General features: G+C 54.4%; 5 protein-coding genes and 2 long non-coding RNA genes across 12 annotated transcripts; 5 read left to right on the top strand and 2 right to left on the bottom strand.

Annotated features, from left to right (window-relative positions):
* Nucleotides 1-6,040: 6,040 nt before the first annotated feature.
* LOC129654903 (uncharacterized) lies at nucleotides 6,041-8,170 on the bottom strand. The gene is made up of 3 exons (XR_008715652.1): nucleotides 8,082-8,170; nucleotides 7,282-7,305; nucleotides 6,041-7,204 (listed from the first exon to the last, which is right to left on the bottom strand). It is a non-coding gene; the product is annotated as an uncharacterized LOC129654903 (long non-coding RNA).
* A 375-nt stretch (nucleotides 8,171-8,545) lies between these two features.
* On the top strand, nucleotides 8,546-13,664 carry HOXC10 (homeobox C10). 2 transcript variants are annotated; one of them, XM_055584664.1, is made up of 3 exons: nucleotides 8,546-9,376; nucleotides 11,774-11,866; nucleotides 12,488-13,664. In XM_055584664.1, exons 1-3 carry the CDS (start codon nucleotides 8,626-8,628, stop codon nucleotides 12,763-12,765), a joined length of 1,122 nt encoding a protein of 373 aa, XP_055440639.1. In that variant the 5' UTR covers nucleotides 8,546-8,625; the 3' UTR covers nucleotides 12,766-13,664. The 2 variants fall into 2 exon arrangements, with proteins under 2 accessions (XP_055440639.1, XP_055440642.1); XM_055584667.1 differs by lacking the exon at nucleotides 11,774-11,866.
* Nucleotides 13,665-18,259: 4,595 nt separating this feature from the next.
* HOXC6 (homeobox C6) lies at nucleotides 18,260-54,005 on the top strand. 5 transcript variants are annotated; one of them, XM_055584738.1, is made up of 3 exons: nucleotides 18,260-18,360; nucleotides 51,572-51,917; nucleotides 52,642-54,005. In XM_055584738.1, the coding sequence occupies exons 2-3, from the start codon at nucleotides 51,764-51,766 to the stop codon at nucleotides 52,947-52,949; spliced, it is 462 nt and encodes a 153-aa protein (XP_055440713.1). In that variant the 5' UTR covers nucleotides 18,260-18,360; nucleotides 51,572-51,763; the 3' UTR covers nucleotides 52,950-54,005. The 5 variants fall into 5 exon arrangements, with proteins under 5 accessions (XP_055440713.1, XP_055440720.1, XP_055440693.1 ...); XM_055584745.1 differs by lacking the exon at nucleotides 18,260-18,360 and adding an exon at nucleotides 40,009-40,675 and having other exon boundaries at nucleotides 51,755-51,917; XM_055584718.1 differs by lacking the exon at nucleotides 18,260-18,360 and adding an exon at nucleotides 42,478-42,744.
* LOC129654968 (uncharacterized) lies at nucleotides 22,392-23,350 on the bottom strand. Its single transcript, XR_008715686.1, has 2 exons — nucleotides 23,068-23,350; nucleotides 22,392-22,636 (listed from the first exon to the last, which is right to left on the bottom strand). It is a non-coding gene; the product is annotated as an uncharacterized LOC129654968 (long non-coding RNA).
* On the top strand, nucleotides 23,515-26,737 carry HOXC9 (homeobox C9). Its single transcript, XM_055584692.1, has 2 exons — nucleotides 23,515-24,086; nucleotides 25,824-26,737. The coding sequence occupies exons 1-2, from the start codon at nucleotides 23,549-23,551 to the stop codon at nucleotides 26,066-26,068; spliced, it is 783 nt and encodes a 260-aa protein (XP_055440667.1). The 5' UTR covers nucleotides 23,515-23,548; the 3' UTR covers nucleotides 26,069-26,737.
* HOXC8 (homeobox C8) lies at nucleotides 32,589-36,153 on the top strand. The gene is made up of 2 exons (XM_055584704.1): nucleotides 32,589-33,075; nucleotides 34,459-36,153. The coding sequence occupies exons 1-2, from the start codon at nucleotides 32,640-32,642 to the stop codon at nucleotides 34,749-34,751; spliced, it is 729 nt and encodes a 242-aa protein (XP_055440679.1). The 5' UTR covers nucleotides 32,589-32,639; the 3' UTR covers nucleotides 34,752-36,153.
* A 2,132-nt stretch (nucleotides 54,006-56,137) lies between the features above and the next one.
* HOXC5 (homeobox C5) lies at nucleotides 56,138-58,402 on the top strand. The gene is made up of 2 exons (XM_055584756.1): nucleotides 56,138-56,624; nucleotides 57,322-58,402. Exons 1-2 carry the CDS (start codon nucleotides 56,171-56,173, stop codon nucleotides 57,534-57,536), a joined length of 669 nt encoding a protein of 222 aa, XP_055440731.1. The 5' UTR covers nucleotides 56,138-56,170; the 3' UTR covers nucleotides 57,537-58,402.
* Nucleotides 58,403-60,204: the final 1,802 nt, after the last annotated feature.

Genomic DNA, 60,204 nt, shown 5'->3' on the forward strand with positions numbered 1-60,204 from the left:
CCGTTTAAGCACACATTTGTTGTGGAGTAAATTGTAACCATCATCGAATTTAAATTTATAGGAATTTTCTTGGCTCCACCGCCCTCCTGCCAGATGTCTCCGTCTGTCGCAGTTAAATGTGTAGGGTCGAGGGTAGGGTTTTCGGTTTTCCTTTTTTTCTCCCCCCCCAACCATGAGAAGACTGTATTGGAATTTTTATATACAGTTTTGAGGGAGGGAGGGGAGAAGGGGGAAAATCGGCCCCCACCTTTCCTCTCTGCGCCGGTCCCCGAGGGTGGGAAGGTGGGGCTGGGCCCCTTCCCCTCAAGCACAAATGGCCACTTCGTCCAGACACAACAAGACCCTAGGCTGGGGCTGGCCACCCTGATGTTTATACGTTGGTTTCCCAGAGTAGAAAGCCCCAGAGATTCGTTTTGTAAGGGGTTGGCTTGGGGTGGGGCTCTGGGGAAGGAGGTAACCTGTGAGACCGTCGCCACACCCATCTATATTTGCTGCATTTTTCTTCTGTATAAAGATAACCACAGTCCTTTCAGCGCGTTCAGTGAGGGCACTCTGGTGGTCTCTGTTCCAAATTCGTTCTTTGGGGGCTGAGATTCGGAAGCAATTCTCTCATCTTTCCCTTCTCTTTGGAACTGTTCTGTAATTCAAAGAAAACATTTTTTTTGTCAGTAACAATTCTGTTGAATGAAAGAAAAAGCACCATGACTATGGACTGACTATTGCATCTAGGTTCTCATTTTTGATGACAGAGGTATCTGAATCTCTAGTTTGTAAATGTAGGTCTTGAGATGAAATTGGCAAACTGGGGTTTATACGTAGCCCCACAATCCTTTCATGTGCTTGCACACAAATATTTAAGTTGGGGTGCCTATGAGTGCACATGAAAAGGATGTTATGTGTGCGTTTTTGCCTGTAGTGTGGAGTAGAATTGACCACATGCACATCTAGAGATAGTATCCTCCGAGGTGTGTAAGCACTCTGGGTGTTTAGTGAATGTGAGCAGCAATGCAGCTGAGGAGCCTGTGTGTGTGTGTGTGTGTGTGTGTGTGTGAGCTTGCACGTGTTCATGCGTATACACAGAAATAGGAGAGATTTCTCTAGGTGTGGTGTTTGTCCACCAGTAATAACAAGGGATATTGACCTGCTGGCTGTGTTTCCAATAAAATAGGAAGGAGATAACGATAATACTATAGAAGGAACCTGTTTATAAAGCAAAATACTAATCTCCAAATGGCTCCTGATTATGAAGGAAAATATTAAAAATCCAAAGCTACCACTTTCCCTGTATTGTGAAGCTCAGAAAAGGTCCCCAGCTCTAGAAGGATTTCTGAAGGAAAACGCAGAGTGACATAGTGAAAGAAAAACAAAAGCTTCTAGGATTCAAGCCCAGGAACCTGCCAGTCCTGGGTGACCCTCAAAAAGTTAGGGGAAAAAAGAGGTCTCTGTCCCCCAAACAAACCCACCTCCGGGCCCCTGGGATGTCCAACCCCCCCCTTGCCGGTCAGGGGCACTCTGGGCTCAACCTCTTCGGGTAATCCCCTCCAGCCGCGGCGCTGCCTGGGAACAAAAGAGCCTCGTCTAGACGCCGCCATAAAGCGCCCCCCCCCGCGCCTCTAAACCCAGTTTCATTTCGCCCTTAACGACCCAGTCTGGCCTGTGTTAGAAAACGCTTCCGCCCCAAATAGTAAACAAACCCGCCGTGGATAGTCTCGGCTCCCCCAACACACCCCAGACCCCCATTCCATTACCCCCTTGCCTGCATTTCCCCCCTCTTCTCCTCCTGCTTTTCTCAGCTCCCAGCACCCCCAATCCCCTCCCCCCACCCCAGTAAATAAACCCGAGGCCGAGTTCAAAGTTTCCTGGAGCTAAGGAGGAATGTTGGTTGTAAAAATCCAAGTTTATAGCGCACGTGGGAGTTTACAAGGGTATTAAGTGGTGTGGGCTGAGAGAGCACTCTGGGCCCCTCCCCCTCCCACTATGGCTTTGGGGGTGCCGGGGGAACCTGAGGAACTTGAAAAGAAAAGTGGGTTGGGGCCAGTCTTGAATTTGGGTTTCTTTGTCGCTCAGACCTGGGGTTGCTGGGGGATGGTGAGGCAAGGGAGACTTGAAAGAAGGTTCACAAAGCCCCATCAAGCACCGTTGAGAGAAAACCCACAGGTTCTAGGTGTCCCAGATGGGGCCGGTGGGGAGCTCTGCTTTGGACAAGCAAGAAGGTCACAGACCAGGTGTCTGAAAGGTGGACGGAGTTGGGGACACCCGGAACCCTTCCTCAACCAGAGAAGAAGAAACTACCTGAGGCTGATTTCTCGAGTGGGTTGAAGGCAGAGGGGTTTTTTCCTCACCAGAGCAAAAAAGAACTTTGAACTTCAAGGGAGTCAAGGGCAACACCCCTTCCCTCTCCCCACCCCTCTCTGGAATCTACAGGGCAATTCCTTTCCGAGCAAATATTCCCTCAAGAGGGCAGCCCCTGGGGTTTCCTGGTGCCCCAGGGCTGGATAACGCTGTTTGCTAAAGGCTCCCAGCTCAGAGCCCGCCAGAACTGTGTGCACGCGACTGCACTCTTTATTATTCATATAAACCTTTGGAAAAGGCAACGCCCGGGAAGTTTTTATAACTTTGTTTGGCATAAAAGTTTTACAAGATTCCTCCTCCCTTTTTTTAAAAAAAATTAAAGTTTTGGTCTTGCCATGGAATGAAGTCTCAGGATCTCTGGGAGGGTGGGGAGACAGAGGTTCTGGGGTCCAGGGTGTTGGGGGGGGGATGTCTGGAGCTGCATCTCTAAGGCTTCTTTGTCACTCAGACCTAAAGGTTTAAAGGTAGGGATTACTCATTCCTGAGGCCCACCTTAGACCCAGCTTTGGGGGCTTCTGGGAAAGTCTCAGCCACTCTGCTGTTGAGACACACACTAACAGACCCCCAAAGTTTGGACGATGTCAACTGGACCAGATCTTTTCCATCACATCCTCTTGTTTTCCTGTAGGCATCTCTCTCTCTCTCTCTCTCTCTCTCTCTCTCTCACACACACACACACGCACACACACACACCCTGCGCACCCTCAACCCACTGCACAAAGTGGAGACCCATAACCTTGACTCAGACCTCCAAGTTGGCAGAGTCTCTGCACACACACACCCGCATCCCTGCCTCCTGCAAAGTCCACAAAGGGTTTGATGAAAGACAGAATTCAAAACGACAAGAACTGCCTGCCCAGAGGTTGCAGCGATTGTAGGACTGAGAGAAGAGGAAAGCCAGTGGGCTGCAGTCCAGGAGCGTGCAGAACAAAGGTGCCTGTGTAGAGACGTGGCCTTGGGCTGCTAAGCCTGCTTGTGACTCCTTGGATCTGCCCCCCACCTGGGACTGACGGAACCCCACTCCTTCATTTCCCCTAACTCCAGCCTCGGGACATCAAGTTGACTGAAACAAGGGCTATTTTAATGTTCAGCTGTGGAAGTCACAACAAAGACGGAGTAACTTTTCCAAAGACAGGCCTGGCGGATGAGGCTCCTTTGGGGTGATGGACTCGAAGGTACCTAAGCCCTGGAGCTAGGCACTTCAGGGAGCCATCGGAGTCGGTCAGGACGTGCCCCAGACTCTGCTTTTCCTTCTCTCTAATGGCGACTGCTGAGGCCTGGCTGCCAGCCGTTGACAGCCCTACACTTCGCCTTGTGAGGAGCCGAGTTAAGGCTGGAGGCGGGGGAAGGTCAACTCCAAGCTTGAGCAGCGGGGCTGGGGAGGGATGCTACGGAACCTGGTGCTCTCCCCCTCTCCGGGCGCCGGGTGCAACAGAGAAAAGTAAGAAGAGCTGGGGGAGAAAGTCAAAGGAAAGGACAGCATTGAGGAGGAAAGAAGAGTAAAGAATAAATTGTATAATAAAGAAGGAAGAGAGAAATAAGGACGACAATTAATTTAAAAAGAGAAAGAATCCGAAAAAGAGAAGGAAACAAATGGATTCCAGAGAAAAAGAGAAAGAAGCAAATAACGAGAAAGGAAGAAGATGGGGAAAGAAAGAAAGGGGTGGGGAGGAAGATGGAAAACAAAGATCTTCAAAAAGGAATTTAGCCGGTAAGGGAGGAGCGAGATTCTCTCTGGAGTAAGCCGGGCGACCGCAGACCTGACTCAGACTGGAAACCCGACCTACTGGGTAACTTGGGAGCACACCATAAAGTGGGGAGCAAGTCTTCCCCCTCCCCAGACATCCTCCCATCCGTCCTCCTCCTAAAGCTTCTCTTGGATGTGTTTGCTGTCTGGTTTCAATTCAGGAGGCAAAGTTAAATAACTAGCTGGCTTCAGCGGGGCAAGAAAGCAGTTGTGCTGGTTATCAGACTTCGGGATTCGGGAATCGCAGGGAGTACATTTTTGGGTAAAAGTGACTATGTGTGGCCCTGTACATACAATTAAGCGCCTAGTCAGACACATGTCGAGGCGGTAACCTCCATAGCATCTGGGTGCAAATGTGTACAATGTCCAGATGTGAGAGCGACTCTGATGGCTGGGCTGCCGGCGTGGTGAGGAGATCGGGGTGGATCAGAGGCCCCTCCATGCGTCCTGTCCTCGGCCTCCCACTTGCCTCTTGTACCTGTTTAAAAATCTGTTTGCAGGGTGGGGTGGGGGTGCTGGGGAGCGTCTAAGCATTCTTTTGCCTGAGATTTCTCTGCTCCCAGTTCAGCCGGAGCAGAGCCCTGTCGGTGTTAAGGAAGAAAGCAAATTTTTCCTTCAAGTTTTGAGAAGAGATTGATTTATTTGGGCCTCCAAAACAAGAGGGGAAAAAACTCTGCAGTTTTCACCACTGGTGTGATTTTGTTTTCCATTTCACTTGAAGATATTTCAACACACACAGACTGTATAATTATTGTATTATTTGATCCTAAATGGAGAGACATTTTATTTTTGTTTCACTTCACCTTTGGAATTTCCTAGATGACTTCCTTAACCTGGTGAGGAGACTCCGCTAGTTTTCCCTGGAGGAATAAGGGTGCCTCTGGGGCGTTTTGAAGGCTAGAGCGGGCAAAGCAGTCAAGGTTCCTTTCTGTTCATCGAGCACTACCTTTTCCTGCTTCTGTTTCCACGTGGGGACCCCTAGCGCCCCAGCCCTCAGCCTGTCCTCTAGAACCCGCCGATCACCCTGGAATCTGTGAGGAGCACCCTCCACCTCTCCCTTGGTCACAGTCCCACTGGTGGCAGGAGGCCCAGCTCCCATCCCTGGTGCCCTTTCCAGGGTCTGGGTACTGTGAAGAAGGGCACAAGGGGCCAGGGTGCTTGGGGTGGGGGGGATTGTCAAAATATAGGTGCAGCCTGAGCCCCCCTCACTGTGGCCTAAAGCCCCTGAATTTTCGCATCCCCAAGTTGAGGCAAGAAGAGGGCAATCCTGAGTCAGGCATAGACTCGGCACTTTCAGGGAAAGTTGGGTAAATGGCTTAATGGTGATTTTAGCAACACAGACTTCTCCTGGACCCCAATCCAGTTCCCTAGGGGTGCAGGCCTGAGGCTCTAGGCCCCATGGGCTGGGCTGATGGGCGCCTGACAGCGGTGGCAAGCGGGGTGGCCGTGGTGGCCTGAGTGCCTTTGAACACCAGGCCCGGGCAATAGGACTGAACCGGCCTTTGCTCGATGGAGCCCGAGGGGGCAGGGCCAGGACCCACACTCGGACCCACACAGTCGCCCCCCTCTCACCGTTCTCGCCCATGCATCTTCCTTCTTTTCGCCTCCATTGGGGCAGAAACCCCAGTCTGCAATAACCCAACAAGTTATTCAAGTCTGTGGCTTCGGGTACTTGTTTAACAGCTCTGGGTTTGCGTTTATCCTGCGTAATTAAAGGCAAACATTTGTCCCACCGGGGGTCCCACTTAGGCTGATGAATTTGATTTCTTTTTTCATTAATGGGCCGTGTTTATCATACTTCTAATTATTTCAACCTTAAACACTATTCGTTCTTGTGAGGAGGTGGGAGTGGAGGCGGGAAGTTCGTTCTCCCCTGGGGGGATTATTTCCATGAATAATAACGAGGATTCTGAAAGCAACTCTGTCCCTACCCGGGGCTGAGGTAAGGAGTGGGTTTGGGACCGGGGTCAGGTTGGTCTGGGAGACAGGTCGCGAGGCCCAGTGAGTCTGCTTCCCTCCAGCTGGTTCCCCAGGTTTAGCCGTGGGGCTGGATGTTTTTGAGAGGTTATCTGGAGTTTGTCCCCCTCACTCTGCCGCCTCCCTCACCCCCTCCCGGGCTAGGCTCACACTCTTCCCCTTCAAGGCTCTTGAAAACCTTCCACAACCCCAGCAGATACCAGCCCGGCCTGGGCAGAGAGGGTCAGGGAATGATGTCCCGGCCCTCAGCTTCCAACACGGAGAGAAAGACCAGGAAAAGCCTGAGTCAAGCGGCCCCTGGGTGTGGGGGACAGGGCCCAGCAGACCCCAAAATGGGGGGCAAGGGCAAGGGATGGGACGTCAAACTCCAGGGACAGGCACACCAGGCAGGAAAATAAAGGAGACGTGAAAGAGGGGGGAGGGAACCCCCCAAAGCCATATAATTCTCAATTGCTTTGGTCTTTAATTTCATCGCCCCATAAATGAGGAAATATCAGTTCCCATACTAAATTTTTATCCTCGGCTGACAAATATGACGGGGAATTTTCGTTGGGTCCTCGTAAAAGCGAACAGTTTCGATCAAACTGGTGGGGAAAGACTTATGCAGATAATACAAACAGAGTGGCCATAAAGTCTCCGCGTTTCCCGCGGGGTGGGTGGTGGGACAAATGGCTCCTTGGATTGACTGCCGCCCCGGCTGGCCAAGTCTCATCTGGGGCCTAAACAGGCTAACCTTGCCCGGGCCAACCCCCTGTGCCGAGCCCACTGCGACCCCTGCAAATGAAAACACGAAAGCATTTCTAATCTCCCTTGGCTGGCCGGGTCAGCAAGTCACACATTACAAACATTTTCTTCCAGTTTTTCCTGGGGTTCAGGAACCTCTGAGCCTTCTCTCTCACCCTCTGGATGCAAGAAATCCCGGATTTCTTTCCGAAATCGTCTTCTAGAAGCCGCCGGCTTGGGCCTCCCTAGAAGGGATCCAGTCTCCTCACTCCACGCCAGGGCGCCCGGGGCTCAGGTCCCTTTCCCGGCCCGGCTCCAAACCTTTGGAAAATCGAAACCCGAGGCTCAGCACCGGGGGAAATGTGGGGCCACCGGAAAGACAAAATATTCTCCACATTCCGTTTCCTGAGGAAGGGGTAGAGAGTTTAGTTCGCTTTGGGAGAAAGGCGATGAAGAAACGGAAAGAACTATTTGAAACATACCTTGTCTCTTATTTCTCGCTTTCCCTTATTACAAAAAATAAAAATAAAAAAATAAAATAACAACCACAAAAATAGTCTGGTTCCGCTCCATTCAAAAATGCCCCCAGCTCCTTGGCTTCGTAAAGGACACTTCTGTAGGTCGGGTTTCGTGGCCTCTGTTGTCCCGGTTTCCCGGTTGATACGTGACTCCCCCCAAGCCGCTCGAGGCGGCCCCGAAGGTTCCCTCTTTCTCTCTGGGAATATTCCCTGTTTTCATGGGGGGCAAGGTCAACTGGAAAGCGAGGGCCGCCAGGGCTCGGAGCAAAGCAGCCGAACCGGCTCCAAGGCCAAAGCCTTCCAGCCCCTGAGTTGATAACCCCGGAGCCGCCCACCCAGCCAGGCCCAGGCCGCACTCCCTGGTCGGGGAGCCGGCGCTTTGGGTTGCCGGCTTCTTCCTCCCGCGACCCCTAAACCCCTTCGGAACCTCCCTCGCCCACGCAGCTCTAAAGCCGTCTTGACCCCTCCCTGGCCTGCCCCGGACACTGGAGATTCCCCGTCAATCCCCGCAGGGAACTGGCGACTCAACCAACTTCCGTGACAGGCGGTCCCGAGCTGAACTCCCAGCCCCAAGGAAGGAGCCCGACGAAGGAGGACGCAGGAGAGGAGAAACTTTAGTTCTGTTCGGGAGTCCTTAACTTTTTCTCTCCCTTTTTCTGTCCACAGGAGCCCTCCCCCAAACCTCACCCCACTCCCATCCCAAGGGAAGAAGTGGGGGCGGGGGCCAAGGCGAGGAAAAGAGGTGAGGAGAGGGGAAGAAGTACCTGAATCGTGTCTTGACCTTTTAATTTGAATTTGACTGTTTTGAGCCCTGAGTTGCCTCGCTGTCTCACTCTCTCCTGCATTTCCCCCCACCTTCTCCCGCCCCCCTCTCCCCAGGAGTTACAGGCTGGTTCCCGGGTAAGCAAACCCCATTCTCCCTAGAACCCCCGCACCCCCCTCTACCTCCCTCCTGCCCCCGTCGCCCCGGGGGCCCTTCCTTTGTTCGCGGGGAAGGGCTCCGACGCCCCTACCCCGAGGCGGCTGCTAGGTGGCGCTGTTACTCCACGCTGCACACTCCGCCTGCCGACAACTTGACCCCGCTGACGTCACGGCCGTCTGAATCATCAAGGCCATTTTCAAATCCCATTGGTCTAGCCGTCACATGGTGAGGCTCGAATGCGCGGATAATTATGGAGCTGATATTTCCCCCCCTCCCGTTCTTTTCCCTCCCGCCCCTTCAACCGCCCCCCCTCCCGGATGGGGGAAAAAAAAAGATGTCAGCTCCTCCGCTGTAGTATTGCTCCTTAAAAACCCCTCTCTCTGAAAATGACATGCCCTCGCAATGTAACTCCGAACTCGTACGCGGAGCCCTTGGCTGCGCCGGGCGGAGGAGAGCGCTATAGCCGGAGCGCAGGCATGTATATGCAATCTGGGAGTGACTTCAACTGCGGGGTGATGAGGGGCTGCGGGCTCGCGCCCTCGCTCTCCAAGAGGGACGAGGGCAGCAGCCCCAACCTCGCCCTCAACACCTACCCGTCCTACCTCTCGCAGCTGGACTCCTGGGGCGACCCCAAAGCCGCCTACCGCCTGGAACAACCTGTTGGCAGGCCGCTGTCCTCCTGCTCCTACCCACCTAGTGTCAAGGAGGAGAATGTCTGCTGCATGTACAGCGCAGAGAAGCGGGCGAAAAGTGGCCCCGAGGCAGCTCTGTACTCCCACCCTCTGCAGGAGTCCTGCCTCGGGGAGCACGAGGTGCCCGTGCCCAGCTACTATCGCGCCAGCCCGAGCTACTCCGCGCTGGACAAGCCGCCCCACTGTGCCGGGGCCAACGACTTCGAAGCCCCTTTCGAGCAGCGGGCCAGTCTCAACCCGCGAGCCGAACATCTGGAGTCTCCCCAGCTCGGGGGTAAAGTGAGTTTCCCTGAGACCCCCAAGTCCGACAGCCAGACCCCCAGTCCCAATGAGATCAAGACCGAGCAGAACCTGGCAGGCCCCAAAGGCAGCCCCTTGGAGAGCGAAAAGGATCGGGCCAAACCCGCCGACTCCAGCCCAGACACCTCCGATAACGAAGCAAAAGGTAAGGCCGCCTGGGCCGTGGTCCGGCTGGGACGCTCGGGCACTGGGTCTTCGTGGCCCCGGGCGAGGGCAGGGAGAGGGTTGGGCCGATGAGGCCCTGGACGGTCTTGGGAATGCGACCCCAGCTTGAGACTCGTGTCTGCTGAGCGCCAGGCTGGTGGCGCGTCACTTGGCTGGGGAAGGTAAGCGGCGAAGTGGAGGTGTAAGGCCGGCAGCGGCCGTGGGCGCCGAGACCGGGGTGGTGCACACCGCGGGCAGCCTGCGGGCGCCTTATGCTGCCCAAGGCGGGTGACCGCGCCTGGGTGTGTGCTGCCTTTGGTTTGCTTGTTCTACGTTGTTGTCCTGGGGGACTGATGTCCACCCCCCCTCAGGTCAGAAGCTTGCAAAAAAGCTTAAAATGGCGATCTTGGGCCAGGGACTAAGGGAAGCTTGGGAGACGGGGGATTTCGCTTTACTGCGTTTTCCCAGTTGAAAAGGTTTCCTGCGAAGCGCGATTTGTTGTTTGTGGGTCTGATTCCTGCGTGTGGTTTGGGCTTCTGCGGTTTTTGGCTCGGCCAGGGGCCTCGGGCCGCAGGGCTGGGGCCGGAAGAGGTGGAGGTGAAGGGCTGCCCGCTGCGTCCCTCCCTCCCCCAGATGCCTAGGCCGCCTATGGCGTTGGAACAGGGCATTTGGAATGTTGTTAAGTTTTTTGTCTTCCCTTTGAAATTTTTTTTCTTTTCCTTTTTTTCTAGTTGCATTTTTAAAAATGTAGTTTTCTCATTGGTTTCCAAAAACAGACTACAAATGAGTGGTTGGGAAATTTCTGTGTGCATAGTAAGCGGTTTTCTCCTGCAAGGGAGTGTGGCTTTAGTTGGATTTCATTGTGATTTTGGTTGGCGAGGGAAAGCCCAGGCAGAGTTCAAGCTCAGAGTTCAAGATTCATTTCTGCTGAAGGAGCTGGGGGCCTTCAGGACCCTTCTCTGACACCTGGAGAAAATGTAAAGGAAATGGGAGCAGTGGAGGGAGGCTGAGGCAGTTTTCCATGAAAAGTTGGAGCAAAAAGCATCAGAAAAGGCCTAACTGGCAGACAAGGTGGGGGCGGATAAACTGCTCCCCACAGCACTGGCTGTTGGAGGCTCTGTGTAAGAAGGGCTCTTTGGGTGGAGAGGCAGATGAAATAGTGAGAACTGAGCAGACTGAGGGCGGCCTGGGTCTTGTGGCGCTTTGTATATGGATGCGGTGCACATGCATGCCCGGCGGCAACCTGTGTCACACTCACACACACACACATGCCCTCTCATACATGCACACTCACTCTTTCAGAGGGTGAGGGCAGAGCCTCGCCCTTTTGGGTCTCCTCTGCAAATCAAAGGTGGGCCCTGGCAAGTCAGCCCATGGAGACCCTGGCCAGAAGATGGGCACGGGTGTGTTCCTGAAGGTGAGGGGGAGAGAGGCACACACACCCACGAAGCCTTAGTGGTGGCACATGTGCAGCACAGAAGTTTAATTTTATACCATCTCCCCACACCGTGGGCTTGGTTGGGGTGCAGATTTGGGGTAAGAAAAGCTGCATTCTAGCCCCACCAAAAGCAAAGTCAAGGTTAACAAGCCCACCTCCTAGCTCAAATTGCCCCCATGCCCGATAGACTCTCCTTTCTCTCCTGCCATTCCCCACACCATCTAAACCCTCCAGCCCAAACTAATCCTTCTCTGCCTTCTGCCTGTGCCCTTCTTGCCTCCATCCCCCCATTTTGGTACCTCCTCCAGGCCAGAGGCAAGCCCGCTTTGGGCCAGACTTCCCCACTTGTAATTTCTCCCCTTCCCCTAAACCCCAATTTAAAAAATCAATAGCACAGAGTTATATGTGGAGAGCCTTTGAACAATTTGGCAGGAGGCTGCAGGTGCAGAGGTGGGAGCAAAATTAAGGACATTCAAGTGTTTTAAACTAGAGCCTCAAGTTTGCATTTTTCTGGTGCCTCCTGGTTCCCCTAGGGCCCCCACCCCACTCCCCATCAAGATAAGATCCAGGAACTTGGCAGTTTCATTGGGCATAGAGGGGAATAGAGCACAGAGCCATCAGCAGAGTCCTTTGCTTGGTGTCCCTCTCGGGTCTCTGGACTCTGGGTTTTTTCCCTAGAAAAGATAGCCAAGGTCCCTTCTGCTGCCTAAGGTTCATTTCAGCGAGAATGTGTGCCAGGGGGAGAAGCTATCCATGAAGGAAAGGGAAATACACAGTATATTTAGAATATCTCCTTATATAAATAGACACACATGTACATATCCCTGTGTGTGCATATGGGGAGGAATGTGTGTCGCTGCAGAAATGCACATGTACATGCATGCATGCATATCTGCATAGACGAGGCAGGAGATTTCCAGGAGGCTGCATTTCCTAAGAATCTCTCTCCCTTGACCTTAGGTCTCTGGCCAGGGCAGTTGTCTGAGGACCCCTCAGCATGCCCCAGAGCTGTTGCCCCTGACCTCTGCTGCCTGCACAAGCTCCCTGCCTCAGGTACTCCTGGGGAAAACAGCCAGGAGAGGAAAAGCTGGCGATGGGAGATCCAGTGGGGGAAGAGTCGCTCTGTGGCACTTGGGGTGGGAGTCAGGGCTGGGGGTCTGACTCTGGCTGCAGAGACTGGGGCAACCTCCCTGCACTGAGTTGAAAGGGGCCAAAGCTCTCTGGGAATTGCCCAGGGCAGCGGGGTGGCCTCTGTTACCCAGTCTGAGGCCTGGAAAACACCTTTCCTTCTGGTTGGGTTTTTTTTTTCCCTAGAGCTGGAAGGGAACAGAGAGGAGGGAGGGTCTGGTGGGGCTTAGAGAGCCCACCAGGGTCAACAAGCTGAGGGACAGCGGGAGTACTCAGAACCTGCTAAGTCAAGGTGGACTGGGGTGATTTAAATTTAATAGACACGTTGGAGGCAAGTACCTTCTGTCTTTCTTCCCTGTAAGTTTAGACCCCAGAGAAATTCTAAAAGCCCTGAACCCAAGAGGACCCCACCAGCCAGGCCTGTGGGGCGAGAGCAGCTCCCCTGGGCTCCCTCAGCCGCCCCCACAGCAAGCTGGCTAAGGCTGCAGTGCTGCGAGGGTTTGCCTCTTCCAGGGATACTTATGCAAATAATGTTATTTTTAACAGAGGAGATAAAGGCAGAAAACACCACAGGAAATTGGCTGACAGCAAAGAGCGGAAGGAAGAAGAGGTGCCCCTATACTAAACACCAGACGCTGGAATTGGAGAAAGAATTTCTGTTCAATATGTATTTGACGCGAGAGCGCCGCCTGGAGATTAGCAAGACCATTAACCTTACAGACAGACAAGTCAAAATCTGGTTTCAAAATCGCAGAATGAAACTCAAGAAAATGAACCGAGAGAATCGGATCCGGGAACTGACCTCCAATTTTAATTTCACCTGAGCTCGGGGGCCTCCCCTCCCCCTCCCTTCTCCCCCCCCCCACCTTCTTTTCCCCGCCCCTCCTCCCTTTGTGCCTGGTGGTATATTTTTTTTTTCCTCCCTGAGTATAAATGCAACACGCCTGCAAAAAAGGCAAAGACCTCAGACTCTCCATCCAAGGGACCTATGGTTCGTGCTCCGAAGATGCGTCCACCTAAAGCATGAGAAATGGGGTGCTGGGGTGTGGGGTGTGGTGTGCCCACATAGATGAGGGTGGGAGTGTGGCTGGTGTGTGTGTCAACCCCTCACTCATGCACGCACTCACACATAGCATCCTGTTCTCCAGGCAAAGTTAAGGTCGAATCCACCCGATTATAGGGGGAAAAAAATCAACCAGAGAAGGTCTGTAATCTCGCAGAGCACAGTCAGAATCAGAATCGCTTCTTCCTTGCTGCATTTCCTCCTTAGAATAATAGACGTTTTGGAAAGTTCAGCTAGTGTTTGTGTGTTTGTTGTAGCGTCCAGCGCCTCTGCCAAACCCTCTCTGTGTCTTTACCTCCCAGTCGCTCTGAGAATCTGCTTGAAGTCTCGTATTTGTACTGCTTTCTGCTTTTCTCCCATCCTCCCAGCACCCCTACATCCTCCATCCACTGCCATCTCAGAAATTCCATTCAGAGGAACAAAAAACAATTTTAAAATTAAAAATAGAACATAGAGAAGCAAAGACAGAATGCCCCTCCCCCAAATATAACCCTGTCCCTGTCTGGGAGTTGTGTTATTTAAAGATATTCTGTATGTTGTATCTTTTGCATGTAGCTTCCTTAATGGAGAAAAAAAAAATCCTAATAAATTTCCAGAATCGTAATCCTCAAATGGGTGGTTTTTTTGTTTTTTAGTGTTTTTTTTTTTTTTTTAGCGACACCCTCCCCCCAAAGAGGCTGAGTGTGTGGATGTGTGTGTTTTGTGTTCGACTCATCTCCTAGAGCCTTTCTAGAACGTCTCTTGGCGGGTTTAATGTAAGTGAGAGACCATAACGTTGATTTAAATATTATCCAGGTGACCACAATAAGTCAAGGTCATAAAACAGTAATGTCAGGACGGTCTTGGTGCGCGCGAGAGGTGGATTTTATGATCTGCAAATATAATGTGGTGCTGCAGTAAAAGATGCATTTAAAGGTGACTGGAGGAGGGAAAGAGGCAGAAAGCAAACTGCAATCTTGAGGAGCAGACGGATCCCATTGCCTGGGGTGCTGGGCCAGGCGCACCCCACCGCTGCTGGGGGGAACCCCAAGAGCCCCCCACCTATCCAAGGAGAGGAATAAACTTAACCACCGGAGGGGGATGAGGAGCTGAGCACCCCCCCCCCTTCTCGACAGCAGCAGCAGAAGCGCGGGCAGTGGCAGGAGGAGGAGGCAGCGACAAGGTAAGAGAAGCGGTTTCTTGTTCTTCTCTTAGCGGCGGAGTGGGGACTAGCGGTGTCCCCAGGTGCCCAGCACGCATTGGGCAGAGCAGGGTGGAAGGTGTTCTGAGCATCTTTGCTTGCTGGGAGCCCAGGCTTGCCCTGTGGCGGCTCGAAGCGGAGGGCAGTGGCCACAAGCTCCCCCTCCCTGACCCATTGCCTTGGGGTTCGGCAGTGAAAGGGGTAAATTGGTGGTTTTTGGCTTCTTTCTTTACTCGGTCACTCAGGGTCGCCTGGAGCTCGACACATGGGTCTTGATGTAGCTCAGTCTGGTCGTCTGCTGAGGGGAGGCAGAAGGAGGATGGGCTGGTGAGGGCTGGAGCTTGAAGCTTAGGTTTTCCTGCTTTCTGCTGGTTTAGATGTGAGCCTTAGCCAGGCTCTCGGTCCCCACTTGCTCTGGCTGTGGGGCTTTGCCAGGCAAGTGGCCTGATTGGAAGAGGCTTTGGAGTGGTTCGGTCACACACGGACGAAGGGAAGCCGGAGTTCAGCTGAGAGACAGAGAGGATCAGAGGAAAGCTAGGAGAGCACAGGAGAGCCAGAAGGGCAAGACAGGGGACCCAGCCCGAGAGTGGAAGGACACTCCAGCTTCCCCCAGGGCCAGAGGCAGGGGGATAGCCCCACTGCGGTGCTGGGGGCGGGGCGGGGGTTTGGCGGCTTGAGGTCCCATTTCACCAGAGTCTCCCTGAGCGATTAAGCTGATGAGGCAGTCAGACCCCCTGCCCACCCAGCCACCCAAAGTCTACCCTCTAGTCCTTAGGGAGGTTGTGGGGGCGGAAAGGGGGACGGGGCTGAATTTCTTCCTTCCCCAACCCCCTTCCCTTCTCCTCCCGATAGATGCAAAGCTGAATCTCCCGCCCTGCTCGCTCAGCTGATCTGTGGCTTAGGTAGTTTCATGTTGTTGGGATTGAGTTTTGAACTCGGCAACAAGAAACTGCCTGAGTTACATCAGTCGGTTATCGTCGAGGGCCCCAACCCACCTATCCCGCTCCTACCCTCCCCAGTGGGACTGCTCCCCAGGCCCCCTCTTAGACAGGGCAAAATGGGTACAGACTGAGGAGGGCAAGCTGTGAGTGGAGCCACACAACAAGTCTGGAGAACCCCAGTTTATCTGTCCACTCAGCCTGTCCCAATCCCCGTGCTTGAGGGAGAGGAGTTTTTCCTGCAGCTATTGTTTCCTGGGCCCAGCTGATGGAGACAGACAAAGGAGGTCTAACCAATTCCAAGGAAATTCAGGAATTTGAGTAAGAGGTGGCCTGGCAGGCCAGCTCAGCTGGGTAGCAGGGTGGGGCAGGATGATTAGAAGAGAGAAGACCACAGAAATAGAAAGGAGTCTTTGAAGGGTTAGTTTTTCCCACTTGCCACCCCCGGGGGGGGGGGGTGGGAATCTGCCTCCAGTCAACTGGGGCTAGAGCTTCTTAGAAAAGTGGGGTGCGTGGGGGGTCCCAGGAGCTGGGGAACTCTGTGTGCCAGCTCAGCCATCTCCTCTTCCTCTTGTATAGCCCCATCCCCAGGAGAAGGGCATATTTAGGGTGTTAGTAGGCTAGAAGAAAGTCATCAAGTCCAAGTAGAAACCCCACACACACACACCCTACTGGGAAACATCAGGGCAAGAATCTGGCTCTGGTCTCTTTCTAGCTGTCTGTTGCCCGTAGGCCTTGGTCTGTTGTGTCTGTGCCTGTCAGGCAGCTGCTTGTCTTTGCACTGTGTGGAAAGGTCTGGGTGAACGGAGGCTGCCAGCGCCCACCATTATCATATTGTTGGAGAGGTTGTTGGCTGATGCCAGGGGGAGGAGGGGAGGACCTGGAGTAAAGGGGCATCTGAGCAATGTGCAGCTTTGCAAAGCTTCTTCCCCTCCTTGCCCCCTCTGGTTCCTCAGTTCTGGTCCTGGTTGCTAGAGAGAGGGCTCTCCAAACAGGTTTCTCTGCCTGCAGAGAAAAATGGGGAGGGTCACGGAAAATGGAGAGGTACACCCCTGCTCTCAGATTGGGAAAGAGAAAGTCAAAAGGCAAAGGACAGGTTCTTGGTTCTCTTACTTTGGAATTATTATGATTATTAAAACATTAGAAACTTTCAGACAGGGAAACAAAGTCATGTCCCTGTAACACAGTATATCCATGAAGTTTATTCACGCAGTTGTCTGCTGGGGGATATATTGAACCTTGCATGCGTGTGGGTCTCTGTTTCTATATCTCAGCCTCCTCCAGGCTCTCCCAGATCCCCTGTATATATTTTTGTGCATACTCATGTATTTCTCTCTCTCTCTTATACAAAGAGATCCCATGGAGATTAGAGGAAAGAATAGTAATAGAGCCTCCCTTCTCCCTAGCTGAAATTGTCGGTCTGTCTTTCTGTCTGTCCCCCAGCCCTTTGTAAGGGAAAAAAAAATCTCTTCCCTTGGAAGGAAGTGCTCAAATCGCCCTATGGCTCCCAGAGAAATGGGGAAGTTTTCAGAGAGGAAGGCCAGCTGGTGCGAGGCAGGCAAGGGCTTCCCCGGTTTGGGAGCCCTTGGCAGTCTCTGAGTTTTCAGGCTGTCAGAAGCCGGGGGCCAGCTGGAGTGAAGGGAGTCCCAGGCAGGGGCGGGGTGCTCAGGAGTGCCTGGCTTTGAGACAGTGCCCCTGATGGGCCGAAATTTACCAATGAACGACTTCTGCGCTTTGGGTCTCTCAGCCCCAATTTCCATTTCAGAGCTGGTGGGCTTATAGGGGGGTGGCCACAGAGCCATGGGTCTGGGTGTCCCCCCCCAACATCCTGGGGAGTGGGGTGCATTCTCACAGGGCCAAGGTGAGGGCCAGTCTGGTGGCCAGTGTCCACCGCAGGGCCCTGGGGCCGTGGATCATGGCTAAGGCGATGGTGATTATTTATTTGCTTCGCTGGAGGGGAGTCTTCAAAAGAAACAGCGTGAAGAGGAGGGAAAAAATTATCTCTCTGGTCTGTGGATATTAAGATGGATTTTTATTTCTTAAAGGACCCTCCCCGCCGAGAGCGCATAAGCGTAAACTTAATATATGCTCTGCAGCCTAACTCCAGAAATCGCAATAAAAGTTAAAACCTCCCCTACTGGTTTTTTTTAATTATGATATGGGAAAGAGGAGCAGGATTTATAGAGCTGAACTCTCGGCGTGTAAGTGTTTAAGACTTGCGGGAGAAGGAGGAAGAGGCAAGAGCTCGCCAAGGAGAGCCTTGGTCTCTGAGATCTCTCGCTGGCTGCGGGGGTCTCCGGCTTAGGCGGCGGATCATCTGTGGCCTTCCTGGGACCTCGGCTCCCGGGCACCCTACGGCCCGGCCCACCGCCCTGCCTCGGCTGGCTCGGAGATGCGGCCCTTCTTGAGAACAGGTGAAGGGCAGCGGGGTCGGGGAGAGGGGCCGCTGGTGGGGGCGTCGGGACACTGGGCTTTGTGTGGGCCCCGTGCAGGGGAGGAGGTGTGCAGCCCCGGGCAGGGCCGAGGCCTGAGGGTGGTCAGCGGGCGCCTTGGCTCGGAAGGGTGTCCGGGCCGGGCCCCGAGAACACGGACAAGGTGGATTGTGTGAGGACTTTGGCCGCAGATGGAGCGGAGCGGGCTCCCAGGCGGAGAGGCCAGCGGCAAGGCGGGCAACCGGATGTTGAGTCTGTAGGAAGGACCTTGAGGTCTGCTTGGTGTTTGGGCTGCCGGGGGGCGGCGGCCCAGAGTGTGGAGCGCGCAGCGCGCGGGGCGCGGCGGCCGGCGTGGGCGAGGCAGCAGGCCAGCACACCTCTGCAGCCGCAGGGCCGGGCCCAGGACGCCTGAACTGAGGCCGACCAATGGTCAGAGCGTGAAAAATAAATGCAGTTCAGAGTCTTTTTTTCTTTTCTACATCAGAGGTCCTTTCTTTTTTGTCTCTTTCGGAGATACCTGGATTTGGTCCAGAACAGGTTGCCCGCGGGAGGGCCCCGCGAGCAGCGGCGCGCGAGGGAGGGAGAGAGGGAGGGAGGGCGAGGAAGAGGGAGGGAGGGAAGGAGGGCGGGCAGCGGCGGCTGCGGTGGCCGGGGCTTCCCTCCCCCGGCGGAGGCGGCTGCCCTGCATCTGTGGCCGTGGGGAGCCGAGGAGCAGGTAACGAAGGCGCTTCCCGAGGCGGGATTGGACCAAGCCAGAGAGACCGAGTCTTCCGGGTCTCTGCCGGACGCCCTGGAGGGGAGAGAAGGTAGGGAGATCGGCGCCCGCCCGGCCTGGCAGAGAGGCCTGGGGAATGTTGAACCTGCATTTGATTTCAGACTCACACTCATGTTGTGAGTCTGCCTGCCTCTGGAGATGCGGTTTGCCTGTCTGTCTGTCTGTCCGTCTGAGACGTCCTAAACCCTAGGCTGTCCAGCCAAAGGCTGAAAAAAATCGGGGAAAAATTCGTCGGAATGTGCACTTTCATTCATTGGATTCTCGGCGACTCAGTGGGGCTAGTGGCTGGGCCCCCAAGTTGGAGGGCGCTTTCCTCCTGCTTTTTGGACGCCAGAACCTCTGGTTCCCTCCGCCATGGGCTGAGTTTCCGGCTCCAGGTTCGCGGGTTGCCCTGAGGTTTGAGGCCAGACAGCTCCTAGTCTGGCAGGGAGGGCGGGGGAAGAGACTAGCGGCTCTGGCTCCTTAATTGTACTTCGGACCCGTATTGTCTCTCCTTTCGCCACCTCCGCTTCCTCAGTCTGGGATCCAAAGTCACTGCAAATTTCCCTGCGACACCTACATCACACAAAGATCAGGTAACCAGGCGCCCAGTACCACGGGGGGCTCCGGGCGGAAAGCACCCCTAGCTCTGGGGCCGCTCCCCCTCCAGCCACTCCCCAGGCTGGGAAACCAGATCGGGTTGGGGGAGCGGAAATAGCCCCGTTTGCTGCGGGGCGCAGGGCAGGGGGCCGGAGGGAATGTAGGCCGTGGCGTTGAGAGGGCCACGTTCACAGGCCCTGGGGGTTTCACTCCTGCTGGGCTTAGCGGCTGGACTCCTGGTGTGTAGGGATCCCGGATACCCACCTGGGGTGGGGGCAAGACGCTGGTCTCCTCGCGGCGGGCCAGGAGAATTCAGTTTCTGCTTCCAGCGCAGGCCTGAGCTAGGAGGAGTTGTGTGTGTGGGTGTGTTTTTCCCAACAAAGAGGGATCAGGAGAGAAAAGGGGGGAAAGGAGTGGGGAACCGAGGAGGGGCGGGGAGGAGGAGAGGGCAGCGGAGAGGTGAACTGAGCCCATTTCAGGGGGAGAAGGAAAACGAAAGCAAATGGAGCACGCAGGGCCTCCTCCGCGCAGGCGGGTGCTGACGAGCCGGGAGCGGGCGCCCTGCCTGCGGCTGCGGGAATGACCCGCTGGGGGACCGGGAGAAAGCCTGTTTTAAATATAATCCGAACTTGACGGTGTGGATTGAACCGGAGGGAATTTAAATCACTAAAAGGGAGGTGCAGGGCCAGGGGAGGGGATCAGTCTAACCTGTGTTTCTGTCTGTCTGTCCTGCCCACGGTGGTGCTAGCTTGATTGTGATCCCAGCTGTCCAGGTCTGAGGTGATGTAGTCAGGGTGCTCCTCCCCCTGAGGGGGCTCTCCTCTGCCCAGTGCCGTCTTTGGGGGTCAGAAGAGAGCTCTAAGAACCACAGTGAATGCACAGCTGCTAGCTAAAGCTGGAGTCCTCCCATCTCCCAACAGGGACTCCCAGTGGCCTCCAGTCCCTCGGGCTCCCCATCGGTGATAAGGAAAATTGAGGGGAGTGGTGGGGGTGAGAGGGAGTCTGGGAACCTGGCAGGCGTAACTGAACCTGGGAAGACAAACCCCTCCTTCTTGGTGCTCCCACATCCTTGGTGCCCCCACATCCTTGGTGCCCTCCAGGTCTGGATTTGGGGAGAGCCCTAGGGTCTGCTTCAGAGCTCTGACTTGCCACCCCACCTCCAAATGCAGAGGATGGGGGTACCGTCCACATGTAGTTGTGGAACCCAAGGGATGGCCTGGTGGCCTGGTGAACTCAGGGATTCTCAGCCTCTTCCAGCCCCCCTCCCCCAGGCTGCCTCTCTTAGCAAGGCCCAGGCAAAATGGGGTGTTGGTGGGGAGGAGGCTGTGGGTGAGGCCTGCTTCCAGATCCACAGCTGTGTCTGTGCCTGAGTGGGGAGGGTCTGAATTCATGCTCTGAAACGAAGGCGACAACCTCCCCTCAGTTTCACAGGGAATTTGATGGCAGCAGAGAGCGTGGGCCTGGTGATCTTGGCTGCCCCACTGCTGCTGCCTCTGCTGGGTGGGCAGGCTGCTCAAGAGTTGAAAAGAAGGTGGTGGCCAAGCTGGGTAGGAGAGAAAGGGGCATCTGTTTACAGCCACTGTGTCTGGGGGGCTTTCCCAAATAGTAGAAGGCCATAGGAGAGGGGCTTTGGGGGGCAGCTTCCTTCTAGGAAGACTGAGGTAGGGGTAGATGGGCCCTGTCCCCTGGCGAAGACGAAAAGGAGGAGCCGGCGGGCTTGAAACCTTCTCCTTCATCCTGTCTTCTTTGCTCCTTGATTGAGAGCGTGGCTCAGCTCCCAGCTGCCTGGGTAGCTGCCTGGGCCGAGATAGGGTTCTATATCCTGGAGGCCTGGTGTCCCCACCCCAGCAGGTCGCCCGGGAGGGGCAGGAGAGGAGGCCTCTTCCTCCTTTGTGTCCGGACAGAAGTGGCCGCCGCGCCCAGAGCCAGTCCCGCGGCAAAGGCCCGGCCAGCCAGCGGGTTGCACAATGCCACGGCTGCTCGGTCAGCCCGCGCCCTGCCCCGTCCTGCCTGCCTGTCGCCGCCTTTCCTCCGACTCTCTCTGCATGCCTTCCTTTCCTTGCTCTTCCCTCTCTTTCATCCTGCCTCCCCTCTTTTCTTTCTTCCCTCTTTCTTTTATTCTAATCCGTTTTCTTCTTTCTTTCCCTCCTTCCTTCCTCCCTTTCTCTCTGGGGACCTGGCGCCGTGCTTCAGTCTTGCTGTCTCAGGCTGTCTCGGGCTCAGTCTCTCTCAGGCTCTGTCCCCTGATGTCCTCTTGGTCACAGTCTGGCCCCGGGCCCTCTGAACGCTCCGCGGCTCTGCTCAGCATTGCCAGCAGCCACCCAAGAACCAGGCAGGGTTCCCTGCCGCCAGGGCTGGGGGGGAGGTGCAGATGGCGCTGGGAATTGGGAGGAAGCCTAGGCAGGGGGACTGTAACCTGCAGTCTTTTCCTTGAACTAGTGAGGGAGAATTTTTGATTGACAGCTAACCCAGCTCCATCAAGGCCAAAGAGATACTCTGTTTCTTGCTGTAATTTGACTTTTCCAAAACCAGTCCAGTCAGGGGGCGGGGGGCGGTGAGGAGAAGATAATCAGAGCTGAGGGTGAAGAGGCTGAGGCCCCGGGTCGCCTCTCCCCAGCCGGGTACTTCTCATGTCCCCCCCATGCGTCGAAATCCCAGCCCCGCTAGACCGAAAAGGAGAGAACCCGAGAAGGGGAGGAGCAGGGACTGGGGTGGGGGCCTGGCAGGCTGGGGTCAGTGCTGCGGGCTGCAGACAGACCCTTCCCCCTCAACTTTCCTCACCCCCCTTCTCCCAAACACACACACTAGTCTCTGGAACACCTCTCTCTAGCCCTTCTCCTCCTTAAAGGAGACAGGTTGACAGAGATGCAAGAAAAAAGCAGCCTCCGCGCCCCCCCCCCCCCACCCCTGGTGTTTGGTCCCATCCTGAGGACAGGAATGGGAAAGAAGAGCAGGCATCTCCAGTCTGAGAAACCTTGTCCTTCCCTGCTGCCTCAGAGCCTGTGTCTTAGCCTCAGCTCCTGCCTGTTTCCCTTGGCGCAAACTGGACTATTCCCTGCTGACCCTGAAATTGCACCCCTCCTTCAAATTCACTCTGCCCTGACTAGAACGCCTGTGTCTCTGGGGATATCACCTGTTCTTCTCCCCCACCCCCACCAACTTCCCTGCCCCTCTCTTGCACCCACACTGAGAATTTCCTGCTTGCCTTTGCCCACCTTTGCTAAACCACCATGGGACAGTCTGATGAAAAGCAGAGGGCTGGGCAATGAATGCACCCCAAATTCAAAGAGGAGGGTAACAACCAACTTACTGAGGGGGAAGGAATCCAAGTTGTGTGATCTTCCCTGCCATCACACTGCCCCCTCCAGAATTCCTGTGTCTGACTCCAAAGAAATTGCTTTCTCCCATTCCTTCATAGCTTTTTTTCGTTCCAAAAACAGCCTACAATTTTATTTAATGAAAGACACATTTATGAACAATCAAATGATCCTCATAAAAATTTTATTGAAGGACGTAAAAACAAGCTACTTGCCCACGACCGAGGTCGTTCTCTCGCCTTGCCCGCTCTCACCCTGGCTCTCTGTAGAGAGAGCCCCGGTAGTGACTTCTTTTTTGGGGGGAGGGTAGGATGTCTCAGAGATGGAGTTGAGGGCAAAAGAGGGCGAACAGGAAGACGGGACGGGGACACCCCACTGAAGTTGTGTAGATCTCTTCTCCACTTCTTCAGGCTGGCAAAGAAAGATAAAGATACAGACAATAAATTTAAAATAAAGACGTTTGCATATCTGTGCCAAAGCAAAGAGAGGACTTCTGGTGACAGAGGTGTACAAGTTCCCAAGGTCCTACCCCTCCCAGCCTTGGGCCACCTTCCCCAAGCTTCCCCTGCCCAGGATTTGGGGGGCTGAGTTGGCCAGTGGCAGAAGGACGCTCCCCTTTCCCTCCTTCCCTCCCTCCACCCCAGCTTCCCCAGTCCCCTCCCACTCTCCCTCCCTCGCTGCTGCTGCTCCAGAAAGAAATACATACATACACACTATTTAAAAACGCATTTTTAAAAGCCACGTTCCGAACTGACAATTGCTGATCTCGGCTCGCGCAGAGACTGCGGGAGCGTCGGGACCGACAGAGACGGATTACGTCAAGAAATAGTTCCTCCACCTACCTCGGCCGGGCTCTCTGCCCCTGCGGGGCTCCAGCGCCCAGCTCAGCCCCGAGGGTCCGGGAACCCTGGCTTCGGGGACTGGCATTGGCACCCCATTAAGAAATCCTCCCGGGGGTGGGGGCGGAGGCCATCTGCTTATGGGTGGACACGGGCAGGGGCTTCTGTGCTGAGATGCGAGTTGTCCTTAGGGGGCGGCGGGTCCTTGGGTCCAGAGTTGCGGACCCCCAGGAAAACGCAGGTCGCGGGGATCAGCAGAGAGAAGGGGGTGGGAGAAGAGAAAAAAAAAAGCCAGGAAAAAAAGCCCCTGCGCATTGATCCGCGCCGTATTTTTGGGTAAATACGATCACGTGGGGGCCGGGGAGCCAATGAGCTGCGGGGAAAAGGCTGGAAAAATAATTACCTGCCTTGATTGTTCTGTGAGCAGATAAAAAGTACATATACAGTTCATACAATAATCTTATGTATGTAAAACCCTGTTACGATGTCGGCGACGGGGCCCATCAGTAACTATTACGTGGACTCGCTCATCTCTCACGACAATGAAGACCTCCTAGCGTCCAGGTTTCCGGCCACAGGGGCTCACCCCGCCGCCGCCAGACCCAGCGGTTTGGTGCCGGACTGTAGCGATTTTCCGTCCTGTAGCTTCGCGCCCAAGCCGGCAGTGTTCAGCACGTCGTGGGCGCCCGTGCCCTCGCAGTCGTCCGTGGTCTACCACCCGTACGGCCCCCAGCCCCACCTCGGCGCCGACACGCGCTACATGCGGACTTGGCTCGAGCCGCTGTCCGGCGCCGTCTCCTTCCCCAGCTTCCCTGCCGGGGGCCGTCACTACGCCCTCAAGCCGGACGCCTACCCCGGGCGCCGCGCCGACTGCGGCCCGGGCGACGGCCGCAGCTACCCGGACTACATGTACGGCTCGCCCGGGGAGCTGCGCGACCGCGCCCCGCAGACCCTGCCCTCGCCCGAGGCGGACGCCCTCGCCGGCAGCAAGCACAAAGAGGAGAAGGCCGACCTGGACCCCAGTAAGTTGGGAGCAATTTTCCTTTACAACCCGCGCGGGAGGGGAGGGGAGGCCAGGCGGGGGGAGCGGATTACAGCCCCTCGGAGCGGCGCAGGGAGCGCGGGAGAGGGGTGAGGGCGAGGACTCAATAAAAGCGAATTACCTTGGGGAGCTTTCAGGGGCAGGAAGGTCTGAGAAGGGGGCCCAGGGAGCCAGGTTGGGAGAAGGCTGAGGGGGGCTCCTCTCCCAGGAGCTGGCTTTGATGAGACCCCCGCCCCCACACCCCCAGCCCAGGCTTTTTGGCTCAGTCACTACTTTCGGAGAAATGCAGACAGGGCCAGGGGATAGGGTGGGGGCGAGGTTCATTTATGGTTTGGGATGAGATGGGGGAGAGATGAGGAGGACACTGGGGATAGAGAGGAAATAACCCCAAGGAGAAAAGCCACCCCTACCTCCCAGGCAGTGTGGGGGTCCTCACCCCACTAGAGATTCATAAAACAGAAGGTCCATGGGCTTCTCCCCCAGGAACCCTGGATGAGAGGTCTGAGGGCTTTCTCAGCCTGGGAACTTGGAGGGATCAGGACTTCCAGAGTTGAGGGAGAGAAGAGGGGGTCCCAGTCTCCTTAAACTTGAGAGCCCTCTTCTGAGGCTCTGCAGGAGAGAGGGGTGCGAATGGGGGTCAGGGATAAGGAGTGGGGAGAAGCATCTCCCCAGATTAGAGAATTGCACACACACACACACACACACACACACACACACACACACACACACTCCAATCAGGGAAAGGGGAGCCTTCTGAGTATTGCAGAGAAAGGCAAGGGTAGGTGTTTTTTTTTTTTTTTTTGGAGGGGGGACAGGTGAGAGCTGCAGGGCCAGAAAGAGGATAGAAGGGGAAACAGCAGGAGGAGGGGGTGCAGCCCCTGGGTGTGAGGAAATGTCTGGGGGAGACCCAGGAGGGGGCTGCAGGAAAGGATTTCCTGCAGCCCCATCAGGGGCCAGGGCCTAATTATACCCCTCTGAAGGTTTCCCTCCTTGCCCTCAGCTACTCCCATAAACCTGAAATTGGAGGCTTGGCTCCTGCAGAGCCTGTCCTGGGGCTGGCAGGAGGAGGGGGCACTGGAAGCCAAAGAGGGAAGCTAAGATATAGGGGAGCCTGTCCCCAAGGCCAGCAGCTCCCTGGGGAGAGGAGAAAGGCTTTTCCCATCCCAGCATCACCCTGAGAATTCGCCTCAGCAGGGTTGAATTCCGAGAGCGGAGATGGGGCTCTGGAGAGGATACTGAGGGGCTTGGGGACTCTCAGGGTCAGGAAATAGAACTGCTGAAATTTCAGGACTTGGTCGTGGGCTGGGAGGATGGGAGGGGGCAGAGGAGGAGGGAAGTGGGGAGGAGAGAGACCTCGCTATAAAAATAAAAAACAAGAGAGAGAAGCGTTTATGGGCCTATGAAACGGTTGGGAATTTGGACTTTTTATGAGGATATTCTCGAATTACTACTCTTGAAGCTGAGGAGGACCAGACTGTAGAGGCTTTGATAGCTTCGATTTCCTATAGTTTTAGGTGCTGGAAACTGAGGAGGGGAAAGATAGGGAGGGGGGAGACCGCAAAAGCAGTAAGGGGGGTGGAATTCCTAAAGCAAAACGTGTCCAAATTCAGGTTCAATTATTGGGTTTGGGGAGCCAGGCTGAGCCTGAGGATGGGGTGGCAGGGGTCCTGGGCTGGAAAGGGGCTCCACTGACCCCTGCCTGTGTTTGGCCCTCCAGGCAACCCCGTGGCCAACTGGATTCACGCCCGTTCCACGAGGAAGAAGCGCTGCCCGTACACCAAGTACCAGACGCTGGAACTGGAGAAGGAGTTTCTCTTCAATATGTATTTAACCAGGGACCGTCGGTACGAGGTGGCCCGGGTTCTCAACCTCACCGAGCGGCAGGTCAAAATCTGGTTTCAGAATCGGAGGATGAAGATGAAAAAGATGAATAAAGAGAAAACCGACAAGGAGCAATCCTAAACCCTGCCCCAGCCTGCTGCCTCGCACAGCCAAGGGAAAAACAAAACAAAACAAAAAACCCACAAAATACCCCAGCCCAGGCGGGAGACAGCACTGAAAGAAAAAAGGAAAGAGCAAGATAGAGAAAAGCCAATCGGCTTAAAAAGGAAAAAAAAAAGGGAAGGGGAAAAGGAAAACTCTTGCAATTTGGGAGGGTTCAGTGTTGAGAAATTGGTGTTTTAGAGTTAGTTCTACCCAGCGAGGAGGAGGAGGAGGCGGGGAGAGAAACCGCGTTCTCTTCTCCCAGCGCAACTGAAATAAATGACACACACAAATGTGATTTTTTTTTTCTTCTTTCTTCAGAGAAGCCAGTACTTGAATCGCTATATTTCTATTTTTTTTCATGTATTGTATTTGGTCCGGGCCATCACTCCCCAGGCCTGGGGTGCTCTGTGTGCAGATTTTGTACAAACACACACACGCGCACACATACAACATACACAAGTATGCTTCCCAGCCCAGGAGCGAAAAGGCGAGGGCCGGGGACCATGCCGCAGGCTGGGTCCAGCGGCGCAGGCCGGCGCCTCTGGCATGTACATAGCAGTGTCTCCTCTCATCCTCAGAGTCGGTCTGTAACGTGCTTCTGTTTGTTATGGTAGAACAGCTCTGTGTTAATATATCGAAGTCACTTAAAAAACCAGAAACCCAACTGCATCCAGTTCTCATTATTTCTCCTCCTTGTCGCTCCCAGGCTTCTGACGTGGAGGAGGCAAGTGCTTAGATCCTTTAGGGGAGGTGGGAGCCAGGCAAGGGTCTCCCCCTACTTCGGAAGGGCAAGTGCCCGCCACTCCTCCCCAGGCAGGGTGTGATGGGGCTAAGAGGCTCCCGGGGTGTGGTGGAGGCTGCTGAGGCCCGGGTGCCGCCTGTGCCTTCCCTGGCTGGCTGCCTGTGAGTCTCCTGGTAGCTCGATGGAGTCCCTGGGGGTGGGGGTATGGCATGAATGGTTTTCCTTGGCTGTAATTAATTGTAATAATTTATGAGTACATGAGATCGGAGGGAAGAGATAGGTAAAGATGAAGGTTGCATGCTGGGTGCAGGCCGGGGCTGGATTCTTGCCTGGCTGCATCTGTGCTTTGAGGGGTGTCTTGGTGGGGGGGAGGCTGCTAAGGAGGGTGTGCGGTGAAGGGTGAAGAGGAAGGCCCTGCAGGCCTCAGGGAACTGGACAGGCACTGGACATTGAGAGTGAAAGAAGATGCAGAGAGAGAGCAGGGGGAGAGAGTAGAGAGGGAAGAAAGAAAAGGGAGGAAAGAAGGGGGAGAGAAGAAAGATGGCAAAACCAATGCAATCAAGATTAGATTTAGTTTCTATTTCTCAGTGTATTCTCAGTTCCTCTCTCCATCTCCTAGTTCTCTCTTTTCTATTCAACCTATCTCTCTGGTGCTTAATTTGAATGTTGATCTGGGGGTGAAGTTTGAATGTTGATCTGGGGGTGACAGTGGTTATGCTGAGCAACCGCAGCATTTCAAGAGATCCCTAGGCTAGGACCAAAGGAAGCTGGGCAGGGATTAGCCAGAAGTGGGGTGTTCTCTGGTGGCTCTGGGACCCCAGGGGCAAAGATTTGGGGATATGTGTGTGTAACAACAGCCCAGTGGGGATGGTCGACTGCCTAGCACCCCGAAAGCCTTCCCCAGAACCAGCAGTTTTCATCTGTTAATCAGAAGCAGACTCAAGCTGCTGGGTATGCTTCAGCCCAGCGCCCCCTTTCTCGGAAATCCCCCAATCTGGAAACTATTAAACTCAGACTGCTTGAAATATAGCTCTTTAATATCTCAGGCTGCCCATTTTGGCGAGAGTGCAGGGTGTTGCTCTGAATACTTGGGGAATACCACCGTAAAAGAAAATAATTGGGGACCCCGATTCCTAAGCAGCTCCCCCCATGGCCATCACCTTACAGGATTGTGAGGCACTTGTAGGGACCAGCCCCTTCCCATCATTTGAATCTCCTACCCGCTCCTCCTATTAAATAGTCCAGTTTCAGGGGCTGGAGGAAGGTGGGAAGAGGTGAACGTTTTGTTTTTGATAATATTTTGAGGGAGACAATTTAAAGTCGCGGTTTGGTTTTCCCAGTCGCTGAAGCACCCCTCCTCTTTCCCGCTTAAGAAGAGACCTCCCAATTCCAGAAGCGATTGTTTTCTTGGTCCTTTTGAAAGGTGCTTTGCCTGTATTTTTCTGGCTACCTCGCTCCTCCTCTGGGACCCTGGCCTCAGTTGCGCCCCGCGCGGAGGACAAGGCACCCACCCATCTCCCTCGGTCCTGACCGCGGGGACTCAAGCTTCTCTCCCGGCCCGAGCTCGGCGGTGTTTCCGGGCCTCCACCCCGCCCCTGCTCCAAGGCCCTGTCGCCTCCCCTCGTCCGTCCGTCAGCGCGGCCTGCTTCCTGCGGCCCTCCCGAGCCGGTCTGGCTCCCGGCAGGAAGGAGGGCCCTGACCAGAGCGTGGGATCCACAGCAGGCCCACGCGGTCCAGCCCGCGGTTCAGTACCAGCTCAGCCTCCAGCCTGCAGGTCAGGATTGGATTCGATTTTTATTTATTGTCATTTGTGAACTCAAACCACAACAACACGACACACATCTGGGGAAAGAAACGAAAGCTGGGGACGAAAGAGGGGCTTGCAAACGCCCCCCTGCCCTAATCCTCCCCTCCCACCTCTCCTCTGCTCCTTTGTCAGAATCACAAAACCCTAAAGGTTGTTCCACTTGGGAAGGCAGAGGGTAGGTACATTTCCGAGGCCCCGAAATGCCACTTTTATGGCGCTGTTTGTCTCCCTGCGCTGGATTCTGAATGGGGCCGAACAAAACAGCAGCGCGGAGCTGGCTAGACGTCTGGGCTTAATTGTTTTATGGTTTAAATAAGGTGGACACTCTTTCCTTTGAAATCGGATTATAGGAATGTTTTGTCTATGGCCCACGGAGAACAGGACCTCACTGGATGGGAGGGAGAGGTGGAGAGAGCGCGCGTGAGAGAGGGCTGGGCCACAAACCAGGGGGCAAAGAGCCGGGAGAAGTCAGAGTCCCACCCCAAAGTCCTGAAGGCGGCGGCGGAATAGGCGGTACGGAGCAGGCGGCAGGGTAAGAGGAGCGAGGAGTTTAGAGTGCGCGCCACGGGCAGGCGGTCGCGGGAGCTTCGGTGCGAGTGTCTGCGTGCGCGGTGTTCCGAGGCCAGAAATGCGCCTGGTTGCGGGGCAAATCGCGGCAGTTCCTTTTGCACAGTGTCTCAATGCGGGAAGGGAGGGTGACAAAAAGAGAATATAGTATAAAACCTTGGACAAGGTTTATTTCGAGGATTTAGAACACAAAAGAACAGCGCTCCTGGGGAGGGGGGAATCCCTTCCGGGGACCCCTCTCGTGCGCATTCATTTGGAAACTCCTTCCTCCCACCCCCCCACCTTTGGGTCAAGCCTGGGGACCTGCTTGCTCTTAGCTGCTGGCTTTTTTTCCGGCCGAACTGCATTGGAGAAAGTGGACGCGAGGTGGCGCTGTTGCTCAATGTTAGAGGCGGCGGCTGTGCCCCCAGCCGGCCTGGCCGCACTGACATTTGAGGCCCGGCCCCGAGGAGCAGCGACTAAAAGGCCGGGTGCCCCGGCCCAACCCGGCCCCTCTGGCTCTGAGCAAATCAATCCTCTCACCTGCGAGGTGTAAATAAATCGCGAGTGGCGGCAGGAGATGGGCCCTCGTTCTGCCAGCAGACTCGGGAGGTTCAGAAGGGCGGGCGTTGAAAATAATCGCTTTGCGGAGGAGATAAGCACGAAGCAGGCAACGCGTAATTAACGCGAAAAGGCAGAATGACCCGGACAAACGAACATAAATCCACGATACCTAGGAGGGCGGTGCAGGCCTCGGGGCGAGGGACGGAGACGCCCCAGCAAGGATGGCTGCTTGCGGTTCCTTTATTTCCAGGTTCGAGGAGCGAAATCAACCAAATATATGTAAAAAAACAATCAATCAAATGAACTGAAGAGAGAAAAGGCGAGGGACCTTTGAAAGGGGAAATCAAGTCCAGCCGGGGCTTTGGGGACTGGTGGGCTCTCAAAGCAGGCGATGCATGCAGCACACTCTGGACAGTTGCATTCCAAGACACAAAGGCCCGGAAGGATAGCTCTATGGCAGGATTTTCGCTGGCCCATAAAATGTTGAGATATCCCCTCACCCCCTAAAAGATAAGGCGCAGGCCCCAGAGCGGATATGGCCTGCCCAGCCTCTGCTTTCCAGGAGGGAAAAGGAAAGTATTTATGACAGTCCCCAGTGACCTAGAAGCTGGGAGTCCAGAGTCTGTCAGTTTAGTACCCACAGAGCAGGCTCAGAGAAGGCAGAGGCTGAACCAAGGCTGCAGCGTGCTCTGGTAGTGGAGGAAATCTCAGTCATGTCCCCTACTGCCCTGGACCCTGCAGCCCTGGCATGGCCCTCTGAACCTCCCCTCCTGTGGCTCCAGGGTCAGAGTTATTGGTGTGGTGTCACAGAGTTGGAGCAGTCCCCACCTCACTCAGATGGGGGTGGATTCTTCCAAATTCAGGGTATCCTGATCTCTTGCTGGGGCCCCAGTGGTTCTCCTTTGGGAATGTGGCTGAGAGTGACTATTTCCCCAGCAATTATTTAGATTCAAAAGGGGGAGACTCATTTTCTCTGCATCATCCTCCCCTGCGCTTTCATTTCTTCCTTCATCCCTAGAGCTGGGCTCTGGATGGATAGTGAAGAAAAAGATCTGATTTTCTAACTGCCTCCTTCCTCATCCAACCCTGAAACTCCAGAATGTGGAAGGAAATTAGGTAGCTTTTTTTTTTTTTTTTATGATGCAAAGAGCGAAAGATGCATGTGTGTTTATCAGGTCTTATTTTCACATATGTCTGGGTGTGCACAAGTGTGCACAGTGTCTGTGAAGTCTCAGGGGTGCTTTCTGATAATTGAGTGTGTGTGCATTTGATGTTGTTCGTGGTGGAAGAGAGCATATACAACATGTGTGGATCCTGAGTATGGCCCCGCATTGCCCTCACATACTGTGGAGGGGGAGAACCAGAAAAATCATTCTTCTTCATTCACCTGCACAGAGCACACGTGTCCACAGCTCTCTTTCTCCCTTTTCTCTCTGTCTGTGTTCAGTCCATGTAACTGTACATGTTTATGGCCAGAGAAGGGTGCTGATGGGATAAGGGTCTTTCATCCATTAGCATTAACTTGAATTTACCCAGTCTTGGGGATGGGGGAACCCCCCAGAGAAGTGTGGGTAAATATTTAAAGAGTGTCTGTTGACAGTTCCCATCCACATCCTGGCCTGGGCAGCCTGCCTGGGGAAGTTGGGGAGGGGGGATGCGGTGAAGCCAGGAGGCCCCTCCAGGCCAAACTAGCATTTCCTATGGGGTTAGGGTATGTGGGGACAAGTAAGAGGCCTGCTTTAGAGGCCTCCAACCCAGATACAGGGGGTCTCCTAAGAAGCAACCTCCTGGATCAGCCCAGCCAGAAGCCAGAGAACCACAGCTGCCCTCTCCCTCTGTTCCCACCAGCGGCTTTGCTCTCAGAGCCTCCAACAAGCTCGTGGCCATTGCCCGGGCTTCCTGCCTGAGGCATGAGCTGGTGTCTGAAGGGGCAGTGCAGCCCTGACTGGGTATATGGAGTGTCCTTGCCTCTGGCCCTCTCCACTACCCACAGCCAGCTGACAAGGGATCTTAAGAATCTAGGGGGGACAGGGCAGCTGGATAGGGGCAAGAGGGTTCTGATGGCTGACGTGTCTGGGGATAAGATGCGCTTTTCCTCCTAAAGTCCCCAGACTTAAGGACCCCCTGGGGAACCCACGTTTGGTTGTTAGGGGACCACTCTCTCTGGTTGGCATTCAGCCCCCTCGGGGGTCTTATACCTGTTGAGGTAACCTGAGTTGACCTGCTGGCTCAGGTACCTCTCTCTCTGAGAGGAAGGAAAAGAGAAGGGAGGAGAGGCACCTTCAAATCTGAATGCGCACCTTGGAAAAGCTGGCCCCAGCCATTAGCTGGGGCTGGCTCACCACCACCCCCCACATACCACACCCCCATCCCTCCCCCTTCCTCCCCTCCCCTTCTTCCAGGTCCCCCCAGCCCTGAACCCCTCTACCCCCCGCCCGCCATCCCTCCCTTCCTTCTCTCTCTCTCTCTCTCCCTCTCTCTCTCCCTCTCTCTCTCTCCCTCTCGCCTGTCTTCATGTCGTGGATTGATGAACGCGAATCGCGTGTAAGCGCCGCCACCGCCGGGAGTCTGAGGAATTCGCCTGGGCTGTTAAAGGAAAGAGCTAAGTGCGAGAGCGCGAGCTCTACCTACCGACAGTGAAGAGAGCCGCCGCCGCCGCCGCCGCCGCCGCCGCCCGCTTGCCCGCCGCCGCCCGCGCCCAGCCCGGGAGCTGCGCCGCCCCGCCGGCCGCCGGCACCCAGGCGCCCCCCACCTGCCCAGCCCGGCCCGCCGCCCCGGGGAGCCGGCCGGCCTGGGGATCGCTCCCGGGGGGAGGGCAGTTTCGGGGGTCCCGGGCGGGGGAGTCGGGAGCCAGAGGGGAGGGGGCGGCGGGTTTTCATGTGCCCAGCATGAGCTCCTACTTCGTCAACCCCCTGTTCTCCAAGTACAAAGGCGGCGAGTCCCTGGAGCCGGCCTATTACGACTGCCGCTTCCCGCAGAGCGTGGGCCGGAGCCATGCGCTGGTGTACGGGCCCGGCGGCTCGGCGCCCGGCTTCCAGCACGCCTCGCACCACGTCCAAGACTTCTTCCACCACGGCACCTCGGGCATCTCCAACTCGGGCTACCAGCAGAACCCGTGCTCGCTGAGCTGCCACGGAGACGCCTCCAAATTCTATGGCTACGAGGCGCTCCCCAGACAGTCCCTTTATGGGGCTCAGCAAGAGGCGAGCGTGGTGCAATATCCCGACTGTAAATCCTCCGCCAACACTAACAGTAGCGAAGGACAAGGCCACTTAAATCAAAACTCGTCTCCCAGCCTCATGTTTCCATGGATGAGACCCCACGGTGAGAAGCCTTTTCTCTTTCCCCCTTAGTCTCCCGCGCTCCGGGGTCTTCCCCCCTCCCTCGCCTCCTTTTTGTCTGCCCTCGCTTTCCCTCCTGGCTTGGGGCTCTCTCGGGCCCCACCCCCGGGCCTGAGTGGGTTTCTGGAGGTTGGGAGGTTCAGCTGGGGGTGGGGCACCGGGTTTGTCTGGGAGATTTGGGGGATTGGGGTAAAAGTGGGGGAAAAGGTGGTATCTGGGTGCAAAGGGTTAAAAAAACGTTTTCTCCACCTCTGTCAGTCTGTCTCTCTCTCTCCCCTCCTCTTTCTCTGTCTGTCTCTTTCTCTCACCGTCTCTAGTCAAAGTTGGGGAGGTGGCTGGGAAGGAGCGGGGGACCCTGAGGTTATCAGCTTTTGGAACAAGCCAGTTTCTCCATAAGGCAGAGAGCCCCAGTCCAGGACAGTGGCCAGGCTGTCTTGGGATGAAGACCCCTGCTTCCCTCCCCTGGCTGGGTCAGGGGGTGGCAGGACCCCAAGGACAGGTGATCTGCCTCTCTGGGGTACCCACCACCTCCTCTGAGAGAACTAGCTTTAGGGCCACTACCCCAACTTTGCTCTACTTCCCTCAGTTGGAGAGAAGAGAGGGAGTCAGAGAGGAGGGGGGGGGGGGAAAGAGTCCTGAAAAGGAGGGAGGCCATGTAGGTTAGAGGGCTCTGATGTCCAGAAGACCCTCGCCAAGCTGCCCCCCATCAAAGGCTTGTGGGGTCTTTCTGAGACCCTCAGGGCAGCTCAGGTCATGAGCCCCTCCAAGGGTGGCCCCTCATTGCCCAATTTCGAAGTAAAAGGGGAAGCTAGAAAGCGACAAGTTCCAGCAAGGATGGCCCGTGATTTATTTGCTGATCTCTAGTTAGCAATCAGGCCAAGCAGTGATACATTCCAGGAGATCAATTATTTTTCCTCCTTGCAAGGCATAAGGCAGAGAGATCTGAAGAGGGGCAGTGAGCAGAGCCTCACTTCCTCACCCCCAGCCCTTTTGCCTTCCTTTTGGAAAGAGACTCTGTCCCCAGCCCTTCTCACCCAATGCCCCTCTGCACTTGTAAACAAAGCTGCAAGGGCCAGTTTCCTGGAACTGCAGGCCTGGGGGGACTCTGCAGTGCTCCCTTGGCCTCTTCCAGCCCCGGCTTTCCAGACAGATCCTAGTCCCTGCCCCCACCCCTACCCTACCTCCCAAGGTGAAGCTAAACCAAAACAAATCCCCCAAACTTTCCTGCCCTTGCCTGCTCTGCCTTTTCTGCAGGAGGGAGGGGAACTGGGGAAACCAGAGGGGGGGATTTCAGGGGAGGAAGAGTGACAGGGGAAAGCCAAGCCCCTACCCAAACATAACCAGACTGGGCTTCTGTTCTGTCCAGCTCCGGGGCGGCGCAGCGGAAGGCAAACTTACAGCCGGTATCAGACCTTGGAACTAGAAAAGGAGTTTCTCTTTAATCCTTATTTGACACGAAAGCGTCGGATTGAAGTCTCTCATGCCCTGGGACTGACTGAGAGACAAGTGAAGATCTGGTTCCAGAACCGAAGGATGAAGTGGAAAAAGGAGAACAACAAGGATAAACTGCCCGGAGCCCGAGATGAGGAGAAGGTGGAGGAAGAAGGAAACGAGGAAGAGGAGAAAGAAGAGGAGGAAAAGGAAGAAAACAAGGACTGAGCAAAAAAAGAGAGACATCCCCCCCCTCCTTTAGCAACTCCCTTGAAGTTTCATTTTATGGTAGCAGATAAATTGAGAAGTTTACGACTGTCATTTGCTTTTATAGAGAATAGAATGACACTCACAACTCTAACTACCTGTCAGATACTTGCAGCTCTGGTTTTATTACCTTTGGACTTCCCCCCCACCTTTATTTGTTTGGGGGCTGGAGGGGGGATACTGAGACACAGCGAAAAGTTCCGAGTCTCTGTCTCAGTCGTTGCCCCAACACACACACTTCTCCCTACCCCCACCCTTCCTAGTCTTGCCTGGATTTTAAGGTCTGAGACCTGGCCCCCTTTCCCCTTCTCCCGGCCCCTTCTTGCCACACTGCCACCTCCCTGCTTCTCTGGTATTTATTTTAGAGGGGAGCCCCCTCAAAATGTGGAAGAAGACTCGTGGCTTTGTTTTCATGCTAGGATTAGTGTCTTAGATGGACTTTTTTTCCCAAAGGACAGAAAAAGTGAAGGAAGGAAGGAAAAGAAAGGGAAGATATTCAAAGATATTTTAAAAATGATAGCAAGGAATATCCCCTCTCCCTCCCTGGGGGTCCCCACTTAGACCCCCTTGACTTTCTCTAGGAACCTGATGGAAACCTGAAGGAGACGAGGTCGCCCCTTCCCCCCTCCCTTTTCACGGGGTAGAAAGGCGCCTGCCTGCAGTTGCCGCTCAGATCCTACCTAGCCATTCCTTGGTCACTCGGGCCCATGCCTTCCTCCCCTTCAGCTGTCTAATTCCTGTTGTTGGGCCCAGCTTCCTCTGAGCTGCACTGGTATAAGCGCTCAGAAATCGCCATAATCATGAAAATAATAATAATACTGATAATAATCATAGTAAATCTTTAACATACTACCTAAAGGGAACCTGCAATAATCGTGAAAAAATAAAAGAGAAATTAAAAAGATCCTAATACAGGAGAAAAAAAGAGAAAAAATTTAAAATAAAAAAAAAGAAAGAAACCTCCAACGTATTTTATCACTACCTATAGGAAGAAATCCTGCTTTGAGAGTATTTGTAATGCAGTTTTGTTGTCGTTTGTTGCTGCTTATTTCACTAAGAAAAACCCAACAACTGAGACTGCCTAGCCCGCCGGTCCTGTGCGCTTTTATTGTGCTTCTAACCCCAGTAGAGTAGAACTAAATTGCACTGAATGTATAGTTAACTGTCTTGAATCCTCTGTTTATGCAATGTGCTCGAAAGAAAAACAACGTTAAAAATATATCTATAATAATAATTTTTGGTCATTCGTCTTTATGTCCAGCTATGAATGTAGATTTTGTGTCCCGGCAGCAGCTCTGTTTCTGGTCGAAGTACTTTGTATTGTATACGTGAGTCATAATAAAAATTGGAGAAAAAATATTTGAAGCTGTAATGACTGACTCGATTTTTCCCCATCATACCCCATTTTCTACCCCTCCCCTCCTTACCCTTTTTCAATATTCTAGTAAAGGTTTCCTCCACTGATCTGACTTGGGGTTGGGGAGCACTCACATGGAGAGGAGTGGAGGAGCTGAGAGGACTGGCTGGGCTGGGAGGGCAGGTGAAAGTGGGGAGGTGAACAGGAGGAGGAGGAAGCAGAGCAGAATGCCCTTGGGAGAACATTGGCTCCAAACAAAGTGGGTTGGTAGATGCCAGGGTCCCAGTGGGAAGAAAGCATCTTCTCCTCCACTCATCCATCTTCTTCCTCCTGGCCCTGGGCTGAGCCCAGATCAAAAATCTGCGCCCCCTCCCATGCCCCTCCAGCAACTAGGCCTTTTTCAACCAGGGGCTGGGGCTAAGGATGAGGACATGTGATTCCTTCTGATCTCTCATGGTCAACCCTTAGTACTCAGCACCCAGCACTAGAAAGGATGTGAGGCTTGAGGCAGTCTGGAGGACTTGGTTGGAAGAAGCCTGAGAGTGGGGTAAGGGAGCTTAAGCCTAGGGGAGAGGAGAGAAGGGAAAGGTGGAGGGACTGGCAAGGCAAGCAGCCCGAGTCCACTGTCTGAAATTCAAATTCAGCCAGCACAGAGCCATCACTGTCACCCAGCCGCTTGCGCTTACTCCAGCCTCGGTCCTGGCTGTTTCAAGCCCTCTCAGCTTCACCTTGGCAATTGGGCAGCCTGCCCTGCCCTTATAATTCAGGTCATTGGCTTAGGTGGGGGTGGGCCCACTGAGTGATCAGTCCCACACTCCAGCCACAGCCGGGTAAGGACAGTCTTCACTGGACTCCCCATTCCCCAAAATAAAGGGTTGAAGGCTAAGGGGCTCAGGGGGCAAGAGGTCTCTCGGTCTTCCCTGGAGAGTCCTAGACAGAGAAATCTGTTTATGCCAGCAAGATTCTGGTCAAATAATACCAAATTCCAGAGATACAAGCCGTCTGATTCAGTCAAGAGATGGGACGAGGGGAGGGGATGGGATCTTCTGGTCTTAAAAACCCAGACCCCCAAAGACTGAAATATTTTTGAGGTCAGACCTCTCTCTCTCTTTCTCCCTTCACTCTCTCAGTCTCTGTTCTCCCGTTCAATGATTTCCCCAGACTTACGCCCAGTAAGTCGACTCTAGTTTTGTGTAATTTCACCCGCGTCTGAGTCCCTGGCTCCCACGCAAAGTGGTCTTGAATACAGGATTGGGTCAGGCGTCGTTAATAGGGGAGTCCTGCGGCCCGAGAGAGGCTACCGATTGGAAGCGCAGGCTGCGGGCAGGCAGTCGGGAACAGCTTTGAACAGCTCTGGGGTAAATCTTTCGGAACCTGGGGTCCCAGCTGACAGCCGCGGGGCCAGCCAGGTAACCCCGTTTGCTGCGGGGAAACACCGGCTGCCCGCCGGGGAGGCCCGAATAGAGAGCATTTCGCTCTGACCTCAGGCCTTCCCACGGGCGTCCAGACTCCGAGGGCCGGCGAGGGTCGTTTCATTTTGAAATGTGGAATTATGCTTGCTATTAATAAAAAATCGCTGGCCCAGTAGCCATTGACCTTACACTAAATGCCTTCGAAGAACCTCACCGAATTTTCCCCGCACCCAATGCCCCATTCAACCCCGGCCGTGCGCAGCAATGCCCGTGGCCCCAAGCCCGGCGTCGGAGGGCGGGGTGCGTCTGGCGCCCAGCATCGCTTGAGATGCGAGGCAACGGGTGGGCCAGACCCAGAGAGCTCCAGCCGCCCTCTCTTACAGCACCCGCTCCCCCCAACCCGTGGTGCCCACCGCCTCTGTTTTCTCGTTTGGAGAGAAAAGGAGGCAAAACCCGTTTTATGGGAGAACTTAATTGCGAGCGGGGATGCGCTCTCTTTAGAAACGCGTCCTCCCAAATACTCCCGCCGTCCCATTACCGGAATGGGGACCATTCGGCGGCAGCAGCTAGGACTTTCTCCCATTCTTTACTTTTTTATTAGCCAATCAAAGTGGCTTCCGAAAGCTATTTGTGATTTGTGAAAAATAGTGTCTTTCAAAATGCTGAGTTGAAGCATCTCGCTCATTTCGCCTTGAATTTATTATTCTAATCTCAACCGTAGAGACAGGATAATGCAGCTATTAAGTTGGGGGGCAAATTCGTTTCTCAGGATTTAAAAAAAAAAAAACAAAAAACACTCGGCATTATCTCTCCCTCCCCACTTCGTTGTAGAGGCCAAGGGAATTGCGGGCCTGTAGGGAATCCAGGGGAGGAGGATGAGGGAGGTAATAAGTGCCCTAAAAGGCTCCTTGGGGTACCCTAGGATGGGAGAGTGGATTGACCTCCCCAGCCTCAGCTTCCCCAAATGAGATGCCCCAGCGGCTGTGTGCTGGAGAAAGTCACCCCATGCCAGTTAAAGCGAACTATAAGACAGGTTGTGCCACAGACTAGAAGTAAAATTTCCGGTGAACTGACCGCAGAGCTGTCCCATTCTCCCCGAGGCCCATTGTGAAAAGCTGGGCCAGTGCTTCCTTGTCGTAATTTTTAACTACCTGTTATAAAATTTATGGGTGGGTTTGTAAAAGAAACGAGGTCCCTGCATCCGGCTGAGGGAACTGCTTCACTTACTGTAGAGGAAGTTTGGGGAGGGGATGAGGGGACCCCCTGTTGGTTGGGGTGGGGCACCCAGCCGTGGAAGTCCCCATGCCAATATGACTCTGGAACCAAGAGAAGAGCTTTGGGCCTTCAAATCTCCAGCTTGTTGGGGAGAGTGGCTGGGTGGTGACTGGTGGCAAATAGTCTCTATGGGGAAATTTATTCTGGGCTCCCTCACATTGGATTCATTGCCAAAATCAGGGGTCTGGAGTCTCCCGTGCTCTGGTGTTTAGCATGGAAGGTAGAATTTAAGGAAAGAATAGATTCTTTTTTCAGGGCCTGCAAGGTGTGTCCTAGTTGCCCAGACATTGGAATTTTTCTGAAAAAGGCAGATGGGTTTGGGCCACCTGACCAGACAGAAAAAGGCTTCCTATGACCATGCACCCAAAGGAAAAACAACTGGGAAGTAAGATCGATCATAGGCCTTAATTTTATATTTAATTCTAAAAAGATTAGGAGGAAGCTGCCATCTGAACCTAGGAACTGAGGAGACGTGACATCCTTAGGAGACCTAGGGATGATCTTGGGGGGTGGGGGGGTAGGAATGTCACTTTCCCGGAGAAAAGAATCTGGGGACGAGGGGCGCTTTGGGAGTTCTGCAGGCTGCTCCCCATTCTCGTCCGCCACGCCCCCCCTCCCCAAGCTGCCTCCGCAGGCCTAAACCCTCTCTGCTCTTCAGACCACGGCCAGGTCAGTCTTGGTTATGAGGCTTCCAGCCGCCTCCCCGTCCTGTTCCCATCTGGGGTGGAGTGGGGGCTTCCCCTACGCCCCAGTGGGAAGGATGTTGTTCTCTTCCTAGAAAAAAATGACAGGGGTAGGCTGAGCATCCCTTCTCAGTCCCTTCACGCCGCCGGGGCTGCCGTCACTGCCCCAATGCCACAAATCTTTGCAAAGCTGTGGTTCCCCCAGAGCCAACCTTAATACCCCATTTATTAAGGAAAATATGTAAAATTCGGCATGGCAGAGGGAGGCAGCCGACTCAGCGCCAGAATCCTTCCTTGTCTCCTGTCAGGTCCCCCCTTCGCCCTTCCGCGCTAGCCAGGAGCAACCCGGCCCGTGGGGAGTGGGCGGCGGGTGGGGGTGGGGTGGGGGGTCGGGGGATGCTCCCTCTCCGAGAGAATTGGGTAAACATGGCGACCGCGGCGCCCATTTGCACACGCTACACAAATGCATCGCATTCCCGGTTGTTTGCAGAAAATTTACAGCTGAGTAATAAAAGTTTACGATCGACTCACAAGTTGGATTGGCCACAAGAAGTCATGTGGATTCCATCCATGAACGTGAACTTTTTATTGTGGTTTGTCCGTTCGGAGCGCTCCGCAGAACAGTCCTCCCTGTAAGAGCCTAACCATTGCCAGGGAAACCTGCGCTGGGGGCTCCCTTCATTACTAGTATTTTTTTTATTAATCTGATTAATAATTATTTTCTCCCCTCATTTAATTTTTTTCCTCCCAGCTGGAGTTGCCGGAAGCTGGGAGCACCTGGGGAGGGGGGCGGGGGGAGAGGCTGGAGTAGAGGGCACCCGTCTCTCCCTTCCCGACCCTCTAGCCCCCCAAGGGGCAGGAGGAATGCGGGAACAGGAGTTGAGACAGGGAGCTGCAGATGCCTCCGCCCCTCCCCTCTCCTAAGCTCTCCCTCCTGCCCCCTTCTTGCATCTCTCCTTAATTTTATTTGGCTTTTTTAAATTATTGGGACTATTCTTTTTTATTTTAAAATTTCTATAAAGTATATATATATACATATATATGTATGTGGAGCTGAGACAGGCTCGGCAGCGGCACAGAATGAGCAAAGACGAGAAAGAGAGAGTGGGAGAGAGAGGCAGAGAGAGAGAGGGAGAGGGAGAGTGACAGCAGCGCCCGGTAAGTGTTTCCTTATTGGTTCAAATATGTAACTAATGGTCCGTAGCTGGGTGGCGGTTTCAAGATAAGGACAGCAGCGGCTTGTCTTGGTTAGAAAGGAGAGGGGGCGAGATGGTGGGCGCGTGGCAATTATGGGGAGGAAAAGTGGGGGTGGGGGAGAAATTGGGTTAAACTGGAATATGGTAGTGGGGGAAGTATGTTGTCCTTATGTCACTGTACGCTGAAGTTGGGGGTCGGGGGGCCAGAGGACTGCGTGGGGCTCAAGGCCGGGGTCTAGTGCGCAGACCTTGTCCTTACCTGTTATAGATCTGCGGCCTCTTGGCTAACGGGACTGGGACAGAGGGGGCTCGGGAGCTCAAAATCCAGGGCAGAAGAGAGAACCTGTAAGCTGTAACCAATGCCTTCCGAGCAGAGTCAGCCCCCCAACCCCCAAACAAACTTTCCAGTGCCCCCTCCCTGCTCCGCAGCCCCCTCCCTCCCGGAGAGCGCGACCGCTAGAGCTCACACATGCGCAGTGCGGGCCCAGGGCCTGCGGCCGCGGAGCAGGAAGAGAGCGCTGCTAGGCGGGCGGCGGGGCCTGTTAATTGGCAATTAGGGGGGAGGCTGGTGGCTGGTGCGCGTCAGCGGAGAGGAGAGCGTCTGCCCACCCCCTGCTTCCACCCCCACTCGAGCGGATGGAAAGATGGGAGGTGCTCTGCACTGCGGATGGATGGGTGGGGGTGGGGGACTCCGTACTCAAAGGCCATCTTGTGCTTGGAGAATGGGGGCCAATCTGCTTTCTCTCCCCCCACCCGCGGCCCGGCGTTCCCCACCCCCAACCGCGGCCACCCGACCCAGGATACCAACTGGACTGCTTCACCCGCGTCGCCTGGCTGCTCTGGGCTGTGATCTGCCCTGTCTGGGGCGGAGGTGGGAATTGAAGAGGCCCTAGAATGGGTGGGGACAGTGACCAGGCCTCGCCGGCAGGGCCTCCTGAATGAGCAGAGGTAGTGAGGTCTCAATGCACGGCTGGGGCACGACTGACTTATGGGGTCGGGACTCAGAACTGGGCGGCCCGGAGGGTCCTGGGCGCTGGGGATCTTCCTAATAATTGGTGCTAATGGCGTGTTGTATAGTCTTAACCCAACACATATGGTTTCATAACACAGTGGCTTAATATCTTCCAAATGTACGTGGCCCTGAATGTGTTGCAGCTTGATATATGACCCCGCCCTGCTCCCTGGCCTGGGTCCGAGGCGGCCCCTATATGTGTGAGCTTCTGTTTATAAAGGGCAACGCACACACACTCGCTTACACACCCAAGGCAGACACACCCCAGAGCTGGGGGAGGGGAGGGTGCATACTTCTAGAGAGATCCGAGAGTCTGGGGGCCAGAGTCCCCTTCAGCCCGAGCCAAGAGCACCCCCCCCATCCTCTCCCAAACGCGCGACTGGGCTTCTGCGCCAAGCCCGAGTGGGGGAGGGGACCGCTCCTCGATTTCCTGTTTAAACCCAGACTAGTCGCCTGAGGGGGGGGGGGGGGAAGATAACCTGTTTTATCAAATTTTTAAAAATATAGTTCGACTGCATTCAAATCAAACCCCTTGGGCCCGAGTTGACGGTGAATCTTCCCTCCCCTCGCCCCACAATCCCCTTCCCTTCCTCTCTTGCCCCCCCAAAATTCCCCTTTCGCAGCCGACATAAAGGCCTGGGAGGTATTCTCCCGGGGGAAGAAATGGCATTTTCTCTCCCCCTTCCCCCCACCCCCCCACCCCCCCGCAATAGGACTTGTGTGTGTCGGCAGAGGCGTCTGCCGAGGGGCTAATTTCGCGTTCCTTGTTTACGATCGAGAAAAGCGCTTGGCTCTCCCCAAATGGGCCCAGCCCGCCGCCCGCTCCGGCTGCCGCGCGCTCTCTCGCCGCCCCGGCGCGGCCCTGGGGCTGACGCCCCGGGGAGCCAGGCCGCGGCCGCTCAGACCCCGAGTCCGTGCGACCTGCAAAGGGCGAGGGGAGTACCGTGGGCCAGTGGAGGGGCCCCGGAGGCCTGAAAATGGGAGCTTTTCTCCTGGCGTATTCTGGGAACCGCCGATCGGTGAGGCCTCTATTTCTCTTTCGCTGTATTTTGTCTGCCCCCGCCCAAGCAGATGGCCGCACTGACTGGGGGAGGGGGACAAGTCTTTGTTCACCGCCCCCCCCAGGACAACAATTTCCGGAGAAGGCCACTCGGGCCAGTGGGGATTCACCTGGAATACTAGAGGGGGCCCCCTCCCTTTGGAGGGGTGGGCCTGGGCTAGGCTGGGGTATCACCTTCGGCCTACAGGGATCTAACCTAACGAAAGTGGTTGGTGCGATTTCACATTGGTAGGGTTGGTGGTTGTCGGGTTAGTAGCACCATCCTGAAATGTCCTTATATATTATTTTTATACATTGATTTTCTGTCCCTTCTTGGCTATGGTCCTGCAGGCTCCCACTCATTTCACCCCTAGACTCTTCTCAGGACCCAGAGGGATGCAGAGACAGTCTAGCCGCAGTGACTGGCCCTAGTTTTCCATTTTCTAGTCTGGCCAGGGGAAAAACCCAGCCCCAAACGCCAGCCCCTTCCTTCCCTCCTTACTTTCAATTTTCCTTCCTTTCTTTCTCTCCCTCGATGGCACTCAAACAGAAGCACAAAAGGGGCCACCCGTGGCAACCCTCAGCCTCCTTGCAGGCCAAATTCCCTGTGGACAAGGTCCTAAGAGCAGGAGGACACTGCTGTGATTATCTAATAATAGCCAGAGCAGCTGAGAATAGAATCAGGCTCAAGGACTCTGCACACCCAGAGCTAAGGCTGTGCAGAAGCCCTGAATCCATGGGTCAGGGTCTGGTGACACTCCCTTGGGCCCAGGGCCCCCAGCAGTCTCCACTGAGTCCACTCTTTGGGTACCTCAGGCCTGTCCCTTACGGGGCTTTGTCAGTCCTGCCACGGGCTGTATTTCATGCGCCAGCTCCTAGCTAAGGAGAAATGGGCAGAGCAAACCCTTTCTCCCCCTGGTCTGACAGTTGTGATCCCCACGAAGAATGCGACCTTGTTTGGAGAAGGCGGCCTTGTTGGGTTGGCTGTTATGTTCCGAAACCAGGCTTGGTAGCTTTATACGTTTATTAGATAGAGGCTCAAATGTACGGGCGCAGACTTCTGCACAAATATATACAGACTCATGTTTCCTCAGTGGTTAATTGTGTATTACCATGCCTATATGCGCTCAAACACCATTTTATGTGCGTGCGAAATTTTGTTAGCCCTCACTAGATGGGCTTGGGCTCAAGGAGGCACTGGGTGCCCTCTGTGCGTGCTCTGCTGAAAATGTGTTCGTGCTGGAATCGGAGTATGCGGGTATCAATAACCAAGAGATGCCACAAAGGTTTTCTCAGACCTTATTGCCTTCGCTGTCCAAGCAGCTGGGCTGGGGAAAGATTGACTTCTTTCTGCTTCCTCTCCACACCTCCCTGCAGACTTCCCCAACTCAGGATTGTTTGAGCAGGCGAGCCCAGTTGTGCTGAAAGTGAGTTCGGTGGGAAACTTTGGTCGGTGAGGCATGCCTGTGAGCAGTTTTGAGCAGTCGCTGGGCCCTGGTGTTCGAAGCCTCGCTGAGGCGGCAGAGAAGATTGGAGTGGTTAATAAGGTGGCCTCTGGGCAATGATCTGGGGCGGCTGTGGACGGACTAAGGTGCCTGGAGAGGCCGCTGGAGAAAGCCAGCCAGACGGATGAGGGTGCGGTGAATGCCTGTCTCCCCACTCCTGCTCGCTCTGGCTGCTGACGGGGTCTCAGCTTTGCCTGTGTCATATGTGGAGCGGACTAGGGGATCTCAAAGTTCCCCAGAAACCTAGATCTGGTTACTGGTGGAACTTTATTTTAATCCTCTCTGCTACCTAAGCCGTAGAGATAGCTGAAGCTTGGTCTGACCGCCAGTGGGCCTAGAGCACTGACTGTGAGCCAGGGCTGAGAATTAACCAGCCTTCTTTCTCCCATTTGGGGCCAAGGAAAGACAGAGGCTGGGGTATAAATGTCCATTAAAACCCCCAGGAAAGAAAGTAAGGATGGGAGAGGAGCTGGCGGGTGTTTAACTCCACTCCCTAGGCGATCAGGTTCCTCCCCAGAATCTCCTGTCCAGACTTGCTGCGGGTGCGAGGCGTGCAGCTCTTTCCCATCTTCTATCGCACCAAGGGCAGCCTTGAGCTTTTAGGCCTTGGCGGCCCCGAGTGCCAGGGTGACATTACCCCCAAAGTGTGCCCCTCATCACGGCCCACGGCCTCTGCCACGGCGCTGCAGCCGCCCGTTTATTGTGTCTGTGAGTTGTTTACTTGTTTTGTCTGCTGCCACCCTGCGTCAGAAACCCGCCAAACAGCAAACTCACCCAGGAGAACAAAGTGCGGCGCTGTCCTGAACTCCCTCCCCTTTCCGGCACCCTGCTCCCGCCATTCCCACCTCCCTCACTCTCCCTTTCCGAGAGGAGGAAGCAGAAATCGTCCTAAAATAGGGCAGCTGTTTATAGGGTCGGGGGAATTATGGGGATACCATAAACCTCCGGGTGTCCTGGTGGTGGAGAGACAGAGCAGCCCTCCCCTGGCCTCCAGCTTTTTTTCCTTTCCCCTGGCAACTGCTCGGTTAAGGGGGCCACACTCCTTGAGAAAGCCGAATCCCCCTCACCCCACTCCTTTCTGCAGGAGTTTTCCCTGAGACACAGGTTGTTGGGTTTTAAATCAGGCTAATGTTGGCGGATTCATAAAGCTAGATAAAGCATGTCGCTCTCCCCATCACCCTCCCTTCTCCTCAGCCCCCCAAAATAGCAGTGAATTTAAGCAAATCCTACAAAATTAAATTGCCCCTTCACTAAAGATCCTATAAATCTCCAATCTCGCCAGGTGTAGAGTCGGAGAGGCCGCTGTTCGCCTCTAATTTTGCTCCTGGCTATCAAATCTGAAAGAGTATTATCGAAGTAAGTAATATTCTCTCGTTTCTGAAATTAATTCCCCCCTCCCCATCTCTCTCCTCTTTTCACCAGCGCAGATTAAATGGTTCTTTCAGATCTGCAAACAATAAAGGATCAAATTATTTATAGGGAAATAAAGACAGTGTTTCTTGTTGGCTTATTGTTCCAGAACTTTAATAACATTTTATTTTCAAGTGGGAAAACTTAGACCAGGGGAAGAAGAAGGAGACAGGTGGGGGGAGAGGAAGTGAGGGGAGGCAGGGAACCCACACACAAAACTCCTGCTGTATGTAGTAACTTTTATGATATTTACAATTTCCTCATGACAACTCACTGTGATGTCATAAATGCTGCGTTCTTGTTCTTGAATTTTACAATTCTCAAAACTTCCAAAATGGATCCAAGCAGTACTCTGCATGGAGGGATATAAGAGAAGCCAGAAAATTGGGGATCGTTTGTTTTCATTCTGGAGGCCAAAAATATTCTGAGTGTTCTGGATTTTAATTTTCCCTCCTGGGCCAAACAGGACTATTTGCTTTCCCTCCCTGAAATGTCACTCAGGATCTGAATTCCCTCCCCATTCCCAATGGGGATGAGACAGTATGTCTGAATGCTTTCTGTATGCCCCCTCCTCAGTTGATACTCAGCTGCTTGGGACAGAGGTTGGAGGCTTGGGGGCCAGGCCCCCAAAGCCAGAAATGATTTCTTCCAGAGGGGGCCCAAATGGGCTCAGGGTTGAGTGCGATGGGACAGAGATGTTGAAGACCTACTGTACTTCTTAACCTTCAGCCAGAGAAGCCAAACAAATGCCGGTGTGGGAGTTTGTGTCTGCTGATGGTAGCAGCATTAAGTGGAGTGGTGGTAAAGAAAGGTCAGGCAGAAATCTGGAAAGAGAGAGGGAGAAGAGAAAATATGATGTGAGTTAGCTGAGACCCTCCAGGTACCTTTCTTCTCTGTTTAATTGCAAATAAAGCAAAAGCAGCTTGGGCAGCCTCTCAACCTCTCAGCTCAAAAGCGCAGGCCTCTGAGGTGTTTGGGGCAGTTCTCAGGAGCTTGACATGCCCCATCTGGCCTTTTCCTCTATCCCCCCTCCCTGCTGCCCCCCAACTCCATTCAGCTGGCCAGCCTGGGGCCCTGTCCCCAGAATATTAGCACCCCCAAATGGGATCCATTTCCGGGCTGGGTGTGTCAAATTTCACTTTTCTCCAAGTGTCTCCATGCCTCAACTTTGAAAGGAGAAAGAGCATTCTTTTTTGCAGTACAACACATGTGTGGAGAGGTATGAGCTCAGACAGTTTCCCCACTGGATCTTTGAGAAGCTGGGGGCTCCTTGGGTCAGCTATGCTGGGGTATCCCCAAGCAGACCCAGTTCCCTGCATCAGGTTCTCTGACGGACTAGGAAACTCTTTGCAAGCCTTTTACTCTGCATTCTGTGAAGATCAAAGGATCTTACACAAAACACTAGGCATTTGGAGTAGGATTTATTTTTTTAATTTTTAAATAAAAAAGAAATCCTATCATAAGCCAGTCGGGCCAACTGAGCAATCACTCTAGAACAGCAAAGCCTTAACCAAACAGTGCTATTGTGAGGTGAGCTGAACAATTATTGAAACTCAGCTTTCTCTGCAAGAGGGATTTCAGCCCTCGCCCAGTGGCACAAAAGGGGCCAGTGGGGCAACCGCTCCTCTCCCGCCCTGGAAGTCGAGGATCCAGGGGGTGGGCCGGGCAGCTGTAGGGGCTTCCAGGCAGCCAGGCGTTCAGGCCGACTGCTGAGTCCCGCGGCTCCAGTGCCCACGTCCCTGAGCAGCCTTCGGAGGCGCCGGGCTGCAGTTGGCGCCGGCAGCCAGGAATGGAGTGTGTATGTATCTGTGTGTGAGGCTGGGTGAGTCACAGACAGCGGTGCAGAGTTGGGGGATCTGGGGAGAGAGAGAAGACTGGCAGAACACAAACTAACCAGGACCTCTGGAGAAGACTGGCCCCAAATAAAAATTCCAGATCTCATGCCTCTCACTTCACATACTCTTCCCCTAGAATTAATTAATATATTTCCCAGAGCAGAGTGGAAAGCAAAGGCAGGCAAGGTGAGGCCCACCCATGAACCTCTCCAGGGCCAGAGGCCAGACCCAGCCACCCTCTCCCCAGTTCAGAGATACACAGGCCCCCAACCCCCATTCTGGAGCAGGATAAGGCTAGAATAGGAGCCTTAACACTTGCCCTGGGAAACCCTCCAGTGTCCAGCCTCCAATGCAACCCTTGGGGACTCCCGACCAATGACTGCCCCCCATTTAGGCTCAGGGCACCTACAATGAGTTCTCTCCTATAATTAGTGTTCATGAAAAGCATATGTTTTGGTTGCTGGGACAGGGAGCCGCAACTTTCCCCCTTTATTCCTTTTCTGTATTTTTTGAATTCTGTTTTTGAATCCACTGATTCCAGCTCCGAAAGCGAAAATCCGTTCTTGCCGCCAACCCCCCTCCCTATTCCAGAGGCCGAAGGGGCAGAGCAAGTCGGAGACCTATGGGCCTGATGAGGGGATGTTCTCTGATTTCTCTAGGCTTGTTTTATAGAAACAAAGAACTAGTTCTCCCCCCTCCTTCCCAGGACTTGTGCATATTTACAAGAGCTCAACTGCAGTTTTAATAAAACATCTGTTCTTGCTTCTGCTGATGAGTTTCCATAATTGTTTTCAGACAAATTTAACAGGAAAATATAAATATATTTAGAAAAACCCAAGTCCCAGCTTTCCCCCCATAGACAGTCGTTCTTTTGCCAAAAAAATAAAATTAACATGAAATGAGAAAAGGAAAATATAATCCAAGGGAGGGAAGATTCGGCTCATCTGACTTGTTCTCCCCCCTTGGAGCGAATCCTTCCAGCAAATTTCAGCTGCATAATTAAAGATCTAACTGAAGGAAGAAGGCTTCTTTCCTGAGGAACGAAAGGTGATGGGGGAAAAGTGTGTTAGAAACTAATTTTGCCGAAAGTCTTTAAGCAGTGGCAGAATTTATTTGTATTTCTGCTTCCCCTTCTCCCCTCTTCCAGCATTTCTGCCTCCCCCCACCCCCAGCAGCTGGTTCCTGTTCATTATAAATTGGCGAGACCTTTCAGTCTCTGCCCTCTGTTTAGGGACGTAATAAAACACTTAACTTTCCGGGGCTGAGACTTACATTCTGCTCCTCAGGGCGCCCACCCCCTGCGCCCACTGCCTTTAGGCCCCAAAGGGGACTCTCCCCAACTTAGGCACCCTTTTCCTCTCCACACTTGGTTTAGAAGGGGCTCAAGAAAACAAACCCAGGCATCCTTGCTGGGGAACTGCAGCGCATGCTTCCCCAGAAGCCCCTTCTTTCTTCCAAGGTCCTTCCTTCCCCCACCCACCCATAAAAGAGATTTTAAAATACATAGAAAATCAACAGTCATTGAAAGCAAAACCTCATTAAGACATCCTATCTTCCATCATTCAATTTGTTGTACATTGCAACAATTTAGTATCTTGAAGGAAATATCACTGACATGATTTATCCCTCTAGCAATCTCTCTCTGAAGGGGGGGTGGGGAGGGAATTTACTCTCTCTTCCGGCCTGTTCTACGTGTAACACTGCTGTCCTTAGGGCAGAATTGAGACTGGGAACTCTGAGAGCGGCTACTGGTGTCCAGGGGGGCACTGACTTGTTCCTTAGTTCAGCCCCCTCGGCCTTCCACCCCCTCCCCACTTCTCTTTCCCTCTCCCTCTTGCCCTCCAGGGGGCCTGGAGCCCCAGCCAGCTGTTGGAAACCCCTGCCCAGGCATGCCATGAATTCGAGGACAGCTGGATTCTAGAGCGAAAAGCAGCTTATGCTGGTGTCTGTTTGTGTACCTGCCATGACACCCCAAAAGAGACAACTCATCTCAAAATTTCTTTCTTATTTTAAGAATCCTCCTCTATACTTCACCTTCATTTCCTTGGGGAGAGGAAAGTATGGTCCAGGAGAGGGAGCCTTTATAATTATAGGGGCCTTCCCCCTGCCCTTCTAAACACCAACACATTTCTCTCCTCTCTGAAGGACTGGGGCTGTATTTTTATAAGCCAACACAAATTGTCTCACAGGAAGACTCTTCCATCCCGTTACGAGGTTCATGTATTAACTAACATGTTGTCTCCATCAGCTCCTACATACTGTCTGCTTTTGGGTTCGAAACTTTATTTTTCCCCCCTAGCGACACTCCAGGGAAACCTTAACGTTACAGAAGATGAATAAACGAGTTTTTTTCCCAGTGTAGTCCCGTTTATGGCTTTATTGCTACCCATTGATTACTCCGCTTTGTTACACAGAAGGAAAAGATCATAAAATCCGGCGACATCCGGGTTCTTGTTATAGCCAGTTCTCCCCCTCCCCAAAATGGTGAGGGGAAAATATGATCTTCCACTGTTCCCTTCGCTTGCCCCACCACCCCCCTCTTTGTCAACTCAGAGCATTTTCGGCCTATGTTACAATATCAAAAGAAGTTTGGATTAATCAGGAGGAAAAAGCCCATCTGCACACCTTCCGCTGTTTCTGTTCGCCCACTGCGGCTCCTCAGAAGCCTCGGACTCAGCTGCCTTTTCCTAACCTTCTCTTCCTTTTTCTCAGCCCCCAGGTGGGAAGAAAATGGGGGTAGGGAGCTGCTGAGAGGCCTGGCCCCACCAGGTGTGGCTGGCCCTTGGGAGAGAGCGCCCCAGGAAACCTTGGCTGGAATCTCCAAGCCCCAGAGCTCAGGTCCAGGGGCATTTCCCTTGGCAGGACAGCATCCGAGAGGGGCAGGGGTTTCTGCCCTGGGCAGGGGCTTGAGACTGCAAGACGCTCTGTGTCCATCAGAGCCCCACCAGCTTTCTCTCTTTGGCTGGATGCTATGTGAATTACCCAACGGCCCTGGCTGGCTCCAAATCATAAATTCTCACCAACATAAACAGGAGTTGATGTGTCTAGAAAGACTCTCAGAGTTCTTTCTTCTTCCTTTCTTCCTTTTTTTCTCTCTCTCCCACCTTTTACTTCTTTCTCTTCCTTTCCTAGTGTATTTTTAAATAAATTTTCCCTTTTAGGCAAAAATGCTTTAAGAGTTTCCCCCAAAAGGGGTTCCTGAGCAGGAGGAGGGAGAGAAGGGCTAGGAGAAAGAGGAAGCGGATGCATGGCTCCTTTGCACACCTCAGCTCTGCCACTGCACTCTGAAGACTCAGCATTCCCTCTTTAGACTTAGGGGTTCCCCCCATGCCCCCCGCCACCCCCAACTCTCAGACATACTCTCCTTCCTCTAAACAGCATGTCTTATGCAATTTCTTTCCATTCTTGATTTAAAAAAAAATTATTCGGGTAAAAATAGACTGGTTTAAAGATGGGAACTCGCTCCTTGGAGTATCAAACCAGATTTCCTGTAAGATTTCTGGGGAACCCCCTGAGCTGGGAAGGAGTTCCTCCTATGGAGAAATCAAAGTGTAATTTTAGAAGAGGGCAGATATAAAAGATGAAATCAGATTGAAAATACAGAGATTTCTCCTGTGGCCACAGCATAGCAAAGTTAGCTGGGGCTGAGAGATTTCCTGGGAGTGCAACTCTCCTTTTCTGGGCCTCAAGGCCCTGCTAGAGGACATTCACCCTTTCCTTCACCTTCAAATCAGTTCTCTTACATATATATTTTTAAAAGAAATCCAAGTCTTACTTTCAAAGCACACACTTAGTCTCAACTAGGGAATCAACAGAAGCAGAAGCGATTTTTTTCCCCCTTCTTGACATCTGGCTTGCGATTGGCTAGGAGGGGGTCAGCTGACTTTGTCATTTTGTCTGTCCTGGATTGGAGCCGTCCCTATAACCATCTAGTTCCGAGTACAAACTGGAGACAGAAATAAATATTAAAGAAATCATAGCCCGACCAGGTAAAGGCAAAGGGATGAATTCCTACTTCACTAACCCTTCCTTATCCTGCCACCTCGCCGGGGGCCAGGACGTCCTCCCCAACGTCGCCCTCAATTCCACCGCCTATGATCCAGTGAGGCATTTCTCGACCTATGGAGCGGCCGTGGCTCAGAACCGGATCTACTCGACTCCCTTTTATTCGCCACAGGAGAATGTCGTGTTCAGTTCCAGCCGAGGGCCGTATGACTATGGATCTAATTCCTTTTACCAGGAGAAAGACATGCTCTCAAACTGCAGACAAAACACCTTAGGACATAACACACAGACCTCAATCGCTCAGGATTTTAGTTCTGAGCAGGGCAGGACTGCGCCCCAGGACCAGAAAGCCAGTATCCAGATTTACCCCTGGATGCAGCGAATGAATTCGCACAGTGGTGAGTTTTACAGCTCCGAGATATAAATTAAATAAACTGAACTGGCTTTATGACCGGCTTCCCTAGAAGAACGGGCGGAGAGAGTTTTTTATGGCCCCATAAAAACAATCACGCTCGTCTCCTCGCCGACGCCGAGACAGGGCCCCCTCTTCTGCCCCCTCTGCTCGCCTCCTGCTTGCTTGCAGGGGCCTGGCCCCCTCGGCCCCTGACGGATTGGAGGGCTCTAAGGCGAGTTGAGGGGGCAGGAACAGGGCAGGGGATGAGGGGAGGGGGTGGGGGAGCCCCCAAAGTCGAGTCAGACTGAGGAGAACGGAGAGGGGGCAGAGAATGGGACAGAGAAGTGGGGAGAAGTTTCCCAGGAGCTAGGGCGCTTGGGGAGATGGGGGAGCCCAGACCTTGAGAAATGGGGCCTCATCCCCAGTGTTTTGAGATTTTTCTGAAAAATCAGCTTTTAGTTTACAGCTTCCTGCTTGGTTCTGTCCCCCCACCCCCACACACCTTTCTTTGAGACACACCTACCAACCGGGGTGGGGGGGAACTGAATGAGGTTAGGATCCTGGCTGTACCCCCAGTGGGGGTGGGGACAGCAGAGGGGAGAAGGCTGGAGCCGGAGGGGCCCGTGAGTGCTGGCCAAGTTGGGAGGGTCAGGGCTGTGCTAGGCTAGATCATCTGCAGAGGATGCCTTGCTGATTGTTTGTAGTGTGTTTTGTGCCCGGATCTCTAGGGGTCGGCTATGGAGCGGACCGGAGGCGCGGTCGCCAGATCTACTCGAGGTACCAGACGCTGGAACTGGAGAAGGAATTTCACTTCAACCGCTACCTAACGCGGCGCCGGCGCATCGAGATCGCCAACGCGCTCTGCCTGACCGAGCGACAGATCAAAATCTGGTTCCAGAACCGCCGGATGAAGTGGAAAAAAGAGTCTAATCTCACGTCCACGCTCTCAGGGGGCGGCGGAGGGGCCGCGGCTGACAGCATGGGCGGAAAAGAGGAAAAGCGGGAAGAGACAGAAGAGGAGAAGCAGAAAGAGTGACCAGGACTGTCCCTGCCACCCCTCTTTCTCCTGCTCCCTCGCTCCCCCCAATACCCTCCTAATCACACACTCTATATTTATCACTGGCACAATTGATGTGTTTGGACTCCCTGAGACAAAATTAGGGAGTCAAATATGGACCTGAAAAGTCAACTCTGGACGCCCCCCTCCCTCACCGCACAAACTCTTTTCACCAGGCGCCTCCTCCTCCTCGCTCCCTCGCTAGCTCGTTCTCGGCTCGTCTGCAGGCCCCTTCCCCCGCCCAGGCCTTGGGGCTCGTCCCAGAACCTCGCTTTAGACTCCACAGATCTCCCTCCAAACGAGGACTTGGCCTCCCACCCCCTCGGCGCCCCCCATCCCCGCCCCCGCTCAGAGAGCCGGCTCCCGGGCCCCGGGGGCCTCTGCTCCCGGGCCTCAGGGCCCGGCCTGGCAGCCGGGGAGGGCGGGAGGCCCGAGGAGGGCGCGTCGGGGCCCCACAGCAGCCCCCAGGGCCTCCCCGCAGCCCCCGCCCGGCCCCTCTGCCCCAGCAAATGCCCAGCCCAGGCGAATTGTATTTAAAGAATCCTGGGGGTCATTATGGCATATTACAAACTGTGACCGTTTCTGTGTGAATATTTTTAGCTGTATTTGTGGTCTCTGTATTTATATTTATGTTTAGCACCGTCCGTGTTCCAATCCAATCTTAAAAAGGGGAAAAAAGAGAGGGAAAATTACAAAAAGAAAAAAAAAGTGAGCGACGTTTGTTTAGCCAGTAGGAGAAAAAAAATAAATTAAAAAAATTCCCTCGTGTTACCTTCCTGTATAAATCCGACCTCTGGATCCGTTCTCGAATATTTAATAAAACTGATATTATTTTTAAAAGTTTATATCGGGATTTCTGTTACTTCGCTCGCCCGCCGGCCTCAGGCTGAAAGTTGGAGCAGGCTCTGAGCGCTCCCGCGTCTGCCCGCTGCCTGCGAGCCCCCGGCCCCCTGCACGCGCCTGGCCCGGCCCGGCACCGATCCCGGCCTTGCGGTTCTCCCGGGGGTCGCACTGGGGGCTGGGAGGCCTCTCTGGGCTCCCCACGCAGAGCAACGCACTCAAACCGCAAAAAAAAAAAAAAAAAAAAAAAGGCCGCATGGGTTTGGTTGGGGGTAGAGTGGGACCCCGGGTTGGCCGCATTGGTCTCCGGCCCCACACAGGCCTTTCTTCCTGTCTTTGGTAGTTTGGGGTCCTCGGCTTCTGAACCCCGGACCCCCAAAGGCCAGAAAGGCTGCATCATCCAGGCCCCAGGTCGCCCCCGCCCACTCCCCGGAGTAGGGAGGGAGGCGCCGGAGCTAGCAGGGCAGCCCCCGGCCCGCGCCAGGATTCTTGCGAAACGTGGCGGAGGCGGAGAGCCGAGGGGAAGAAGACCGCCGGGATCTGAGCCCTTCTGCAGGGCCTGAGCGATTCAAGGACATCTCGGAAAAGAAAGCCTGGAAACTGATCTCTCGCCTGCTCTGGGACTCCTGACGTGGCCGGGACCAAATTCCTTCTTCCTTACTTCTCCAGCCCGTCTTTTCCTTACTGTTTCTTCTCCCCTCAAACTAGGCCAGTGAAGAGCGCAGCCAGACCCTAGCCCTTCCCCAGCTCAGGCCGTCTTTCCTAAGCCCAGCCAGAGAAACCTGAGTGGATGTAGGGGGTGAGGTATTGAGGGGGTCTCCCGGAGGAAAAAAATCCGCCAGAGTTTTCCAGACCTTCCAGATCCCCTCCAGCGCCTCCACCAGCGGGGGGGGGGGGGGAGGGGGGGGCCGAAGGGGGGCTTCCCCTGGCAGGGGCGGAGATTTCCTGGGGAGAGACAGGCAGGAAAGAATAAGACTTGGAGCTAGGGGAGGGGGGTCGGAAAGGGGCCTAATGGCTGCCGAGGCCCTGGTCTCAGGCTGTGAAGGTAGACCAGGCGCCTGCCCTGCCCACCCCCACCCCCCTGCCCCCAACCAGGTCCTTTGGGAGACCTCCAGATCGCTCAGAAATTGCTCTCCCTTGGACCTTCTGAACCCAGGTCCCTGGAAAGCCTGGTTCAGAGGCCTTTTCCCCAAAGGGCACAAAACAGGCCTTTTCCTTTGCCCTGCTCATATATTTGTAGAAGCTTGGATTTTGCTTCTCCATGCCCTCAATGAACATGTATTTTCCATCCAAAATACTTGGCATGGGTACCACACGAAGGTCATACACAGGGATGCTGAGCAGTCCTCCAGTTCATTATGTCTGATTCTTTACCTAGGCTGCTAGCCACTCACCCACCCACACACACAATTGAAAATTGCCTTGATGTCCCTCTGGAGTCCCTGGGGTGATGAGGAGGCCTACCGATCTTCCCCTGGCTCCTTACCTCCAGGCTTACCCCAAAGTCCCCAGCAATCTTAGTCCCAGGAGCCCTCTATCTAGCTCTGTCCACCCAGGACCACTCCTCATGGGCATCCTGTCTACCTCTCCAGAGGCTGGGTTCATTTTCTCAGTCTGACAGGCACCTCCTCAGCGGTATCAGGGCTCCGGGGCCTCAAAGGAAAGGGACCTGGACCCTTGATTTAGAGAACCTGAGATAAGGCTCCTCCAGCCTGGGTTGGGGCTCTCCTACCTCAATCCCCTTCTCAGCCATTTTTGAACATTGAAACTCCCTGGGGTTGTGGAGGATGGGGCTATCCGTTATCAAAAAACGCTCTGCGCATCCTGGTGAAGCCTTATCTCCAGTTAAAATTAAATACAATTTAAAAGGCCATTTCAGGAGTTTATTGCTGCAACACCCAGCTTCTTCTCTACAGGGTAGAAAATCCTGAGAGGCCTGAAGGCCAGCCAACAAGCCAGGATGCAATTCCTCCAAGTAGGCACCAGGTGTCGCTGTGGGCTTGTTGTCCCGGCTACCCCCCAATTCCAAGAACCATTTTTTTTTTTCCTCCCCCTTCTCTCCTTTTCTGTCTCACTCCCTCTCCCCCTTGGTTGGGCTTTGCCAACATATCAAGATGCGTTTCGCCGGCTTCCATCACTAACCTCCCGGAGGTCATCAAGCCAAATTTATGAGTGGCCGCTCGAGTCACGTGACTCTATTTAAGGCTCCCTTATTTGGGAAGAGCGCATAGGATAAAGAAAGAGATATCTCCACCTATAAATTGTGCACTTTGGAGAACAAAAAACCCCTCAACTTCAAAGAGTCACAAATCACCCTTAATCAAAAAGGGTGCAGAAATTTTTTTTGGGCCCTCCCCGCCATGAGCTCCTACGTAGCCAATTCATTCTATAAGCAGAGCCCCAATATCCCTGCCTATAACATGCAAACTTGTGGGAACTATGGATCGGCCTCAGAGGTGCAGGCATCCAGGTACTGCTACGGCGGATTGGACTTAAGCATCACTTTCCCACCGCCTGCGCCTTCCAACTCTCTCCACGGGGTAGACATGGCTGCCAACCCCCGGGCTCACCCCGACCGCCCCGCCTGCAGCGCCGCAGCCGCTCCGGGACACGCTCTGGGCAGAGATGAAGCGGCTCCTCTGAACCCCGGGATGTACAGTCAGAAGGCGGCTCGCCCAGCGCTGGAGGAGCGAGCTAAGAGCAGTGGGGAGATCAAAGAGGAGCAGGCGCAGACAGGGCAGCCTGCCGGACTGAGCCAGCCACCGGCCGCGCCACAGATTTACCCGTGGATGACCAAACTGCACATGAGCCACGGTAAACTTTAGGACTTCATTTTGCGCGCTCGGGTCCGCCTGGGTTTTATAGGCCATGCGGGGCAAATAAAGAAAAAAAACCTGCGGCCATAAATTTTACGATCCAGGCATCAATGGCTCGTAAAACTGTCCACTAAAAGGCTTAGAGGCTGTGTGCGCCCAAATTTACGACGACATAATTGGATCATAGGAACAAAACGTGTATAAAAGGCAATATTCAATTTTTGGGGGAGAGGGAGGGAGTTAAAAAAATAGAGGGATCTGAAGGGTGAGGAGCGCGGGGCTCCAGAGCGGGGATCCCCCCGCGGTCCCTCCTCCCTCCCCTGCGGAGCCGGCTCGGCCGCCGCTTGCGGCTCCGGAGGATTCCAGCGACTCGGGAGGGGCGGGAGGGGGGTCCCCGGTGCTCGGATCTCGAGGGTGCTTATTGTTCGGTCCGAGCCTGGGTCTCCCTCTCCCCCCACTCCCAGCCCCTCCGGCTGCTGAGTGAAGGCTGCGGCGGAAAGTTTCCTGCCTGGGCGGAGGCTCCTCTCCCGGGGCCAGGCTGGGCTGGGCCGGGCCCGCCTGCGGCCCGCCGGGCCTGTCCGGCCCCGCTCGCGTCTTCTCCCTCTGGCCGCGGGTGGGGGCCTGGGGCTGGGATGGGGACGCTGGGGTGCTGCACGCTATTCACCCCTTCCTGGCTTGGGGGGTTTATATTCCAGAGACAGACGGCAAGCGGTCCCGAACCAGTTACACGCGCTACCAGACTCTGGAACTAGAAAAAGAATTCCACTTTAACCGCTACCTCACTCGCCGCAGGCGCATAGAGATCGCCAACAACTTGTGTCTCAACGAGAGACAGATCAAGATCTGGTTCCAGAACCGCAGGATGAAGTGGAAGAAAGATTCCAAAATGAAAAGCAAAGAGGCTCTCTAGAGGCATCGGGGAGGCCCGCCGAGAGCACCCCGAGCCCGCTTCGGTCCCGCGCCTTTCCCTGTCGGTTTTTCCTCTCTAGATATCTTGGGGGCAAGAACGGGGGCTGGAGCGCCGGTTCCCCACCTCAGACAAAAGCTCTTTCCCTTGGCATTGCGCATCCCTACCGACCCCAGGTTCCCGCGGGGCTGCCCGCGCCGACCGGACTCCCCTCAGTTCTGCTCAGCACCGTGGTCCGGGACAAGTTCCGCAGGGGACCCCCAGACGGCTGTGGCACAGGAGCTGGTGCTGAGCGAACCTGGCTTGGGCCGCCTCTCAGAATTCCTGCCCCAGCGTGGGCCGCCGGGGTTCAGGTGGGCCCTGCCGCCGCGGCAGGCCCCACGCCCGGACCCTGCGGCCTCGCCCTCTCCTTTGTTCGGGCTTAGGCGGGCCAGGCGGGCTGCCGGCTTGGTGAGAGCATGGTTGTGCTTGGCAAACCCCGGCACCATCTCGGGGTGCTTCTTTGTAGCCACTCAACTCGATGCTCATTTTTTAAATGGTCTGCATATGAAAGGGGGAGATGACTGTCTGCCTAGGGCCCCCTCGGCTGCCCTATGCTCTCTAAACCTGCGCCCCCTCAACCCCAAAACCCGGAAACCCGTCCAGCCTGCGCTCTCTGCATGTCCTCTCAGGCCCCCAGCCTCAGACCGCTAGCTAGCTCAACTATTGGGGTTCCCTACTACTAGACCCCACAAAGGTTCTAGAGGCTCCTGGCTGCCCAGTAGTCCTTGCCACGACTTTCGGTGTCCTTCTGCCCATCGCTATTGTCCAACTATTTATTAACTCCACATCTTTCCTGAAACTATATTTTTGTCATATCAAATAAAGACAAAGAGAGAACAGGACGAAAGATACAGTGGCTCCTCTCTGTTTGGGGGGCATGTATTGGGAAAAGTGTCTAAATGGGCTGCGGGGTGTTGGGGAAGGCCCACAGCCTTCCAGCGGCTCCTTCAAAAGAATTTTAGGAGAGTCTAGGAGCATTGAGTAGAGGCAGGTGAAACTGAGCCCTTTTCCTAACCCTGGCTCCAAGAAGAACCTCTTGGGGAAGGGGAGGACACCCAGACCGTCTCTACTGCCTTTTCCTGTGCTGTGGCTGTCCTAAGCATTCAGGCCTCAGCACCCACTCCCACCCTGACTGGGTGAATCTGAGGCCTCTAGACTGACCGCCGCACGCATTGCATGCCAGAGCTAATCTGCAGGGACCAGGGATCCATGGCTCCCAGGTGCTCAAACTCAGGCCCTCCTGGGCCTTTGAAGAGCTCTCTCAAGGCTAGGTGGTCTCTGAGGGGCCTCACTGGACATAGAGGAAGGGTTGAGCTCTCAGTCTAGGGGCCTATTTGGTCGCCCAGACGATGCTCAGAAAGAGTTGGTACTGCTTGGTAGAGGGGCACTGCAGGAGGAAGTGTGTGACCTTTGTTGGGGGTGGGGAGCAGTGGGGCAACCTGCAGTTTGTACCTGCCTGGCCGGAAATGTTCAGATTGTCTTCCCCACGTTCTAGAGCCTAGGGCTATGCAGACAATTAGCTGGGAAAGGAGCTGCGTAGACCAGTGCCTGAGTCGCGTCTGTTGGCCCGCCATCATTTATCTCAGTCTCAGAGATTTTGTGTGGAGGGGGAGGGGGAGCTAAAGAGAAGGGGGAAACGCAGAGAATTCAGGTGGTGCCTGAGGCTGGCCTAGGCCCAGAACTGCTCTGCCCCAGGCTCCTGGGATGGGATGAAGGAAAGAAGTACTTTACGGGAGAAACAAATGTGGGAAGGGTCCATAAAACTTTACTGCATTTCCTCTCCTGCCTCCCACGACGGGGTAATTTCCTGGAGCCAAGCCTAGGCCCCCCACACTGGGGGGCGGGGGCCAGTTCGGGAGCTGGGCTCGGAGGCTGTTCCAGCAGCCAAGAGGGAGAGGGAGCAGAGAGGATCTGGGGAGGGGGAAGGGGAATATTTATGATTATTAACGCTGATGCTACTTGGATTTATTATAAGGCTGGACTTCTCTGCATCCTACTGCTTAAGCTGCCAGTCTGTCTTTTATTTATTTTTTTTGAAAGATCCAAGAGCCTTGCCTCACTCCATGCCTAACACACAGGAGGTCTTACACAAGTTTCTTGAACTGCACCCCTGGCTACACCCTTCGTCTTCTCAGAGCACTCACCAGGTTAGGGCACCCGTAATGTCTCTCTTCCATTAGCTCACAGCAGTCAACCCAGCCCAGCACCAACTCATCTCTCTCAAGCCCCCTTCCTCTCAAATAAAATGTGTGATTTTCTTCAGGGAGTTATTTTAATTTTTTCTCCATGCTGAGTAAAACTATTGGGCGAGCAGTGAAGCATGGAGAAGCACTGGCGTCTCCAGTGGGTAACAGTTAACTAAGAAAGAGGCCGTGGCACCCACCAGCACCCACCCCAGCCTCCCTGACTGCCAGGGGACAGGCTCTGTGCTTCCTCCCCATTGGCGGTGGGGGTGGGGGTGGGGGGAGGGATGCACCACCCCAGGGGGAAAACCAGGGGTGGAGGCAGTGTGACAGACCTGCTGAGCAGGGTGCACAGATGCCTTCTCCCCACAGGGTTTGGGCCTCTTTCCCTGGAGGAGCTGGAGGACTTGGGTAGACAGAGCCGTGCCAGCCAGTTTTCCACCCTC

Source organism: Bubalus kerabau, chromosome 1 (genome assembly GCF_029407905.1).
Source record: "Bubalus kerabau isolate K-KA32 ecotype Philippines breed swamp buffalo chromosome 1, PCC_UOA_SB_1v2, whole genome shotgun sequence".
Taxonomy (NCBI): Eukaryota; Metazoa; Chordata; class Mammalia; order Artiodactyla; family Bovidae; genus Bubalus; species Bubalus kerabau.

Bases quoted from the DNA above. Each gene is read 5' to 3' on its own strand.
- HOXC10 (XM_055584664.1), top strand. From the start codon at position 8,626: ATGACATGCCCTCGCAATGTAACTCCGAACTCGTACGCGGAGCCCTTG. The intron at 9,377-11,773 runs GTAAGGCCGCCT...CCTTGACCTTAG, and splicing joins CTCCGATAACGAAGCAAAAG to GTCTCTGGCCAGGGCAGTTG. The intron at 11,867-12,487 runs GTACTCCTGGGG...TATTTTTAACAG, and splicing joins GCACAAGCTCCCTGCCTCAG to AGGAGATAAAGGCAGAAAAC.
- HOXC9 (XM_055584692.1), top strand. From the start codon at position 23,549: ATGTCGGCGACGGGGCCCATCAGTAACTATTACGTGGACTCGCTCATC. The intron at 24,087-25,823 runs GTAAGTTGGGAG...TTGGCCCTCCAG, and splicing joins GAAGGCCGACCTGGACCCCA to GCAACCCCGTGGCCAACTGG.
- HOXC8 (XM_055584704.1), top strand. From the start codon at position 32,640: ATGAGCTCCTACTTCGTCAACCCCCTGTTCTCCAAGTACAAAGGCGGC. The intron at 33,076-34,458 runs GTGAGAAGCCTT...TGTTCTGTCCAG, and splicing joins TCCATGGATGAGACCCCACG to CTCCGGGGCGGCGCAGCGGA.
- HOXC6 (XM_055584714.1), top strand. From the start codon at position 51,518: ATGAATTCCTACTTCACTAACCCTTCCTTATCCTGCCACCTCGCCGGG. The intron at 51,918-52,641 runs GTGAGTTTTACA...CCGGATCTCTAG, and splicing joins GCGAATGAATTCGCACAGTG to GGGTCGGCTATGGAGCGGAC.
- HOXC5 (XM_055584756.1), top strand. From the start codon at position 56,171: ATGAGCTCCTACGTAGCCAATTCATTCTATAAGCAGAGCCCCAATATC. The intron at 56,625-57,321 runs GTAAACTTTAGG...TTTATATTCCAG, and splicing joins CAAACTGCACATGAGCCACG to AGACAGACGGCAAGCGGTCC.